The sequence below is a fragment of the Pseudoliparis swirei genome, chromosome 2 (genome assembly GCF_029220125.1).
Source record: "Pseudoliparis swirei isolate HS2019 ecotype Mariana Trench chromosome 2, NWPU_hadal_v1, whole genome shotgun sequence".
Lineage (NCBI taxonomy): Eukaryota > Metazoa > Chordata > Actinopteri > Perciformes > Liparidae > Pseudoliparis > Pseudoliparis swirei.
In genome coordinates, this window is record NC_079389.1 from 6,311,853 (window position 1) to 6,383,941 (window position 72,089).

The following is a 72,089-nucleotide window of genomic DNA, read 5'->3' on the forward strand; positions in this document are numbered from 1 at the left end:
TGGAGTAGGACCACTGGAAAGCTCGGGCGAAAGGGGGGAGCCATATTTCGATGTTATAATGTTCCCGTGATAATGTTGTGATTTTATTAGTGTACGGTATGAATCCGTCGTTCGAGGCAAACGGAAACTAAGCTACCATTCCAGGTGAGTGGTCCTTTTTGTCAAATTCAGGTGGAAAGAGTCGGTTCCGCGGCTCGCCTCCTGGCAACGGGGCACACGCGGGTCCTCCTCCCGGGGACATCTCACTCCGGTATCCGTTCTTCGCTGCCTCCGTCCCCGAAAGGCTGGCTAGCAAAAAAAAAACCCCACGTCGTGTCTGGTCCCGGCAGACAGCCGAGCATCCTTTCCAACCGTAACTGCCATTTTTGTTCCCCCCCTCCTTCCAGCGCAACCAAAAAGCGGATTATTCACGATGTTTTCAGCGTGGCGTGAAAGCCGCGGAGAAATATTGTTTTTTACCCCGTTATACCGGAGGACCGCCCGTGCTTCGTGAAAAAATAAAAAAAGGACACAATGCAGCACGCATGTTCTGCATTCTCCGGGAGTACCACGCCGCTGGTATTGTATATCCTTCATAAATAATGTGTTTTTATATGATTTATAAACGCGTAGCGACGTTATAGGCCTCGGCGGTTGGTGATTGTGTCGGCCAGCCCTCTCATCTGACGAGCGATTTAATTATTACATTGTTATCGGAGCGAGAAGAACTTGGAAATTAAACGTTTGCCGAAGGAGGGCCTGGGTTGTTTTATTCGCGAACAAAGCCCTGAAAGGAATCTCATTTTTGATTTAAAAAAAATAAATATATAAATGTGTGTGTGTGTGGCCGACGTCGTTGTTCTCGCTCTCAGCCGCCGTCCAGTGCCTCCCTCTTCGGGGAAGACTTTGTTTGCGCCGGCCGACGCTCCATGAATGCAAGTGAACTGAAGTCCTCCCTTCCCCCCCACTTCTCTGGCGAAACAGGAACAACTTCTTTTAGGGGAAAAAAAAAAAGTTCCTGGAGTTTCAAGCGCCATGGAATTACTTTGTCCGCCAAGAGTTGGTCCAGTGAGGCGCTGAGATTTCAGGAAGGGGGGAAAGTCTAGTCTTTTTTACTTGTGCTTTCCGATTTTATTTACATAGTTTTAGCTTTGTGGATGTCTGTTTGTGTGTGTGTGTGTTTTTAGGACGACTTCCTCGAGCAGTGTGAGTAACTTGTATGGCTTTGTGCTCTGGGAGCAAAACATGGCAAAGAATGTGTTGAGTGTTTTCTTTTCTTTTCAAACCGATCTTCTTTTTACATTTAAATTGACTTGTGAGTGAACAAAACCTCACAGATCATATAGTAAATGACATTGCGTGGAAAACGGATTCTAGTAAGTGTCTCTTTTTTCCTGTTTTTATCAAAAACATTTGGCATGTAATCAAAAACAAACATCCCTGTTAATGTCTATTTGGCATCGACTGCCTTTAAAAAGAAGAACAATAATGCTGTGTTTTCTCCATCGTAATTGTAAAGATACAAATCTCAGTGCCTTTTGGGCTTTGTTGCAGTTTGCATTCTAGCCCTGGAGCTGATGCTGTTTTCCAGAGCCACCTCTGACTTAGCGACTGTCTTGTCCAAGCACCGTCTTGAAGCTTACCTGCCAGTTGCTGACATTGAAAAGCAGACCTTCCTTTTTTTTTTTTTTTACAGGCCTCTGGTTGGTCTCCTCAATTGCTAGGCAACACTGCCGTGTGCCACCCAGCATAGTCTTTATGCCATTTCACATTTATTTCTTCCATGGCCACGACGTCTGCTCCCTTTTTCTTTTGATTTATCGAGGGGTCTCCTTTTCACTCCCACCCTGGATAAGCGGAGGAAGTCCTCTTTGATGCAAAGAAGCAAGGCGGCTCTCGGTGGAGTATCATCCGCTGTTTTGTAGTCCCTTCTGTGTTCGGCAGTCGATAACTGAAGTATGAATGAGTGTCTGGGTTCAAAAAGGCGACGCAACGCTGTTACCGTAGCCCCTAATGACCTACGCTTTACGGGTGGGGGGGGGGGATGTTTGCTACATGTCGGTCTTGTCAACATGAGTGACTTGAGTGCTTTTCCATGCCGTTTTCTTGTTTGTGTTTCACCCGATGAGCAAAGTTGTCTCCCTCTGTTTCCAGGTGTGAATGACTTGTGGCTGTAAGGTGTCGTGAGTGGCCCCAGGTTCCTGCACAGCCTCAGTGGCTGACTGCTGGGAGGAGTCGAGTGGAGAGCAGACATCAGTGCCCAGGGGACCTGAGGCCTGGTTCTCCATATGAGGCCCTGCTGAAAGGGCAGGGGGGCTTCTGAGGTAACCCAGCTCAACTCTTTGCTCTTTTTCTTTCTTTCCCACTATCACAGAGTTTCTTTCATGCAAACACATCCACCCTGTTCTCAAAACGCGTACACCCATAAATGCTCTTCTCTAATCCCCATTTTTCATTCTAGAGGTCGAAGTGTATGATATAAGTACCAATTGTCAGCTTGTTGTAAAATAAGCTTTTTTCCCCCAGCGATGCCAACGTTTTAGCCCCTTTTTAAAAACATCTTATTGCCAAAATAATACAGCAACGCTTTTTTTAATGGGAGTGGACAATGTCTAAAGGGGAAAAAAATCACACACACTCACTCTTTTGTATGCAAATATATGCGAGAGTCAGTGCTCATGCAAAATGACAATGATTTATTACGGTCTGAAATCTCTATTTACCATTTCACAATAGAGTAAATTACTGAGCTTTTATCATAAAGGGAGCAGTGAACGCGGCAGTGATTTTGGACACAGCGAAAGCAAGAATTAGTTTTCACAATGTGAAGGAATCGGTAGAGCAGATTACAAAGGAACAACATGGATCCGTCTCCATGTTTTCTACTGTAGCCGGTCACACGTTATTTTTTTGGGCTGCAACTAATGATGATTCCCTTCTCTTCGGATAAAAAAACAAAACATTAATTTTCAACCCTTTTAATTTAAAAACAGAACTGTCGCCGCTTTACTTGCGTGAGTTTACTCGCCCATCACGGCGGTGAGGGGGCGGGGCTTATCACCGTTGCTTTGCTCCGTGGAAACGGTTATCATTTCCTTCATCCACCACGGAAGAACTAACCACTAGTTCTGCTTTATACTCGCCAAGGACGTCCCACAAACGTCAGAACATCTAACGCCCTCGTGTTTGGGTTCATAACATCAATAACATGTGTATATCTATATATTTATACATAACATCCCCCGTAGGCTCACACAGCTCGGGGACTTTCACCGACTACGCCTGATTAACTGCAGCAGTTAGACTCGCCAACAACGGAGCGTCACGGTCCGTCCTCTACCTCCGCTCTGCTCTTTTTTTCGGTCAACTCAACTTTTTCATACTCAAACATCTCTGCGACTTATCGAGTGGCGTAATGACCGCGCGACACAGCATTCTATCGATTCCCTTTCCTATCTCGGGGGGCATCGTGAAGGAGTTAAGCTTCGGGCACCAACATGGCGAGCAGCGTCACTAGTCCCGCCCCCCTGAAGCTGTAAACCTAGGGGAAACACTGGATTCGTCGTTGCAGCCCCGATATTTTTTTGCAAAGACGTAACTTGTGTCAGAACTTGGTGGCGCAACGCGACTCTGCTACAACGAGCCAGGCACTGGCTCCTCCTGACTTATCTATGGACGAGCATAGAGTGACGAGAGAGGCCGTGAACCGTAAAGTGGTTCTTCCTGTGCAACCAGAGAGAAAAAATGACCTCACCGCTTTGGTCTTATTCTCACACCTGCCCGTGCTGAGGACACGCCCCTTCCAGGGAGCTCGTCCTGAGAACGCCGTCCACGCTGTTTATTCATCTGCCATCTAATCCGAAGCGTGTTAACCAAAAACCACAGTGAGGGGAAGGACGCGGGGAAATGGATATCGATGTAGAGCGGGAGCAGGATTTATTTTTCTCCTCTTGTGTGTCGGCCTCTCGTGTTTCCATGCATTTGTTTGCTTCAATAGTTTTCTAATTAAAACTCGCAACGCTTGCGTTGTGTATGACACGGAGGGATGAGTTGGAAAGACGATCCGTCTCGTTGCCCGTGTCGTGGGTGGCAGGAGGCTCCCTCAGACCCAAGAACGTCATTTTCAAAACTGTCGCAATATTATGACCTTTTTTCTCTTTGTACCGGTTTGCTCCTAAACTAAATCATATACATGAAGAAAGACATCCATTCAGAACGCAGATTAAGGCGTTTAGTTCGCCATCTGAATAATTACGACTATTATACAGTAATTGTGTCGTATTCCCCAAAGAGCAGGAAAAATACTCTGTAACCATCGTAGGTTTGCACATTAACATCCAACCCGTTTGGCAGTTTAGAGCGATGTTAAATTACTTCTGTAGCTTTACTGAACTACTGTAAATATAACTGTCATGTACAATTATGTACAGTTTACTTTGAGATTGGCGGCAGGACATGGAAATATGTAAGTATGCAACACAAAAAGAATTCACAAAGGGATTATTCCCCTTTTTTGTTTTGCAAAATGTGTATTTGTTTCCTTGTTCCAGGAGAGTGTGGCGTGACATTGACGAGTTCTGTGTCGACCGATTTATTGATTGCTGCAAATATTATCCATTTTCCCCACAAGTAATGATAATGTGCAGTTTTCACGTTTCTTCAAAATAGGCTGATCTAAAACATTAAATAAGCATAGTGTCTTTATTAAATTAATCAGATATTGGCCAGATGTGACATTCACATTAATTATGATTTCTATCATTGTTAGGATACAATGCCGTTGTAGAAAGCTTCTAAACACAAACTATTTCAATTCAGTTAATCTGTCTCAGCCAATGTGTTGAGTTCAGGTACCATGATTAGTATGCGGAGAAAAAGTGGAATCGGGGAAGTTGGCGACGCGAGGCCGCTGGACGTCGTTTTAAAAACGAATCTTTTCGGGCTCCGAGGACCGGCCTCGAGTCGTAAGCCTTTACAGCCTAATGCGCCTTTCCAAACCGTTGCAGCTATAAATATGAATGTGTGTTTCTCCTGGCTGCATTTCATATCTTCCTTTAGTGTAGGCGGAGGTTTCAGTCTGCGGATGCGTGGTAGGATAGTTGCCCATACCGGTTCCTCAGGGACGTGTCTGGCTGAGTCAGAATGTACCTAGAATTCTGCTTTCACGTTTCTCTGCTGCGATTGACAGTTACTGCACAGACGTGCTGCTCCTCCTCCTCCTCCTCCTCCTCCTCCTCCTCCTCCGAGGGGAGGGCTCCTCCAGTGCTTCTCTCAGAAAAATAAAAAATAGATTTACACTTTTTTATATATCCCACTTGGGGAAATTCTTCTCTGCATTTGACCCGTCCTTCGTGATTAAGGAGCAGTGAAGCTCCCAGAGAGCGACTGGGAGGGGAGGGGTGGGGGGGGATTCAGTGTCTTGCTCAAGGGCACTTCGACATGCAACTATGGGGATAGAGCCGGATTCGACCCGGGTACCTTACAGCCGACCCCCAACTGTTCCGGTGGAACCGTGTGCGATAAGCACCCATCAACTGTGGCAGATCCCCCGGATCCTCAAGTGTTCTTCGACTACGCTGCCGGTGTAAAAGGAAGGAAGCTTCTGGTGCGTTCACGTCCGTTTGTTTTCTTCGGTTGAGCTCCCGATTTGCAGAAAGTCACGTTAGTTTGTGAGAAGAAAACCGAAGCTTTACAGACGCCAGTTGCAGCAGTGGTTTGTTGATAAATGACACTCCTACAAACAGTTAATTGGCTTATATCAGATTTCACCCTTCTGGCTTTGCAGATATATTGCTACCAGTTTGCTGCTGTTCTGTTTGCTAAGAGAACTGTACTCTAACTACGCCGCCGCCGAAAACAACTGGATTTAATTACGGTCTGATCAATATGACGTGAACAAGCCACACGTTACATGGAGTAGTTCCCTTTGGAATATCAGTCCATCTATGGCTGCCGGGCAGCAGGCGCCTCCCCCAAAACATACAATATTGAGCCCTACAGTACTAATGCTAACAAGCTAACAGTGGTTGTGATCCCATTGGTGCCCCCGTTCTCTTTCTTTATTTGTACTTTTTTATTATATTGGATGAAGTAGACTCGAGCAGATCCCCTCCTTTCTGCTTCTGCAGTGTTCAGGAATGGATGGTGTTGAGCTGCCTGTTGGTTTGTTTAAAAAAACAACTGTAGTCTTAAAAAGATTCACTTTATTAAAACTGCTCAAATCTCATCTTCACCCTCCATGTTTGTTGTGGTTGCTCATTGTCTCTGTGTGCTCATGAACAAAGGAAAGTATTTAGTATTTTCTGCGCCTTTTTTTCCCAAAGGTGCTTACAGACCTTGAACGTAAACAAAAAACAGTCATATTTCTCAAATACACAGGGCCTAAATGCATATTCTAGAGTCATTACATTCACCCTCCGAGCCACAATTGAAGATTTTCATAGCAACTACTGAAACTACACAACCAAACAAGAGGTGTGAGTGACAAGCACCATCACCTCCTTTCCTGAGAAGACGAGGTGTTGAGGGTAATGGAGGAAGATCAACGTGTCGCTAGGATTAATTGGGAGATTGCATTTTTAAGCCCCTTAACGTGGGTTACATTGACGATGCAGCGTATGCTCTCCATTACGACGTGGTATAGCTGGGGAGACGTGTCTGCTTCCAGAGCAGTCGTAGTTTCAGAGGCACGCAAGCTCCGACTCATGGGAGCAGCAGATGCCATAAACTTGTGTCGTAGTTTTCAGTGCATCTCGGCTAACTACTGCCGCATGTGGGTGTTTCCATCCTTTATGGCTAATTGGGCAGGTCTTAGCCAGTGTGTTTAAAATTCCACAGGCATGACACATGCGTGCTAACTGGGTAAGGGAGTAAGTAAGGGACACTATCTGGCTCGCATTCTCCCCAAAGTGCTAATTTAGTCGTGCGCTTGTGTTGTGTAGTCTGGATTTGTTCGTTTTCCGCTCTAAGCGAAACATGTCGGTGCTCGTTTGATGTAATGCCAGGTCAGTGGCGTCGCCTGCACTGTTGCACAAGGCCTGACAGGTTGGGAAGTCACTTTGTTTGAGGATTTAATGAGCAAAAAAACAAACAGATTCCGGGCTGCACATCTTTAAAAAGTAATTATCTTCTCGCCTAATGTTCTCGGTGCTGTAAATGGAGGCGTTGCACAGCGCTGGTTGTGTCGAGTGCCGCCTCTTCTGCGGATATCGGATGTTTCTGTGCTGTTTGTCGAGAGGTTGACACTTAATGTGTGATATAAGTGCGAGTGGCTTTGCAAGAAGAGCCTTTTGATCATAAGCAAGGAGCGCCAGCCTCCTTTACGCTTTACCTACAGCGGTCTGATTGGCCTCTGAGGGGCCTGGCGGTTGAGATTTCCCACAATGCATTTAGCCGCAGGGAGACGTCCTCCCAGCGTGAACAAGAGAGGAATTTGGCCCGAGTGTGGGAGCGACCGTCAGGAGGGAGGGAGGGAGGGAGGGAGGGGAGTCACGGACCAGAGAGCATGGTCAAGGGAAGGGAGGGACGAAGGGGTCTGCACGGGGGCAGCATCGTTTCTCTGAAGCAAATGGAGTTTCTGTTTGGTTTCTCATTTAGCCACACTTTTTTTTTTAAAGAAGCTGTTTCTGCGAGTGGTCTTCGTGTGGTCAACATTTTGACCTACCTGAACCCAATATGCATAAAATATTATAAAAAAGGACTTAACCCAAGAGGATTCATACTAGGTCTAAGCTAGACCTGAGTATCATAAGGACCATTTTCAAAATATTGTTGACCCAAAACACACTTCAGCCAGTGGATTGATGGCGCAGCATGAGAAACCCACAATCAACAAGCAGGAGCCTTCTCTTATCTCTAAAAACAACAAACCTTTGAGCTGATTGCAAAAATGCTCGGACCCATTTGTGTATTAGACGTACCGCTTAAGAGACCCAAGACGCTGCCTCCTGTTGGACCTGTGAAGTCCTCTGATTAAACCGATTAATTGCATACAACATACTAAATGCTTCGGACGCCATCTAATTGTAGCTGCCGTGGCCATTGTTTGCTCGACTTCCCCATTGAAGTGCGACCGGTTTGCGGCGCAACGTTGTAACGGCGAGCAAAAGACGGCGCGGTTTCACACGCCTCATAAACAACAAATCTTACTGCCTCAACATCGAGCACATTGCATATGTTTTTATCTTCGTAGGTCAGCTTCTGTCCACGGGCTTTCATTTAGGCTTTACTGCTCGCACATCCGCAAGGGAATTTAAAGTTGTTGTTTTTATTCTTGTCAATTGTTTGAAATTGACCGACCAACCTCGCGTGTTTCACGTTAACGTTTTTGCAGAGTCCAAAAGTTGCAAAATGCACTTTACTGTTTTTATTTTTCATGTTTAATACAATCATACATTACATTGTTGGCAACAGTCTTTGGGCTCATGTAATGCTGGTCAGCATTTGACCGTGACACACACCTAATTAGAACGCACGCTTGTCTTGTTGGAGAAATAATGGTGCATTGTTGCCAGCTTCTCAGTCTCTTTGTCTTGTATGGAGAAGAAAGGTGTGCGTGTGTGTGTGTGTGTGTAAGCAAGACACACCCTTTTTAGCCAGAGATCCAGAGACGCAGGGCAGATGGACGGAGATGGAAGTGCAGGGTGAAGTGTGTGAGACGGAGATCAGAGCCGGCCGGAGTGCCGAGTGCCAGTCCTGCTGTTGGAACTGGCTGCCACACATGGCACTGTGCCCAGGCTACGCCAACAGATGTGTCACTAGTGAGTCAGCTGTGTGTGTGTGTGTGTGTGTGTGTGTTTCAGACACCCACCCACACACTCTGTGAAGAGAGCGACTTGTGTAATAACCCCCCACCCCCCTCCTCCTGCTACCGGGTAAATCTGTATCCCACCCTCTTCCTATCTCCTCCTACTTCCATTGCCACTTCCATCATTGTGATGGACACGTCTGGGCTCCTGTCACCATGATGTGACATTACACACGTCGCCTCCCTGGGGGACGGAGGGGCATCGTCTGCGGACCGGAGGAAAGGATGAACCGAGGGAGCGAGAGTTGTCGCACGAAGGCAGGACCGACGGGCCGGCGTGGAGACGACTCGTAATCGGGGGGGGGGCGTAGTCGGGGGTTACGGACGTTAACGCGGAGCCGCTCCGATTGCACTTGAGAGTTTTGGAGAATGCGGAAATGTTCTTTGTGAATACCTCCGTGGCTTGCAGCTCCGCCACACGTATGCGAGTGCTGTTCATGTGTGGGGAGCCTTTGTTCCTCTCACGGAAAGGTGCATCACGTCAAACGTCGAGTCGGTGGCGTCACGGCTCTATCTTTAGTGCCACGCGGCATTCCTCACATTCTGCGAGCGCCGAGCTTGAGTCACGGCCGCGAAAAGCGCAGGGTGTGGCGCTGGCGTTCGCTCTCGGGGGGGAGCCACCTCAACAGATGACCGCACAGGTGTTTCCTCGGCCAGGTTACCGCGGGACGTCCCGCAGCTCTTTGGTGCGTGCTTCCTGAAGGTATGGTGAATGCAGTTTGTCAGACAGGTGTGTGTGGGAACTCGTTACGTAACGAGGCAGACCGACGGATGTCGTCCAGCGGCTTAGCGCTGGGGTCGCAGTACGGTAGAAACAGAGGCCAGATGGATTTGAAAGTGTTCAAGTGGAGAACTCGGAGCTCAGTGACGACAAGGAGTCGCAGCCGGCAGCTTTTGGAAGAATCGGGTGGCGCAGAATTTTCTTTTCTTTCCGCCCGAGCATTTGATTTATTGATCGCGGTCGCGATTCAACGAGAATTTAAACAAATATAACAGAAAAGCTTTCTCAAATGCATTTTCGAAGAAGTGCCGCTTTTATTTTCATACAAATATATAAAGTCGTATTTTCAAAACAATCAAAAGCACCCGTTGTCAGTTCAATGCACTCTAGGTTTTTTTGTTTGTGTTTGTTCAGGTTCAACCAATCTTCATTACTCTGCTCTCTAAAAACAAGGAACGCATTTGAGTTGTTGTTTTATCAAGAATTCCGACAAAGTGCACGCACAGAAGAAAGTTTCGTACAAAAGTGCGTACGGTGAAAATGGACCAACATATCCGGCACACTGTTGATACTTTATTTATGACCTTTAGACCGTAATTGGGTAAAATACATGATTTATTATATAACAAAAGCAAACTCACATGGTAGAACCTCGTGGGAAGACTGGTTGTCTCCTGCCTTTAATCCTATTACTCTTGCTCCTTTTTTGTGTGGTTACAAAACATTGACTGAGGCTCACTACGTGGTAATGTGATTCTCATGAATATCGGGTGCATGTAAGTTCTGCCCTTGCAGAAAGAGATTGAAGGTTTCTGTTTCAGAGAAACGGCTGCAGCTCCTCACCGACGGCTGAGCATATTTTTGTATATTCTTGCAGAAAGCCGAGGAGAGGTGGAAATAATGTGTCTGATATTGGCCTAAACAAATAATGGACTGAAGAAATTCTCGAGATGGAGGCTCAGCAGTCAGAGAGCACGTAGACGAGCGAGCGAGAGAGCTAGAGAGAAGAGAGAGAGAGAGAGCAATACTCCATTGTGACTGAACTGCAAAATGGGATTTGCATAAATAAGGCTGAAACATCAGCGGGCTCTTTTACAGCCAACAGCAGGGCCGAGATGAGGGAAGAGAGTTGGTGTGTGTGTGTGTGTGTGTGTGTGTGTTTGTACTTGTGTGTGTTTTTCCCCTCATCTTTTGCAAATAATGCCTTTGTGGTAATGTGTTAAAAATTCAACACAGTGGACTGGGTTTGCAACGAGGTCTAGGTTTCCTTTCTCTTATTCACACACCTTTTAAGCCCCCCCCCACGCTAGTGGACCCTCTACTGGTATAAATCTCCCCCTCGGAGGAATTTGGGTGACGTAGCAGGGAAGGTCTACTCTCCACCGCGCTCAGCCAGCGTACGATGGCTGTTACGTAAGCAGGGAATGAAATGCTCCCTTTCAGCGCCGCCCGCATTTCGAAAACCCCAAACACAATTTGAATTGGAACTATTTTCTGCCCTCTTCATTTGGAACCTCGTATTTATATCAGTCAGGAAGCTCTTTTTTTTAAAATCGCCTCATTATACTGTGTTCCCATTAATTTGCATTCACGGTAGCTCCCCGTGTGTGTGTGTGTGTGTGTGCTGTGATGGACGGTTCAGTGTCTTTACAGGAGATCGAGAAGGAAAAATCTCTGATTACCGACACGCGTGTGTGTGTGTGTGTTCATGTTCGTGTTCCTTATGACAGTCATGTCAGCAAGCTCCCCAATTAGTGTCTGGTTAGCTTGCGATTGGAGGGAGCAGGTGATTGACAGGTCCTGCTGTTTGCGTATACACACTCGCATTACGCACATTTGTGTGCGATTAGGTTTAGTCGACGCCCCTCGAGGATGTGCAGTCTGCGCTGCTCTGGGCTCTTTTGATTTTTAGGAAAAAGGAGATCTCCTTTCTCAAGCTGAACACATTTTCCAATGAGCTGCAAAGGGCTGTACATCATCGTCTCTGCACTCGCCCCACAGTGGAGGAAAAATATCTGCACTCGAGTCAGGACAGCAGAGTCACGACCGCCCTCGTCCGACTGCACCTTTAAAAAAAACTGTCCCTCTGCAAAAACAAAGCGCTTTTCAGAGAGTCAAAGGGAAGCTGAAGCCTCCCACATCCGTCTCCAAATAGCAAAAGAGCATCGCGTTGCAACAATTTTTCGCAAATAGCTGAAATCAAAAATCCCACATTCACGCTTGCATTCAAGGGACGTGCACGCCGGTGTGCAGAGCTGGGGAAATAAGCAGCAATTTGATTTGAGAAACGCCTCAAATGTCAAAAGTGTGTCCATATCACCATATTTTAGTAATTATCTCGTCTTGCCTGTCTCCATGGCGGTAGAGTTTCTGCCCCACCTTTTCTAAATTATCCATTTGGAATAGCTACGCACATTGTTGTTGTTTTTTCTTCCTCGACGAGTTGTTTTTTTCGTGTGACATTGTGTGAGAAGAAAACTCTAAACCAGGGTGTCATTCTGCAGCAGTGTTTCTTCTTTTGTCTTTTTGTCCTCTTTTTTTTCATGTTCAAGTCTTTAATACAGAATGATGTCCTCACAGTGTGGACGGCATGTGGTGGGACCCGGTCCTCCTGAAGCACAGCGGGGCCTTTGTGCACCCACAGTCACCAATGTCTCTTTTAACCCTTGTGTTGCCTTAGGGTCATTTTGACCCGAATCAATATTACACCCTCCCCCCGCTTTAGGATTAATTTGACCCCATTCAATGTTTAATGTCGGTGTTCTTTCGGTAGTCAACAAACAAACATAAAGTGCCTCACACTTAAACTTGGAAAACAATATTAATTCTAATAATTTTCTGGAGGTTTTAATTGCTGGCATCAAATTGAACCCAAAGGGTAAAATATGTTAGTAAATATAAAGGTAACAGGAGGGTGAAACATTGAATCGGGTCAAAATGACCCACAGGCGGGGGGAGGGTGTTATATTGATTCGGGTCAAAATGACCCTAAGGCGACACAAGGGTTAAAAACACCCGGAGCACTGATTACGCTCTTAATTATTTGGGAGTAAGGTCCACAATTCAAAAAATAAATGTGTATTTATATATTCCTATTCTTCTTCTAACTAAAATCTCCTAGCATTTATTGTAAGTCGTATGTATAATTACTTAATTGTATAATTTGGGTGCCGTTTTGTTCAACATGAATTGGGAATGAATGCCTACCCAAACGTACAGCATCCTGGATGTTATTATTGACACTCTTGGATCACAGTGGTTTTTCCTTTTCCACCGCGACCAAATTACAGTCGCCGGCAAAATCTACTGGCGTCTCTGTTTCGACCACTTTCTCGTCCTCACACATTCTGTGACTTCCCATCGTCCGCTCTTACAAAAGCCCAACTCCAGCAACAACTACCGATCAGACACGAGTTGAGTGTCTGTTTTACGGTTGGTGTTGAATTATTTAGACGCTACATTTTAACGGCGAGGACTATAATCCGAGCCAAAGCCCTTGTGTAAAATGTCTGTCATTGTATGTGTGCTGTGTATCACAACCGCAGAATAACTAGCATGCGATCCTGCGTGTTGCAGTCTGTGTTTCCACAGTTATGCATCAAAGCATCAGGATGTGTTGCAAAATATAAACATGCCATTTCACCACAATGGAGGTCTTTTCAAGCAGGCCGTGATTCAGCAATCGATAATCAGCACATTGCTTCTCTGAAAAGCCCCTACTCCTGTATTGTAAAGTTTTTTGAATATATATATATATAAAATTTTAATATTTCCTCAGACCAAGTGTGTTTGTCAAGGCTCAGGAAACCCTTGCAGGTGTTTTCTTAATTAGAGACAATTCAAGTGATTTGTAATATACTACTACTACTATTTTTTTTGATATATTATTATATTTAGATTAGATTTTTTTTTTTCTGCTTAATAATCAGCAATAATAAAAGAATATAAAAAAAGCAATATTTCAGTTGATTTGTATATGAATGTTTGATGCATATTTTTTTTTTATAAGAAATTGCATTAAACAAAATATTAGAACTCAATTCTCTCATCTTCTATATATATATGTGTGTGTGTGTATATATATATTACTGTATTATATAAATATATTTATTTATTTATATTTAAATTACACTTGACTAGCTGTATTTTATATATATATATATATATAGTCTAGTGTAATTTAAATATAAATATATATATATATGTGTGTGTGTGTGTATATATATATTACTGTATTATATAAATATATTTATTTATTTATATTTAAATTACACTTGACTAGCTGTATTTTATATATATATATATATATATATATATAGTCTAGTGTAATTTAAATATAAATAAATATATATATATGGAGCCAAATTACACTAGACTAACTATATATATATATATATATATAGCCACTAGACTAACTGTATTATATATACAGTTAGTCTAGTACCGGTATGTATGTATTATATATATATATACATATATAAATAATACAGTTAGTCTAGTGTAGTTTGGCTACACAAGGCTCCTCTGTGCTCCCCTCTGTCCCTGTGGAGCAGTCAGCCTCTGCTCGTGTGCAGCAGTGATATGTGGGCCCTGGTGGTTGTAAATCACTTCTCCGCAGACCCGCGAGTGACGAGTGTTGCTGCTGTAGCAGGAGTCAAGTGTATTTGTCTGGTTCCCAGTGACCTCCCCCCCCACCCACACTCTCCAAAACACTCCACCTCCTTCTCCCAAGGGAAACTCTGGAGCCAGTTACACTGTTGAGTGTTTTGGAAGAGGTCCTAAATATTTCCAGGATGACAATGTAATCTCAATGACTGAGCTCCTCTCTCGAAACAGGATTCGCACGCAATTCTCGTACTAAACACGCACACACACACACACACACACACACACACAGACAGACAGTGCTGGTATTTCTAAAGTTAATACCATATCCCACCCAAAGTACGAGTATCAAAGAATAACCTGACTGTTGGATGTAGCACCGAATGTGTGTAACAAAGGAAACCAACCCAACATGTGCTGCAATTTACTTATTATTATTATTATTATTAACGCCTGTGCTTTCACTACTCAACAACAACAACATGTAAACAATGTAAATCCCTTCCCGGTCACATGTATTAAAGCTGATTTAAAATCAAAGACATTTTAAAAGAATAATGACCAACTTTTAACAACCACCGTTCAAGCCTACTAAAAGTAGAGTGATACTACAAATATTATGGCTGGTGTGTCACTTCATGTTTGTTCAGACTGTGGCCCTCTTTTCCACTTTTGTTCACTCTCTCTCTCTCTCTCTCTCTCTCTCAACAGTGTGCCCAAGGGCCATTGAAAGCCCCCTTGGGGGAGTTTCATAAATACACACCGAACAAGAAAAGACTTTTGGACTATTGTTATCCTTTCTACACACACACACACATATAAATTCACACACACACACACACACACACACACACATACAGGTGCACAAACCACCCACACAGACAAGATCATAGAGAGAATGTTGGAGGTCCAAGAGGAGAGGCCAGCGGCGGCAGGTACAGCAGCGACACATTTCAACAAGAAGGAGCGAGGGAAGAAAGAGCGAGAGGAGGCCAAGGACGCTCGGGGAAACCTCTCCAACATCGGGAATCCCGTTCCCGGCTCCAGGAACGTGCGCGCGAAGGCGCCACTCACGCACGCCGGCAGTCCCCACCAGCTGATCACGCCCCCGTGTTCGGTAGTCCTGGGAGCCCCATCAATGCACTCCAATAGGCTGAAGAACTCCCCATCCGCCAACACGCAGAGGTGAGTGACCGCTCACACTGACCACCTGGGATGCAGCTAGAGTGCTGTGATGGTGGTAATTATACGCATGCACTGGTGTGTGTGTGAGTGTGTGTGAGTGAGATGCTGATGATTGGTTAACCCTCCTGTTACCTTTACATTTACTAATATATTTTACCCCCGGGGTCAATTTGACCCCAGCAATTAAAACCTCCAGAAAATTAATAGAATTAATATTGTTTCCCAAGTTTAAGTGTGAGGTACTTTATGTTTGTTTGTTGACTACCTAAATAGCCCTTTAAATATATAAAAAAGTTGATATTTCTTATATGTTTGACACCGTGAAAAAAAGCCTGGGGTCAAATTGACCCCAAAGAAGACCGACATTAAACATTGAATGGGGTCAAATTGACCCTAAAGGTAACAGGAGGGTTAAGCAGCCAAACACCAATCTGAATGTTGATCTAAAATGATGTATTTAATCCAGACTTCGTATGAATAGCAGCACAACGCCGGAGCAAGCAGAACTCAAATGTCCCCCGCACTACGTTGAACAGATTATTTTCGTCGTGGTCGGCAGTGACACTGAATCCAGGTTTGAATCCTCGGCGTTGTCGTTCTATTCTCCTATCGGCTGAGTCGCGTCGTGTCGTTCCACATCAATAAACATCAAAGTAGGCTTTCCTGGGGAAGCACACGCTTCTGTCCTGGACATGAACCTGATGCAAGTAATTAAATAAATCTCCCATTATGGAAAAATTAATAAGCATGAGCTGTTATTGTTTTATTAACAGTTTGGAAGAGAGAAGAAATGCAAATGCTCAACCTCTATTTAAAACGGAAATGAAGTAGAAAGAACTCGGAGGCTACTAGCTACTATTTTTTTGTTAAGTTAAGCAGCGCTACGGCTGATATGATTGGTTGCAGAGCGGTTGGTAAATCCTTCATCCCAGTATTTGGTATGTTCTCTCATATCTTCTCAGTTGCGAGGTGCATATTTAGCTGAGTTTAAGAAAAAAAGAAGAAGAAGATCAGGAGCAAGTCTGCAGAAATATTGCTCAAAAACAGCATTTTTTTTGGTCATGCTTTCTAAAATCGCTTTGGGGGAAATGCAACCCATCCCAGCGGCTCTGAGTCGAGCGAGTGAGCGGCGTGGTCTGTGGCGGGAGGCGTTGTTACTTCACATGTTTCTATGTTTGAGGAGGATGCGTCCAGGGAACGTGATCGGTGGGGAAACTCGAGTCTGAGTGGACTCCAACCTGAGCGCGTCACGTTGGCAGATCCAAGATCAGCTTCTGTGCGTAATTCTTTTACATGCAAGGTCTTGATGCGTGATCCAGAGCTGTTCTCGGGTCAGGGAGTACACTGAGGTTGGAAGTTTTCCCTGCTGACTCATGGTTCTGGAGCCTCTGGAAAAACAGCTATCCGGACTGCCAACATTCAGCTTTCTGTGTGTGTGTGTGTGTGTGTGAACATACAAAAAGTGTGCTTTGCTGCTTTTTGGACATGTTGGCATTAGTTTCGCTACTTGTAAAAGTGCGTGTGTGTGTGTGTGTGCGCACATCAAGGAAAGGAAGAGGGAAGACGGAGAAGGCGATTGGGGTGTGGTGAGGGAGTTGTGTGCCAGTTGGATGTGTCCCGCATGAACTGAACTGCTCTCAGCAGTCCTTTGGAGATGGCTCGTGTCTCTACTGTCTGTTCCTTCAGGTTTAACTTCCTGAGTTCCAATTCCAACACCTTAATATAGATTTCTTAGACATCCATACATAATTGTTCTTTTCCCCCCCTCTTTGCATCTGGTAAACACAATCACATTTTCCTTTCGGTCCAATAACGATGTCTGATTTTTCTCTCTCTCTCTCTCTCTCTCTCTCTCCATTCTGTCCGCCAGCCCCAAACCGAAGACGGAGGCCATGGTACGCTCACCTCCCGTCATGTCCCCCTCCACCGCCACCCAGATAGACTCTAAAATGCCCAATCAGGGCAAACCGGGGAGCACTGGTAGCCAATCACAGCCCTCACCCTGCGACCCCAAGACCCTGGGTTCCAAAGGGGCTCCGAATGTGACGGGGGGCATGGGGCTGAAGAACGGCCAGGGCCTGACCTCTGGCCCGAGCTCCAAGGTTAAAGTCAAGCGGGAGAGGAGCACCTCGGTGGAGTCGTTCGAGCAGCCGGAGAGCGGCACGCCCACGAGCGAGGAGAAGGGTAAGAATCCACCGCTGGAGCCAGAACTCAGGAGCTGGGATCAGAAATGAACGTCAGTCAAGGATAGAACAGTTGAACTGATGTAGGAAGGCAAGGTTCACGAGTTCCTCGATGATGTCTTCAGTAGCTTTAATGTGTCGGCACCAGACCCGTTGGGTTCCTGTGATCCTGTACCGCCAGTACACACAGCTATTTATCTCCTCATTGTCCCGAGAAGGCAACAGATGGAAATCTGAAAACGTATTATTTGCAGTCGCACTTACACAGATACAGCGAAGCCCACTGATGGTTGTGTGTGTGTGTGTGTGTGTGTGTGTGCAGACAGCAGCAGGGTGAAGAGGATGTGTGTGGCAGAGAGGAGGCAGCCGTACAGTGGAGCCGACTGGTGCTCCGGGGGAGAAAGTGACGAGGATGACAAAGGATTCTTCAGTAAGTGTGTGTGTGTGTGTGTGTGTGTGTGTGTGGACGTGTGCGTAGAAGTCCTCAGTAGAACTACATTACCCATAAGCCCGCGCTGGTCCTAAAGCCACGCTCTTCCCCTCTCGTCTCTGCAGACTGTAACTCCAGCGACGTGAAGCCCCAGGACTCCGTCTCACATTCTACTTCCAACCCCGGACTCAGTCGCTCCTCCACACCCTCCCACAATGCACTGGGGGGCCAGGGCTCGACAACGGAGCCCGCGAGCGGCCAGAAACCAGCCACGAAACTTGTTTATGTCTTCACCACGGAGATGGCCAACAAGTAAGGAAGCTAACGGTCACTATCTGTGTGTCACGATACTATGGTCGCTGCCCTCTTTAGTCCTATTGTTCCAATCATTAAATGTTTAGTGCATTTACAGATGGATAATAACAGATGTCAGGCAATCGTTGCCTGCATAGGATTTTCCTCCACGTATTAAAAAGTACCATTACGGTACATTCACCTAAGTTAGTTTGTTCAATCACTTCTGAGCCTCTGGGCCTGTGGGCCTGTGGGCGACTGTGTCCAAACGGCTGTAGTTCCTAAACAGCTGATGCCGTACATTTGTTATATCCATTGAAATGACATCTAACATATTGACCGCTCTATTTAAAATCCATTGCAGTCGTGTAAATAGGCAAAATAAGACGAGTCACAGTCCAGCCCTGACTGCATGTGTGTGGCGAGGTTTACAGTTAAAGCTCCTCTCTACACATTTTAAATAATAATGTGTTCATAAAGGCTAATTAAATGGTCTCAATACCCACAGTGAAACCCCTTTGTGGAATTACCAACAATGTCAATTGCCTGGAGTTCATCTCTGGTGGTTTGTTGTCTCTGATGTGTGTGTGTGTGTGTGTGTGGCGCTAAGATACTTCCACCACTTCTCTTCCTTCCTCCCAACTTGCCCCATCATAGCCAAAACCCATTGTGTGTATCGGCACAAGCGTGTGTGTTTCTCAGTGGGGGCTTACACTTAGATTAACACTGCTGGGAATTACTGCCTGTGTGTGTGTGTGTGAGAGAGATAGTTTATTGACCTTGGCTTTACATTCATGGTCCCATTCAGTGTGTGTCATCCAGCGCACCGTCTTTCAAATGGACACACACACACACACACACACACACACACGTGACACACACACCCAGACGGACGTCTGACTGCCTTCTTGTCCTCAGGGCGGCTGATTCTGTTCTAACTGGCCACACAGAAAACATCATTGCCTTCCACATGAAGAACATCTCCAACAGCAAGGACAAAGCTCACCTCCTGGTAACGACTCTTTGTGTGCACGTGTATCCGCCATCTGTGCGTGAGAGTCGTCGTAACTTAATCCCATTTCTGTCACTTTCTGCTCCAGAACAACGCAGCGAGCGCCCTCCGGAATGACGCCAAGCCTCCCCAGCAGCTCCCGTCCCACGCTCAAGATCAAAGCCACCAGCCTGGGTCCAAGCCGCCCTTACCCGGCATGGCGGAGCCGACCACGCCCCAGCCTTCAAACCAAGGGAGCCAGTCTGGTGTTCTCCCTCAGGACGGCTCGTCCTCCGCCGACATGGAATCCAAAAACCTTCCAGGCAGCAGCCCGAGTAACGTCACCGCTCCAGTGGACCAGGCGCCCGTCGCCCAACCCGAGGCGGGCCTCAACCCGCCGACGGCAGTCGAGGGAGGGCAGGTCGGCGGCTCCGGGGGAGTGGGCCTGACCCCCCAGCAGCAGCAGCAGCAGCAGCAGCTGGCCCAGGAGCTGCTGAACATGGAGGCCAACACAGAAGGCCTGTCCCAAGAGCAGCTGGAGCATCGCCAGCGCTCCCTACAGACCTTGCGGGATATCCAGCGCATGCTCTTCCCCGACGATCGCGACGCCCCGCAAGCCGGGCCCCCGCAGCCCCACGATGGAGGTCCCGATGGCGCGCCCCGACGGGCCGAGCAGGGCCCCTTACAGGCCATGATGGCGCAGTCTCAGAGTCTCGGACCGCCGGGCGGGCCGGGAGGACCTCGCCCACAGGGTCCACCCTTTGGCCCCCCGCACGGTCCGCCCCTCGGTCCCAGGGACATGCCCCCGTTTCCGCAAGATGAAATGGGCGTGCACATGGGGGGTCCGGGGGGCTGTGGAGATGGAGATCAGATGACCCCAGAGCAGGTGGCGTGGCTGAAGCTGCAGCAGGAGTTCTATGAGGAGAAGAGGAAGAAACAGGAAATGCAGCACCGGCCACTCCCTCCAGACATGATGATGCACCCCCATGGCCCACGGGGCATGATGCGAGGCCCCCCGCCTCCCTACCAGATGGGCCCGGGAGAGATGTGGGGAGGACCAGGTGGTCCACCGGAGCACTACCAGGAGCGCATGAGCATGGGCGCCGGCCCCAGAGGTATGCCCCCACATATGCAGAGGATGCCTGGCTTCTCTGGGATGATGAACCCTGAAATGGACGGACCCCCGAGGCCCGGAATGGGCTGGCCTGACGACATGCCTCCCCGCATGGGAGACGCACGAGGCTTCCCCGGAGGACCCGGGGCAATGTTTGCCGGTCCGGGGGGTCGAGGCGAGCGCTTTCCAAATCCTCAGTCGGTCCAGGAAGCGATGTTCCACCAAGGGATGGGCGGAGAGAAGGGCATGCCCCCAGGAATGATGATGGACATGCAGAGGATGATGGGCCACCAAAGAGGTGGAATGGAACCTGGCAATGGCATGGGGATGTTTCCCAGAATGCCCGGCGATGGTCCTATGAGTCCATCCTCCAGGCTCCAGGGGATGGGGGGAAGAGAAATGGGCCCCGAGTTTGGCACGGGCCCCGGGCCGGGGCCTCATATGCAACCTGCCAAGCTACGAGATCCTCCATGAATATGAGTCCGGACGAGATCATGAGAATGAGAGGAAGCGGAGGACCTCCGATGGAGAACATGGGGCCACAAGGCCGGCCCATGCAGGGGCCTCCCTTCTCCGAGCAGTCACAACCGGGAGACTTTCCCATGGGGCCGGGGCGGCCCTTCCCAGGGGGTCCCGGAGGGATGAGGGGTCCGCATATTGACCAGGCCTTCGGTCCAGAGCACAGATCTACCCCAACGGGAGGCAATGGCCGTATTAACCACCTCCCTCCTGCCGGGGGTCCTTCACAAGGTCAGAGGGGCCGCAAGCCAGCAGATCTGAATGTCCAAGCGGGAGGGGGGAACTCCCCCAGCCTCAACCCACTCAAGTCCCCTCCTCTGAGGCAAGTGCAGTCCCCATGATGGGCTCTCCCTCTGGAAACCTTAAATCCCCCCAGACACCGTCCCAGCTGGCCAGCATGCTCACCGGGCCCACCGGTCCCACCGGTCCCACCGGTCCCACCGGTCCCAGCGGTCCCAGCGGTCCCACCGGGCCCACCGGGCCCAGCGCCCCTCCGCCTCAAGCTTCAGCGCCAATGAAATCCCCCCACTCCATCATGGGCTCAGCTGGCGCCTCCCCTGTTCACATGAGGTCTCCCTCTCTTCCAAACCCCTCCCCGGGATGGGCGTCCTCGCCAAAGCCGCCCATGCAGAGTCCCGGCGTCCCGCCTCAGGGGGGCAAGCCCCCCCTCAACATCACCTCCCCAAACATGATGGGTGGCATGGAGCAAGGTACGAGTCTCCTCCATCCCTCCTCTGTTGAGCAGCACCGCTCCCTCCTCCTACTTCAGAGTTCATATTCTGTTTTCAGTGCATCTTTTATTAAATTAAAGTAATATTGTGATTATTTTTGATAAATGTTTTTAAAAAAATACTGTTTTATGTAGAATATTTGTCCCTTTTTTTGTTCTTTAAAATTAGAATTAGTCAACAATATGGGAAATGTAAATAATGGAGAGCTGTGGAGGTTATTTATCAAGTACATCTCTTGTAGTTGCAACATCTGTATGAGGGGTGGGGTTGGTCGGTGGGCTGTGATCCGGTGGCGCCCTCTTGTGGTCACAGACTTGAATCTCACTGAGATTAGTATGTGCTGCTGATCGTAGCGCATACTAATGCTTCTTTATTACAAATAAAAACAGCCTGCCACAGAAGGAGGCCTCAACTGGCCACATCTCTCACGTCCGCCATGTCTCCTCTAGGTGGCAACGGCCCTCCCTCAGCCCCGCCTTCATCAGGGGCTCCACCCGGCGCCATGACCCACCAGGGCAACGTTCCGTCTGGCGGTCCGTACACCATTCCCCCCGAGCCGACCCTCTCCCAGAACCCTCTCTCCATCATGATGTCACGCATGTCCAAGTTTGCGATGCCCAGCTCCACGCCGCTCTACCACGACGCCATTAAGACGGTCGCGAGCTCCGACGACGACTCGCCCCCGGCGCGCTCCCCGAACCTGCCTTCGGTGAACAACAACGGTAAAGCTTCTGACACGTGCATCCCACCCGCCGCATGCAGTGAATACGTCATCACTTATTCGTGTCACTTTGTTTGTGCATTTCCAGGTATGGGAATGAATCACCAAGGCAATCCACGTATGATGGGACCCGGGAACGCCGGACCCATGTCTGCCCTCAGCCCTCTGGGCATGAATCCAATGGCCTCCCAGCCCCTCTCCCATGGCATGCCCTCTCCCAATGCTCCCAACATGGGCCCGGGCATGATGCCTCATGGCATGATGATGCCGTCAAATCCCCAAGACCCCGGTATGGGAAACCCCCAGATGATGCCCCAGGGACGCATGGGTTACCCTCACCGAGGCCAGGCGTACCCCCTCACCCAGTCCCCTTCCCAGCAGGGCCCCTTCTCCCCGCACAATGGACCCGGTCCCCAAGGCTTCCCCGGCCATCCCATGGGCTTCCAGGGAGACGGCGGCCCGATGGGAGGGCGGATGGGAAACATGCCTCACGGCGGAGGGGTCGACGGGGGCATGTGCAAGCCCAACGCCCCCGGAGGGCCAGAGTTCAACAGCATGCAGGGCGGATTCAGTGACGTCGACCTTCACGAGGTGATGCGGCCGGGAGCCTCCGGCATTCCCGAGTTTGACCTGTCCAGGATAATCCCGTCAGAAAAGCCCAGCCAGACTCTGTCCTACTTCCCCCGGAGCGGCGGAGACAACCCCGGGGGGAAGCAGCCACACCCCGCCGGCTTCCCCATGCAGGGCATGACGGCCGACGGGCCGCCGAGGATGGGGATGTCCATGCAGGGGATGGGGGGGATGCCGGGGGGGCCCGGCGGGGGAATGGGCCCCCAAGACATGCCAATGGGCAACCCGGGCCACAACTCGATGCGGCCCCCGGGATTCATGGGCCAAGGCATGATGGGCCCCCAGCACCGGATGATGTCTCCCGGAGGTCCGGTAGGGATGATGCAGGGAAGACAAATGGTCCACCCGGGCCCCGGTGGCTCGCCGAACATGTCACTGCAGGGCATGGGGGGCCCTCCACAGCAGATGAGGCCGCGGGACATGGACATGGGGTTCAGTCCGGGCCCCGGAATGTTCTAATCCCGCAGAAACCTCGTCTGTCGAATGTTCCCGGACAATACGCGAGGATCGAGTGACGGAGGCGGTGTGTGGAGTGTTCAGAGAACCCTGAACTCGAGTAAAGGAAGTATAATACAAGAGAGGAGGCACCCAGAGGCCAACGCGAGGTCCCGGGGGAACGATTCCAACGGCGGCTCGGACACGCCCGGATCGGAGTACTTTTTGCCACAAGAACATTGATTTTTGCCTCGTGAACTTCCGAATGTTTGGGGATTGTTGTGCATCAATTTCTCAAAAAAAAACTGTCCTTGTGGTTTTTTTTGTGTGCATTATTTGACGATAAACATGACTTTCGACATCGAAGAGGAATCGAGCGTACTCAGTCAGCGTGGAGATGCTACAGTATATGTCTACTTTTTTCAAATAAAAACAAACAAACATTTGTCATGAAAGTGGTCTGGAACAAGAGGAAAGGAATAAGAGTTTGTGCTTCGTGAAGACTTCAAAGGAACGCCATCTTGTCTCTCGCTCCATTGTTTTGACTGTTCTGTACAGTATATCCGTGCGAGTGCGTGTGCTTGACAGACTGTATGTTTGTGGTATGTGTGTGTCTGTATGTATAGGCATTCTATCAGTGACCTCTCAACTCCTCGTACCCAACTTTCACTGGGGGAGGAACGCCCCCTAAAAATACTGTTCTGTTTACCATGGTGGGCTATTCGAATTTTAGTCTATTTTAATTTCCTTTGTAACTCCAGTGTATAACAAACCAAACTATGACCTCATTAAGATAATAGTATTATTAAAAAAGCACAAACATGGACCGTCTGCAGAAAGCGTCTTCTTTCTCCATTTGTACCATAGAGAGCAACATAAGTGTGTGAGTGTGTGTGAGTGTGTGTGTCCTGGCAGCTTTGCAGTCCAGTTCAAGTCGTCGGACTCGGTGCTCCAAAACTTTCAGGACTCGACTTTTTCCTCCAGCGTGAGAAACAACTGCTCATCCCCAGATGTGCTCCGTGTTCTTCTTGTTCCCGCGTTGCCTCATTCCCACTGCAATAATCGCCCCCGATGGTCAGCAGAATGAGACAAGAGTGGCTCAAAGCCACGGCAGGTACGCCAGGTATTCTAGATCTAGAGTGACGTAGATCTGGTACAATTGATCAAAGCGAGCGAGACGCAGAAATGTAAAGGCGATCCCTCCGGCCGACTTCCTCTCTGTTCTCCATTGTATGAGCTCGTCAGCCTCCCAGGGCTGTGGTGATGGACTACAAATAAAAGATTGTTTTGGTACATACATGTTGTCTATGGAGTGTGTGTGGTGGTGTGTGTGTCCGAGTTGTCGAACCAGCGCGCCGACATCGAGCGAGAACAAAGAGAGCGAGTCACACAGGAGCAGCGTTGCCAGGGCGACATTTTTATCTGGAGGTATTTCACAAGAGCGACTTTCAGAGGACGCCACACTTCCAAAAATAGGTGCAAGCACATCGCTGCACTGGAACTCTGCTGCTTTACAAACTCGTGTTGTAAAGGTTTACTCGGGACACGGGACAAGAGCCAATAAAATAAAATAAAAAGACTTAACATCAATTGAAATCTTTAAGAGGTGCAGTGTTATTGTAACACAGGTCTACGAAGTCGTGTACATTAAATACTGAAACAAGGCTTAAAACAGAAGTATTCAATGTCTGCAGGGCCGACATGGTGATGAAGACATTCACCTGTGCTTGAATATGAAATATGAAATATGTTTATTGGGATCACAACCAGATGGCAGAACAATTGCATCATTATGGCTTTGGTGCCACATTATGTGCCATAGACCTCAGATTAAAGTGTGTGTTTGTCATCTGCTCTTAAAGCTGCATGACAGCACATCGGGACGGACCAGACACGGTTGGTTTTTCGTTTGGTTGACCAGAGGAAAAACATGGCGCCTACATCACGTACACAAAAAAATATTCTGCACTCATACTTGTCAATATGCCATAAATATAACATTCCTCTACATAAATGGAAAATGGTACTGCCTTGATAAACATGAAAATTAGGAATTATGGAATGGGAGTTCGGTGTACACTGATGCAAAAACCAGAGAAAGCGTTGCCTGGTGATGGAGGCCGGACGCAGTGAGAGGAGAATGTGAAAGAAACTACAACACGATGTCTGCGACCTCAGAGTGTCACGGAGAGCAGAGTGTTGGCGGCTCAGGGTTCAGTCAAGCCCTCGTCGCTGTTACAAAGCGCGTGGTAGACTTCGTAGCTCATCAAGTGTGCCGAGAGGACCTGCTTGAACTCCTCCAGGGGGCAGTAGACTCCACTGCAACCAGGTAGGAGTTGATCCTAGAAAGAGAACAAGTTAAAGTAAACAACAACAACAGGGAAAACAACGGGGAAAAGCGTATCAACTGACGCGTCGCCGCCCCCTACCTGGCCGACGTAGGACACTTTGACGAAGGGCTTGTTGGTCTCCTGGTGTTGGTGCAGCTCCAACGTGATGTCGGCGGCGTACGGGGGCCACTTCATGTCATAAATCCCCAGAGCCATCAAACAGGGGATCAACGTGGTGTCGTGCGCCGAGTATAAAAATAGCTTCCTGGTGGAGAGAGAATTGAAACAGTGGAAATAAAAAATAAAAAGACTAAACACAAGGGCGTTCGTGCAAAAGCAAATGGGAGCGTCCATCCAAAGGGGCCCGACCTGCCGGGCTCCGACGAGGTGCCGTCCAGCTTCTCGTCCATGTTGGCGACCACCGAGTGCAGGAGGGGCCCCACACACAGCTGCAGGGTCTCCGTGCTAAAACCAGAGCAGAAGGAGAATGAAAGCCGCTCCGCTCTGAACCGAACGTCCGACGACGGTCCGCTGGCCGCGTGTCGTCTCACTTGTTGTTGTGCGCGTACACGTGGTAGATCATGTCCACCGCTCGCTGCTCCACTCTCGCCCGCCAGGTCTCCAGCACCGAGGGGCAGCGCAGGCCGTGCGTCTGGAGTGGAGCAGAAACGGCACGCGGTCACGATCATTCACAGCCGACACAAACCAGGACAACGCGGCCGAACAGCTGCGCACTTCTTTTTCCTCGGGGCCGGCGTCGAGTCCTGAGATATTGCGTTACAGATTTCCCCTTCATTGTAGTTATTTTCAGTTAATTGTCAGTGTTAAGCCGTGTCAACAAAGTAGTGTAGTAGTTTTATTTAATTTAGTTGTATTGACTCACAAATGCCTCGGTTTAATTTGTTTGTATGAGTTATATCTGATAACAGGGGGATCCAGGATTGGAGGCTTGGGCTTCAGTACTTGGATCCGGTTGGCCCCTCCGTCTCGTGTCAGACCTCGCCGTGGCCCCGTGATGCTATTTGAACATAACACGCCCCTCTACAAATTATATGTGCAGTCTCTCGTCCAGTAACTTATTTTAAGATATCTTCAATTACAGCCATGAGTAAATAAATACCCTCAATGAAACTCATATCATGCCGCAGCTCTTATTTTAGCTCGTTAAAAATGTCTCGGAACTCGTTGAACTCCGTTGGAGAGTTTCATCTCGCACAGCGAGCGGCTCGCCAGGCGGCCGAGTCCTCAGAATAATCCTGGTTATTCTGGGGAGACCTAATCAGAGTCGTGCGGCTCGCGAAGCGGAAGTGTCACCTCTCTGGCGACCATGTCGTCCCGAATGAGGATGAAGTCCATGTGCTGGTGGGCAGCGATGCCCAGCGCGTCCTTGAAGCTCTGCAGGTCCGCTGCGATGTCTGGCAGGGAGGACGACTCTGCCCAGCGGTGGCTGCACACACACACACACACACACACACACCAAACACAGAGGCACCATGACAACCTGTCACGGGCGTCTAACCTCTGGATTTCCAAGAGCGAGTGCAAATTATATTTTTGAGGCCTGGTGTGAAAATGTACTTTACATACCTGACGAGGGTTTTGAGCAGCTTGCAGGCGTGGTAGTTCGGATACAGGATTTCAGACTCGGACGCCGTTGTTTGTATCGTGACGGTTTCTTCAAAGCGGAACGGAAGATTAACAAAAACTCATCAGACGAGATCCAGAAAACCAGAAGAAGAACATCGTGCTCGCGGCTTTTTAAACTACCCGTTTGCTTCTGCAGGAAGAGCCCCGCCACCAGGCACTTGGCGGATTCAATGGTCCTCACGATGTTGGTGGAACGCACACTGAAAATGGGGGAGAAAACAAACAGGTTATGGGAAGCCGCCGGCTTCAAAAGAGTAAAGACCGACGTCTCGGAGAAGCTCAGTGCATCAAAACCTCCGCGTACGGAAAAGAGCACGCGTCTCTTGCCGCCCTTCCAGAGCCGCAACACTTACTAGACCTCCGTGGGGCTGAAGCTGGAGCTGAGGAACTGGCTCTCCTCGATGTATCTCCTCCGTAGCGTCTTGCCCAGCTCATACAGCTGCTGCATGCCCAACGTGGTCAGCTGACCGGGGAACGAGCCGCCCTATTGCAACAGCGGGGTCAGGTTTTACTCACACACACAACCGGTCGTTATTCAAGGTGCAGTCGGCATGCAGGAGTTCAGAGTGACTGCATGGCAGGAGTCCATCTTGTGGGCTTTAGTTTTCTGCTCTATATCCAGTGGAGTGAACCTCTTTAGCAAAGCGGCTAACGGTCGTTTCTACGGGCAGAGGCTGGCAGCCACATCTCACTGGGCAGCTGTGAACCCGCTGTAATGTCCTCCGTGAGGCTTCGATGGCCTCGAGAGGGAGGAGGGGTTCTGAAGCCATAAGGCACTTAACGTCTATTCAGCAAAGAACATCTAAATAGACGATGCAGAGTTCATTCAAAGAATCACCTGTCGATTAGATTTCACACGGGTCATTGAACAACATTACAGGGTTCTTACATTTTGACCAATGGATTTCCAGGACTTTAAACCAAATTTCCATGACCAAACTAAAATCTCAGTATAAACATGAAAACTGTAGAAAATGTTGCGTATTGAGAGCTATCGCCGGCTTATATTTTGAGCGTCTTTCTTTAAAAAATATATTAATTATTTCAAACTTGGCGTAAATTAACATTTTAACACATTTCCATGACTTTTCCAAAACTTTTATGATTTAAGTTTTTTTCCATGACTTCTCCAGGCCTGGAAATGACCATTTAAAAATTCCATGACTTTTCCAGGTTTTCCATGACCGTCCGAACCCTGACATTAAACACCAGGCGTCCCGACAGAGGAACGGCTGAACTGACTTTAGACTCCGACATGTCGAAATGACCCTCGCACAAAGCCTCTTCCCGAGAACCCAATCAACACGCTGCTGCTCCTGAACTTGTTCCTTCGGCTCCGACCGCACGGCACACCTACTTTGAGCACGTTTTTCCGGTAGCCGTCTTCTACGGGGGCCGGGGGCCTCGGGCCACCGAGAAGATCCGTCACTTCATAGTCGATGTGGGTGTGCGCCGGAGGCTCCAAGAGGGTCGGCAACCATTGAGCCTTGACCCAACAGAGAATTGTGATACAGCGATAACGTAACACATCATTTGTTTTTTCTGAATGAGTTGATGCATCACAGTCACAACAAATAAAAGTACCTCCATAACACCAGGGATCGTTTTAAGCGGCGTTCGGGCACCATGTCGGAACAGGACTTGAACCAATTTGAGTTTGTAGGGAGAGCTGGGATTCGTTTGAGCAGCGGCGTCACCGGAAGCAACCTGGTCCAAATCCGCTTGCTTCTGCGACCACAGCATCAAACCGAAAGCTGCCGACATCGAACTTAAAACACCTGCTTTGGTCCAAAGACTCGTCATGGCCGAGCTGCGAGACAAACAGAGTTGTATTGGGGTGGGAACTAATTACACACGCATTACAGTTGGTATTATTGAGGGGGATATTACTAACTTCTATAATAACAATAGCATCAACAGAAATAATAATGTCCAGGATCAATATATATATATATGTGTGTGTGTATATATATAGATGTGTGTGTGTGTATATATATATACACACATTTATATACACACATATATGTGTATATATATATGTGTATATATATGAGGATTTTTATATAGACACACACATATATATATATATACACACATATATATAAAAATAAATCCTCATTCGGTACTTAAAGCGGATGTTACGCAGCTTCCGCACAAAGGGAGAAAGTTGGGTTCAAGCTGCGTCACATGCATTACTGAAACATTAGCTTAAACTAGCAACATAGAATAAAAACAGTTTGCTTGCAAATGCCAAGAACAATGTCTCAAATTAAGTTTCCATCATGAAACACAAGCAGAAGAGCAGCACGCGCCCTTCACGCTGCGTGTGCGCGACAGAGACGGTTCCCTGCACTATTACCTCCGGTCCTCATTGTGCACGGACCCGTCACACGAGCGTCCCGTCGGGTCCAACTGTGAAATGGGTCCGGGAAGAAATGATCCGGCAGCGGCAGCTCGAACGGGTCTCTTTATAACCGTTTCCTCACTTTATGAACCTCGCCCGGACCGTTTGAGTATCCACACCACCGCCACCTCCTCCTCGGGCTGGCCACCAGTCACCGTTTAAGAAGAGCAGCGCACGCGAGGCTCGTCGCGGAGTGATGACATGGGTCTGACCTCCGCCAGTCATCCGAGCTAACTGCTCCATGACAACCGAACGAGCTCTTTTCAAGATGTCAGTTATGTTTGCTACTTACTTGCTGAGGCGAAGGTCTTCTGCCTCTCCGGAAAGGAAACGGGAGACGACTCTTCTCACCGCTTCAAAGCAGAGATATGTCGGTGACTGTAGGTAACTGTAGGTAAATATAAGCGCGGAACTCCATTTCCCAACATGCACATCGGGATCTCTTCTTCTAAAGAAGGACAATGTAACATGAAAGCGCACTACCGCCCCCTACAGGTGTATCTGCATTTGACACACAAAACAACATCCAACTAAAGCAGGGTTCATACACACGTTGACCTATGGATTTCCAGGACTTTAAACCAGACACATACACACACATACATATACATATACACACACACATATACATATTTATACATATATATATATACACATACATATATATATGTATACATACACATATATATATATATACACACACACACACACATATATATTTATACATATATATATACACATACATATATATATGTATACATACACACACATATATACACATACGTATATATATGTATACATACATACACACATGTATATATATATATACAGTACACACACACACACACATATATATATATACATATATATATACACATACACACATATATATATATATATATACACACTCTATGTTTATTCTTTTAACCAAACTGCGTAAATGAATATAACTAATTTCCATGACTTTTGGGGTTTAATTTTTTTTATTTCTTTTTTAGGCCTGGAAATAGCTATTTTTAAATTACATGACTTTTACAGGTTTTCCATGACCATATGAACCCTGTAAAAGACTATTCATATTAAGTTGTATACAGTGTTTATACATTGGAAGACAACAGGATTATTAAGAAAAGAACCAGAAAATATATACCCACAACTTAAAATTTACAATTTTCTTTAATATACTTTATTCATAATATAATTTAGTTTGGTACTGTAATAACGAGACGGTTAACCAGGCGGGAAAACACACGACACATTTTACTGCCCTGGCTGACACCAACAAATCCATCTCATCTGATAGATCTGACGTGATGGTAATGACATTGAAAAAGAGACGATGGCGGCTAAATATTCTGTGCGTCCTGCTCTCAGCCGTTCAACAAAATGACACGACATATAGAATCAAAACACAGAGACACACCTGAAGTGGCAAGAGCATAAACATTCCCAAAGGGGTCTAATGAGCGAAGGATACAGTTCAGTCTATTAAGAAATAGAGCGGACTTGTCAAGGCCAGTGATTACTTGCACTGTGTACATTGTGAGGCTTACCTTATGAGGACTATGGAGGCACATCCAGAGATGTCACCTACATAAGAAAGTCCAATGTTTAAAGCCAGGAAAAACTAGAGTGCAGATGCAGCACCCTGAAATATGTTATGCTATATATATCTTACTGATTTAATACAATTGTGTCCATTCCTTATAATTGACTTTGAATGTGTTTATGGTAATTCATGTGTTGTTCCTATATTTGAGAGAGTTGATCACCTGTGCACATGCTAACTGTGAAGGGGAGGAAAGTGCTCGTTGTCCCTTTGGAAGAGAGCGCTGTCTCTTTAAGAAAGGGGCGCTGTCTCTTTAAGAGAAGGGTGTGTGAAGGGCAGGTGCCGTAAGCAGGCTGAAGAGGAAACAACGCATGCTTGTTTTAACTGGGAACTTGTTCAATAAAAGTTGCAAAACAAGAACGACCTGTTTTAAAGCTGATGGTAAGTGTGCTTTAGCAAAAGCGAGAGACAAACAGACACACGCGCAGAGAAATATATTTGGAGAAAGACTGTCAGGACTGTTAAGACGACTGAAACAAGCTACGCTCAGCTAAAGACCGACAGTTAATCGGACCTCAACTAGTGTCAGTTCAAAGCCATGACGCCGAGCTAACAAAAACACATGCTAACAGGTTTTGGGTCAATATCTTGACACTAAGCTACAGTCTGACTCAGTAAAGATGTTTTTATCGTCCAAAATGACATACGCCTCTAAATAGTTCATTTATTTTTCTTCATGGGCAGACACTTGCTCCCTCCAAGAAAACCCAGACTAAACACCAGGTTAGTCTTTTAGATAATACTATATGACATGTTTTAAATGTTGGTTGCACAGTTTAAGTATTGAGAACAATGTCATGTTTGCAGCATTACTTAGTTGTGAAACCGCAGAAATAAACATTATTGTAATTGTGTAGTTAACTCTTTGCTCCTTTCTTTCACCAGGTGGAGGCAGCAACACCTGTTGTGGAGGTGCCTATCAAGGATGCACCTACCAGTGTTGAGATGGTGACTGTGCAGGAGGAGGTGTGCACTGTGTGAATGCCTGACTCATTTACCACATATTGTTTAATGGTGCATGCAAAGCCATTTAATTGGAAATGGGATTATTGTTGGGGAATGCTCATAGAGAAGCAACTAAACAGGGCAATGCCAACGCAAAGGATGCACTGAAAAAGTTAGGAAGTGTGTATTTACACAACAGAGACGTTTGTGCTCAGGAAGCCGTGTATAGGTTGACGAATATGCGCCTCAAGGAATGTTCACGGAAAGTTCAGTTTGTGCCAACAGGTGGTGGTACTGCCAAACATGATTTTATAGAAAAGATATAAAAATGAAGAAAAATATAAATAAAAATAGTAAATTAATAAATCAATTGGGAACGTGGGGAAATAAATCGCAAATTTAAATAAATGAAGCAATTGGCAAAATACTTTGAATTAACATCCAACATGGGAAACGGGGCGGAGCTAAGAAGCCATGGGAAGCAACAGCGGGGCGCTTCTTAAACAGTTTAGGTAGAGCGACAGATGAGGATGTCGGAGCGTCATACTGTCAGTTCTAAAAGTGTGTAACCAACTATTTGTCCCATAAATGTTTTCCCTCCATGTTGTATAATCTCACTAGTAAGATGTGTAATCATTTATTATATATATTTGTTCATGAATAGCTCGTGGCACTGCTTATCGCCACGCTGTGCTGCAACGGGAAAAATCACCCTTCACCGGAAGAAGTCACAAATTGGTCGTTCCAGCCGAGTCTCAAGACAAGAAGGTAGTACGGTTATAGATTTTAACAAATTACTAGTTTTAGAGGAGCTCTATGAATTCTCAAAATCACCCTTCTGTTTCAGTTCATCCTCGTTGTCGGAGCGTCTCATCTGAGGGCTATTGCCGATGGCTTTGTGCAAATGCCAGAGGGGAAACTTTCCTTTGGCATTATGTCCACACCAGGGGCCAATGCAATTCAGCTGAGGACTGAATTTCTCAATGCTGCTCTACCTCGAGAACCAGATGCAATTTGTCTCATGGCTCCCACCAACAACCTCACATCCAGCAAGACAACTGAGGCAGCTAGAGCAGACTTTGGCCAGATCCTGCTCAGCGTTGCAGTTCTAACCGTATGTACACATAGAGATGCATATATATGCATCTATATATATATATATATATATATATATATATATATATAGATATGACCACCTTTTCTATTTCTGCACTCACAATAAGTCTTAAAAACACTTTGACATCATTTACATTTTTTAACTGCCTTACAAGTACAGAAGTATGATACACGTTTTCAAAATCATTTAAAAAGTTATACAAATATGGTTTAAGAGATAACATTTTAAATATTAAACCTTGTTTTGTGTTTTATATTTACGCTCAAACATACAGTAATCTTGGGGCGTCTGATAAATACATGCAGACATTGATCTGATATATAACTCTACATATGTTCTCACTATACTTTGAATAAAAACAGATTATTATACTTATGATATTTTTGTAGTTTGGATTCTTGAAGAAACGTTACGTTCTTGATTCTTGTTGTTCTGGGTTTGTCATTGTGGTTTAATACATTTATTTTAAGTCACTTTGGATAAAAGTAATGTAATATTTACCATAAAATCTGATGTAAAAACCAGGATACTCATTGTATCGTTACTTTAAAAAAAAAATATTTATTAGGGCTGTCAGCGTTAACGCGTTAATCTATGCGATTAATTTGGCTGCGTTAACGCACTAAAATATTTTAACGCAATTAACGCAACTTTGTTTACTTCCGGTGTTCGTTGAAGATTCAAGATTCAAGATGTTTTATTTGTCACATTAAACGCCACACGGTGTGCAGTGAAATAAAGTGTAATGCTCAGCAAGAGATATGCAAGGGCAACAATGCCTATTTAAATAAAAGCAACACAATATTTACAGTAGGGTATTATTGTGTGTGTGTGTGTGTGTGCTAAGAGGGGCAGTGTGTGGTATGTGGGGGTCCTGGTGAGGTGGATTCACAATCCTGATGGCCTGAGGAAAGAAACTCCGTCTCAGTCTCTCTGTTCTTGCAATGACTACGGACGCCTGCCTGACGCAGCAACTGAAACAGTCTGTTGTTGGGGTGGTGAGGGATCCTTCATGATCCCTGCCAGCTCAGTTCTGCACCTCTGGTGCTAGAGTCCTGCAGGGTGGGAGTGTGGTTCAATAATGCGCTCCGTGAGGCACTACTCTCTGAAACCTTCCCACTGTCTGTGAGGCAGTTGCCAAACCAGGCTGCAGCAGTGCTTCCTGTCAGGCTCTCTACAACTCCAAGTAGAAGGACAGAAGGATCCTCTGAAACACCTAGAATTTCACTAGCTGCCTGGGGTGGTAGAAGCGCTGCCCAACACCTTTCTCTGGAGTGTGTCTGTGTTTGTTGACCATGTCAGATCCTCGTGATGTGGACTCCAGGTATTACCCGCTCACCCTCTCCACAGTAGTCCCGTTAATCCCCAGTGGTGAGTCGTCCTCTGTTGTTGTACCCTCCCAAAGTCCACAATCAGCTCCTTAGTTTGGTGACATCTATGATGAGGCTGTTGTCCTGGCACCAGAGTGACAGATCAGCAACTTCCTCCAGGTAGCCTTCTCGTCGTTGAAAAATCGAGATCAGGCCCACCCCCACTGTTTCCACCGCAAACTTGATGATGGTGTTGAGGCTGAACCTGGCCACACAGTCATCTGTGTGCAGGGAGTACAGTAGGGGCTGAGGACGCAACCCTGGGGGATCCTGTGTTCAGGTGAGGGATTTGGAGGTGTGTCTGCCCACCCTGACCACCTGTGGCCTGGCGGTCAGGAAGTCCAGGATCCAAGCTCACAGGGGGGTGATCAGCCCCAGCTCAATCAGCTTGCCGGCCAGTCTGGTGTGGACTATGGTGTTGAAAGCTGTACTATAATCAATGAACAGCAGTCTCATAGCCCCCTCTGGCTGTCCAGATGAGAGAGTGTGGTGTGCAGTACCTGGGAGACAGCATCATCCGTGGATCTGTTTGGGCGATAAACAAACTGCAGCGGGTCCATGGAGGGAGGGAGGAAAGCGCAGATGTTGTCCTTTATCAGCCCCTCAAAACATTTCATGACCACCGAGGTGAGGGCCACGGTCGGTAGTCATTCATACATGCTGGAGAAGCATTCTTGGGCACAGGGACAATAGTGGATCTCTTAGAGCAGGCGGGGACCACGGACTCAGCCAGGAGAGGTTGAATATTGTGGTGAACACTGGAGCTAGCTGGTTAGCACAGGTCTTCAGTACTGCCCAGATATGCCATCTGGACCTGCAGCTTTCTGGTGTTCACCCTCAGCAGAGCCCTCCTCACACTGTGCTCGGTCACAGAGAGTGTGTTCATCCCCAGTGGGAACTCACCTCGGCTACGCTTAACGGTGTTGTTGTTAGGCAGCGAGCTGGCGCTGTTGTTGCTAGCCTCAAACCGTGCATAAAATGAGTTCAGGTCGTCCGCTGGGGATGCGTCGGCACTCACCATAGCGGGGGTCTGCTCTGGTGTTTGTGATAGTCCGTAGCCCCTGCCACAGGCGCCTGGTGTCGCTTGCTGCTCCATCTGTGATTCCACTCTGTCTCGGTACTCTCTTGGCCTCCTTCACCGCCTCCTCAGTCCATAGACCGCTGCCTTGTACTCGTCCATGTTGCGGATACAAGACCCGAGTTATAGGCAGCAGTACCGGGCGTCACAGCTTCACGGATGGATCTATCAACCCACGGCTTTTGGTTAGGAAAGACCTAACTTTTACCGTGGGGACGATGGTGTCCGTTAAGCGTTGCTATGAGGCTCATTGCTACTTCCCAAACCGCTGACGTCACTGGAACTGGATTGGATCATGTCCCAGTCGACGACACGCAGGCGCCCTGTAGCTCAGCCTCTGATTGGTCAGACCACCGCATTACGTTCCTCGTCATTACCGCTTCCCGCGATCCTTTGTTTATACTCGAAGCAGAAAATGGCGGCATGGTCTGATTTCCCTAACGGAGGAGAGAGACAGCCTTTAGCCTCTCTTGAATGGCGTATAGCAGTGGTCCAACGTTCTTTCCTCTGGTAGCACACGTAATGTGCTGGTGAAAGTTCGCATGACTTTTTAGGTTTGCCTTGTTAAAGTCCCAGCCACCACCACAGCCGCGGGATACTTGTTCTGATGCCGACATAACATCATGTAGGTCCGATGGTGCTACGTCGGTGTCCGCTTGTGGTGGAATGTAGACGCTGTGGTGATGACCGAGCTGAACTCCGGGAAGGTAGAATGGACGGCATGAGATCGCCAGATGTTCCAGGTTCGGCGAGCAGGAACGAGAAAGAGTCTTAATGTTCTTGGGGTGCGCACCACATGTTGTTCGTCATGAAGCAGACCTCCACCCTTAGATTTACCAGACTCTTCCGTTCTGTCTGCACGGAAAACAGAGAAGGACTAGGTTGGGCATATGACTCGATCCGGCACCAGCGGGTCAGCCAAGTTTCCGTCAGACAAAAGATGTTACAATCCCGCATGTCCCGTTGGAATCTGATCCTTCTAAAATCATCCATCTTATTTTCCAGAGACTGGGCGTTAGCAAGAAGGATGCTGGGCAAGGTGGACGGTGGGCTTGAACTCTCAGTCTGTTCCAATTCGCTCGTTTCTCGATGTTTCGTCGTCTCCCGTGAGTAGCGGCTCCACTGTTGTTGTTGTGGTTCGCTCGTACAATCCCTGCCGCCACGCTGGATCGATGGAAAAGTGGACAAAACCCTTGTTTTGCGCAAAGTTTATGTCCAAAAGTGTGCTACGGTCGTATGTTGTTAGTGCCGATGTGTTTGTGGCAAAGAAAATATTAAAAAGAAACACAAAAACTAAAAGAGCGCACAATCTCCGCGGAGCTGCCGCGACGGCGACTGGACACAGCCGCGCCATCAAGACCAGTGTTTACACTCAAACCGAGTGTCAAACCGCGGCAGTACGGTTTAACATTGTTTCCGTTTTTAAAACAATTATTTCTCCGCGAAAATAAGGAGCAGAAATCAGTTTAAACTCGTGGATGAATCAGTCGGGTTTCCTCCTGCTCCTCCTTCCTCCCGTCTCCCTCTGATACACAGAGGAACAGAGGGCGACGTGTCGGGACGCATGAAAGAACTCGTCACACGAAACCTTCAACGTGATTGGTCAATCCGTTTGTCTGTCAACATTTTGCGAAAAAAACAACCAATGAACACTCAGTAAATCACAAAGGACCTCCCACCTCACGGGTGAGGCTCATTTAGCAGCCTGTCAGTCAGAGAACCAGAGAACACGGCGCGAGGACAACTGTCCTTCATTATATAGAGAGCTGAGATTGTTCTGGAATGTTTGATGTATAACACGTGTGGGTATGTGTCACATTAAAACGCCTTTAAAAGGTGAATTTACATTTTTTTGTAAAATGGAGAAATTGAGCCCAGCCTCCAGAGGATTAACGTGACATATATGAATGTCAGTTAGTTTACCAAGGCCACTGGTTCTGCTGTTGTTCAATGTTAAAGATGACAGGACCAATGGGGTCTCAAATATACTTCTTTTTTTTACTAATCTGGATGTTTCACTGCAGAAACAATTTATCATCCACAATATTAAATACCTCGCTGGCACTTTATAGGTAGGAGCCTCTTTGAAAACACAGCTCTGTGTGAAGTTTTGTCTTTAAAAAGAAGAAAAAAAAACTTTTAATCGCGATTAATGAATTTCAAAATGTGCGAATAATTAGTTAATTTTTTTAAATCGATTGACAGCCCCAATATTTATATATCCACTATACATTCATATATATACACACATGTACAACCATAAATACACACATATCGATATATATATATATATACACATGTATATACACACACAACTACATACAGGACTGTCTCAGAAAATTAGAATATTGTGATAAAGTTCTTTATTTTCTGTAATGCAATTAAAAAAACAAAAATGTCATGCATTCTGGATTCATTACAAATCAACTGAAATATTGCAAGCCTTTTATTCTTTTAATATTTAATATTTTTTAATTGCATTACAGAAAATAAAGAACTTTATCACAATATTCTAATTTTCTGAGACAGTCCTGTATATACATATAAGTATATATGTATATATACATTCATATAAACAGTATATGTATATATATTCATACATACATATGCACACACATTAGTACATATATACATACATAAACATACATACATATATACACACACATACAAGAAGGGGATGAGTCGACTCTTTTTCCTGAGAAAGCTTCGATCCTTCAACGTGTGCAGCAAGATGCTGGAGTTATTCTACCAGTCGGTTGTGGCCAGTGTACTGCACTTTGCCATTGTCTGCTGGGGGAGCAGCATCGGAGCCGGTGACACCAGCCGTCTCAACAAACTGGTTCGGAAGGCTGGCTCCATCATCGGCTGCCAGCTGGAGCACCTGGAACAGGTGGTGGAGAGGAGGACGTTGAAGAAACTTGTGTCCATATTGGACAACCCGGACCACCCTCTCCACCTCCTCCTACAGGGACAGAGGAGGACTTTCTCCAGACGTCTCCTCACGCTCCGCTGCCACAAGGACAGATACAGGAGAACATTCCTGCCGGCGGCTATGAGGCTCTACAACAGATCACCTCTTGCCAGATCCTAGTGCAATAACTGTAATAATAACTTCATATCCACACTATGTTGATCTGCACTTCACACATTTCATTTATTTACACTACACACATACACACACATTTCATTTGCACTACACACATACACACACTTTGCATTTTGCACACTGTCTATATTTGGTGTTTTTATATTTAGTTTAATTTGTCATTAGTATTGTGTATTGTGTATGCATATATGTTGTATATATACATATATATTTTATTTTATATTTTGCTTTGTATGCTTCTATATCTTTCATCCGTGTTTTTTATATTTTATTTTTTATTCTTGTGTGTTTGGTTTATTGGTGCTGCTACTGCTACGACAAATTTCCCCTTGGGGATTAATAAAGTATATATCTATCTCTATCTATCTAAGTATATATATATATATATATATATAAATTCATAAATACATATATATGCACACACATAAGTACATATTTACATATGTGGCACCCTGGACATTTTAAGGGCAAATCTGGTCAGAATTATTATTGTATTGTGTTTATATCTTGCCCCCATCATCCTTATTTTCTTGTTATTATCATTTTAAACGCTTTGTGTTAACTTAAAACTCACCTGCTTTCACTTGAAGTAGCTGCAGGGCGATACTTGTGTTCGCCAGTAGGTGGCAGTAGCGAGTTTTGACATGACTGGCGCCGTAATTCTTGTCTTAAACAAAGAAGTTAGACCAGCATATCACAGACAGTGACGCAGCTATTAATGTGAGTCTGTCTTGGTGTTTACAGATGAGAAGCGTACACAAGCGCCATCTAGATATGAATGTTATGTTCGCTCGCTTTGGCGGTGCTATATTTTGATAGTTATTAAGTGTGTAGTAGTTAAAGAAAAGACGGTTAATTAAGGCTAGCGCCGTTTAGCTAGCGGATGCTAATCGCGCGCTAGTGTTTTTAGCATCAGTAACCTGGCCTGAGAATTCCGTTCCATTGTCTCTGACGTATGTCTGTGTTCTGGTTCCGTGACGTCGCTAGTGACGTCACGGAGCAGCGAACCAGAGTCTATAACTAGAAGTGATTTCCAGCAGGCTGCAACAGCCCTTCTGCAAACAGCAGGTACGAAACGGCTGACACAGTGCGCTAGCAGTCCCACCAGCGGTAGCAGGGTTTTTCCTGGGTCAAAATGGGTCTTCGGTGCTCCCCCCCCCCCCACTGACAAGGTCACCATGGAAACATTGTCACTGACATTGTGGGAACGAGTAACTGTCACTCGCTGTCACTCCCTCACTGGTAAAAACACTATATATGTATGTATACACATGGACGGATTAAGAAACCACGGGCCCCTGGGCCTGGACGTGTCAAGGGCCCCCCCCCCCACCCGCAAAAAAAAAAAAAGTCCCAAAAAAAAGTCACATTTATTTTTTATTTTTATATAACTTTTTATTTTTTACATCGCTAACAAAACAGTCCGTATAAGGAAGAGCAAAGTGTAACCGGAGCTGAGCAAACAACATAACCATGTATGACCATGACATGAATGACTTAAGCCTGATTCTATTCGTGTATATCATCATATCAATACAAAGTGAATAACAGCTACTTCACGCAGAGGCTCTGGCTTAGGGGCCCCCTGAGCTCATGGGCCCCTGGTGCCGGTAGGCTCGTTCAGTAATCCATCCCTCAGTAGGACTATTGGGGCCCTGTTACTGACATGAATGACTTAAGCCTAGCATATACCGGCATACGGCGCATCGTGTCATATCATCATATTCATATCAATACAATGTTAATAACAGCGACGTCACGCGAGGAGGCTCAGGCCCAGGGGCCCCCTGAGCTCATGGGCCCCTGGGCCTGGGCCCGGTAGGCCCGTTGGTTAATCCATCCCTGTGTATACATACACATATATATATATATATATATATATTATGTATACATACACATATATATGTATACATATATATGTGTATACATATATATGTGTATGTATACATATATATATATATATGTGTATGTATACATACACATATATATATGTATACATACACATATATGTATACATATATATATATGTATACATATATATACTAAATGTATCATTACTGATATGTTAAAAAACAAGACAATAGATGAATATAGTAATAATAATTAAGCAATATTGGACTTAACCTTTGAACTTCCCTAAAATGTGGACGAACTAAACAAGACATTTGAAGACGAGTTTTATTATTTTATGATATTTGAGGCAAAACAAATGAACGGTAAAAATAATTGACACGTCAATCGACAGTGAAAATAACTGATTAGTTGCAGCCCAAATAGTGTTTCCCCTAGGTTTACAGATTCAGGGGGGCGGGAGCGACCGACACAAACACATGTTGGTGTTCACATACCTGCAAACTCATGATGGGTGAAAAAGGTGATGACGACGACGGGGGGGGGGCGGGCGTGCGCGCAAGACGGCGAGCCGAGAATTGTTAACGCGACACTTAGAGACAGAAATGACATGCTGTTGTGTAGATACGATCAATAACAGACGGCTGTTTAGTTTAATAATAGAACAAAGAAGTGCTCTTTAAGAAAAGGGACCTTGAATTTCTTCTGCTGTGTTCTGGCGCGATAGAGAAAATTACAGGGTGGCAGGCGGAGATTTCAGGGGGGCGGGCCGCCACCCTGAACGTGGTAGATAGGTGTACATAGATCTTATTCAATGATAATACAATATGGGTAACTTTGCAGAGGTGAATCTGATATGCAACAAACAAATAAAATGGCAGCTTCTACTGTAGCTTTGCTTTCGACTCAGCTTGTGACAGACCGAGTTGGATATTAGCGGCTCAGCCTCCTGGCAGTGATGACGAGCAGCCTTTGTTTGTGTTTGTTTGTGTACTGCACATCCCCTCCACTCTGTCACTGGCAGGTCCTTTCTGGTGAGAACAGACTGGAAATAGCCAGTGGGGATAGGATACAGGAAACCCTTCATATATGCATGCTCTTCAACATCTCCTCCTGTTTATTTCCACTTATCATTTCTATAGTAACCACATGATATTATTCAGTGTGCATTAAATATATTAGTTAGTATCAAACATTGGATATTTGCAATAATCACACACCTTGAGGACAACAGAGCAGATTGTACAGTTGATAATGTATTTATTTGTGATGAGTTCGTGATGATATTTATTGCATAAAAGTATGTGAAAGAACCAAAAATAAACAAACAAAACAAAAATCAACATGTCTGTGTTTCCTATGAATGTTTGCTGTGCAAGGTGAACATAAACAACCTGTACATTAATTCTGCAAGACACCGGAAATGAAATAACATACATTCAAAGATATCAACTGACATACATTGCATAGGGACACATTCACTACTCACAACAAAGGCTCCAGGACAGAAAGTAAAAAGCACAATGTGCACAAAGTGCAATGTCGCCACCTAGTGGCCGGATCTTGTCACAACCTCTTTTCCCTTCAATCCCTCTCGATAGGGAACATCCTAAAACACAAATCTGCACACAAACCCTAAATATAGAACGAATGAATACAGTTTTACTCACACATTTTTAAAAGTGATTATTCTTGAGATACATTGTATGCTTGTTGATCTGTGTAGGGCAATCAGGTTAGCAAGTCAACAGATGGCTTAATCTAAATGTACAGTCTTTGCAAAATCTGCATAAAAACATGTCATATGATAGAGATTTATTTTCACACTTGTTAAGGCACTATACCTTTATTCACTGCATATGTGCTGCATGAAAAACATAATTCATATACCGGCAAGCTTCACATTTTATTGCAGAGTAAGTCCCTGTTTTCTCTAAATCTCTCATCTCTAATTGAATTTTTTTTTGCTGTGGCAGAACAAAACTATTGTAGTTCATTGAATAGTTGAGATTTTACCTATATTTTGCTTTCTAATGAAATGGTTTCCCTAAATCATCTCATCAAGCACCAAGCGTCACGTCATTTTCGCTTAATTGTCTCTCTTAGTTTTTGGCTTTAACTCTTCAACTAAAATACAAATGTGCAATATACAGGTATCACACCTGTTACCCTGTTCTCATTTCGAAAGATATTGTTCTTTTGCAGTTTGTTTTTTCAAGCTCAGCGACAGATTGGTGGACAAACACTATCTGCTCACATGTCACGTTCACATGGTCTACTTTACAGATCTCAGTGTCTCTTTCTAAAGTGAACATTTAGTCCATGCACTATGATGAAGTGTTGACGCCTTCACTCAGTAATAACCCTCAGAATCCTCTTTGGGTCTTTCTAAACTCATCTTTCTGTCCCTTTTCTTTGGTTGTGAGTTTATACGGCCAGGTCATCCTTCCGAGCCCGGCTGCTGGTGCCACTGGTCTTGCTCAGGCGTCGTTTGTCCCTCGTGTAGCTGGAGTGCAGCGGCAGCGCTGGGGAGCAGCGGTTGGGCAGCTCCGAGGGCACTCGGTCGTATCTTACCCTCAAGAAGTCTTCCTCCTCCCCCAGGTTGTCGCAGCTGTGATGCCGCTCTGTGGCCGAGTTCACCGAGTTCTGCTGCAGCGCCATCCGGTTGTTGAAGGGATGAGAGGCCATGGCGGTTATGGGGTTCAGGGAGTTCGGGGCTGCCAGGCACTGGCTGAAGTCAGGAGGTGGGGTGCAGGAGGCCGAGGGCCGAGGTGGGCCGTTGGGCTCCGAGGCCGCCGCCGCCGCCACCGCCGCCACCGTTATCGTCCTCTTCTGCATCCTCTTGTTGCGTAAACACCTCCTGGCGCTCTTCCAGCTAAGGTGGTAGAGCTCCAGCACAGAGAGCAGCAGAGACACACCGGCCACCACCATCATGAAGATGATGAAGACGTTCTTCTCGGTGGGCCGGGACATGTAGCAGTTGACGGCGTTGGGGCAGGGCCAAGACTTGCACAGGTACAAGGCCCTGAGGAACACCCCATAGATCATGTACTGTATCACGACGAATGTCACCTCCATTACGGTGCGAATCATGATGCTCAGGATGTAAGTCTGCAGCAGCGCTCCTTTGAGGCGCACACGGCCAGTCCCATCGTTTGCCATGATGCTTTTGCTGGGCTTGTGCTGAAGGTATTCCTTCTCCCCCTCCAGGTCTCCCCCGCCTTCCCCTCTCTCTTCCCTTTGGTCCTGCTCCATCCTCCGCAGCTTCTCCTCCCTGCGCACAATGTGCATGGCGTGGCCCATGTAGATGAGGGACGGCGTGGAGACGAAAACGATCTGCAGCACCCAGTAGCGGATGTGTGCGATGGGGAAGGCGCTGTCGTAGCACACGTTGGTGCAGCCGGGCTGCTGGGTGTCGCACAGGAAATCGCTCTGCTCGTCGCCCCAGGACGACTCGGCCGCGGTGCCCAGCACCAGGATGCGAAAGATGAAGAGGACGGTGAGCCACACCTTCCCGACCGAGGTCGAGTGTTCCTGAACCTCCTCGAGGAAATTCCCCAGGAGACTCCAGTCCCCCATCACTGCTCACACGGAGGACGAACACACACCTGAGGACACAAAGACTGGAGCGAGCGGAGAGAAGGGGCGAGAAGGCGGTGCACCACAGGTGAAAAGGTGATGTCACAAGAAGGTGGCGGGGAAGTGGAGGATGACCTGAGCAGAGAAGAGGGTAGAAAGGAGAAATACAGACACTCAGTCATGGAATGATAGGTCCTCTATGTTGCTGCGGATCAAATGACCACAGTGAAATGTGTGGAGGGCATCATAAAAATAGCTTCTGTGCCTGTGAATTTGCTCGAGGGCTGGACACCGTGGCATGAGAACACACATTTTCCCATGAGCTAGAGAGAGAGAGAGAGAGAGAAAGAGGGAGGCCGAGGAAGTTCGGGAGTCATTTTAAAGTAAATAATGAGGTTGTTTTAAGAAAAATGACTCAATATTATATTATGTGTGCGTTCCCATTCCCCCCCCGTCCAATTCCACATGACGTACGACAGACAGAGTGTAACAGGCCACCACGGGGCATGTCCTAGCGAGGAGACTTTGTCCTTTCAATGTGACCCGGCCTGTTTCTTGCCTGCGGCCCATGACCACAACGACGACAGCTTCGATGTCCACTGTCCTCTCTGCGATAATGAAAACCACCTACATGCTGGATCTATCAGCGTCAATCAGATCTCTCCATCTTTCCAATGTGTGTGTGTGTGTGTGTGTGCTTTCACCTGCAGCATTAGAGAGAGTTTGGGTCGGACCCAAACTTGGCGGTGACAGGTTGACGAGTCTCAGCCACAAATGACCCTATAAGGCGGTCGCCGAGACAGTTTTACGAGTGGAATACCTGACCCCCATCATTGAGGGGTTAAGAAAACCCATCAAATTCCATTAAGGGGTGACCTCTGACATCATGTCCCTGTGCCTGCTGTCAACTTTTACTTTGGCAATTAGAGATCAAAGCTAGAGATTAATTACAGCGAGCTGTGAGGACGGTGGTGGTAACAGTTTGACAGATTTTTTCCAAACACGTCACACATCTGAAGTTACTGCCCTACTTGGCAAGGTTGTGGAAAACATAGTTTACAATCCTCAAAAGCTGTTAAAACAAACTGTTATTTTAATGGTGTGCCATGTTGCAGTATAATCACTATAATCCCAGTGTGTGAAAAAAAGCCAAACACAGAGTTAATATTCTCTCTTACCAGCTCTCAACTGCCTCCAAGTGTTATACATAAGCAGTTCCTCCCATTGTGTAGTCCACTGTGCAGGGCTTTGACTGGCCTCACTGACACTGACACAAGTTATGTGTGAGAGATAGAGTCTAAATGACCCTCAGTCTGTCTCTCCCCCTCCCCCAGTGTCTCTATGAGGTATATATATGGCAATAACACTGAAGATCGGAGCGTCGTGCTCTTTATCTGTGAAGCATGGAAAGGTGAGAAACAAAACACCCCCCATCAGAACGTGTGGCAGAGGAAATATTCAATCTCTATTCACACACACGGCTGATAGGCCGACACAAGAGCACGGGGAAAAGTTTATGGTCTGACACTTTCCAACATGCACCCTATACGCTCTGACTGGTCACAGTGAGTGAAGCGGACCCCGTCCCACTCAGAGGACTGGCTTGAAAACCCCCCCTCGGATGAAGCCGATGATCTTTACTGGAAGTAAATCACGAGCGGGGAGAGAGAGCTGGAGGAGGAAGGGAGTGAGAGTCCTGCCAGCACAATAGCAGGAGGTCCAGCCGTGTTCTTATCAGCTAACACTGACAACAGGCTTTCCTCACCCATGCAGACCCTGGTAACAACAATACACCTCCCCCCGGACTCATTAAAAGTGAAACCTTTGTGATAGTATCACAGGATTTTGCATCAGTATCATGATGACTACATTCATAGACCCGTCCTTGTAGAGCTTTGACACCACATGACATCATTCACACATTCATGGGAGGAGCTGCGGCTCCACCTGGCCGCCAGGAGTAACTAACATTCACGCACATTCATACGCCGTGGGCACGGCGACGGGAGCAGAGCTGGGCATCGAACCGCCGACCCTCTGGTTGAAGGAAGAGCCTGCTCGCCACTGAGCGTGCTAACATTTGATAATTATCACTGAGCCGTACAGACGAGTCTTAAAACCAGAAGATTGGATATTAGAAAAAGAAAAAGAAAGTTCCTATATGACAAATGAATGGATCACTGAAGTTGTTAGAGTTTACCCCAAATGTAACGTGAGTGTCTGCACCTATTGACACCTCTCAAATGTAGAGGAGTTAAAGTACTCTCTCGTAATATAAAGTGGAGTTAAGTACTAGGGCCATTGGTCGTACTGTGGTGTGTCATCTGGGAACACACACACTACCGGTCTAAAGTTTTAGAACACCTGCAAAAGGTGGTAGAAAAATGTAAATTATATTTTGTTGAACAAAACGATCCCATGATTTTTTAATTTTTATATATACTTTAATTTCAGAGTAATTATTGGGAAATAAAAAAAAGAGAAATTAAGGTATAACAGCCGAACACTCATGGAGCTTTTGCTCTACAATGGAAATCAAATATTGTTCAGAAAGTTCTTCCATTACTTCTTTCCTTAAAAAATGACTTTTTGTATAACTCTGAAATGTGCATTATTTTTCAGTTCTTGGTAACCTAAACTTTTTGGTTTAACCTCTGACCTTTGTACCATTTCAGGTCATTCACTAGACTTGAACTGCTCAAATTTAAATAAAAACTGGAAAAAATGGGGGAAGTGTTCTCAAACTTTTGACTGGTAGTATATATATATATAGACAATAACATTATAATTTGACCTATGAAACATGATATATTAGACAAAGTGGTATTCAGGTCAACTTGGGAAAGGCTGCATTCTTATAGTCTCTGTCTCCTTCCCTCGACTGCTTCTTCCACTTCACAGGAAGTAATCTCAAACAATATGATTTCCGAAGGACAAAAGGAACAAGTGGGAGGCGGAGAGGTTACAGCCGAGACACTCCAGCCCATTCCTCTTCTTTAAAGAGCACCTGAGTTGTCTTTCATAAGTTTAGCTGTGATCCTGTTCGTCCTCTGGCAATAACCGAGGATTTACCGGGGCACATTATGCCCTGTGCTGAGTGGTCTGGTTTGCCTGTAGACCATCATGGCTGTCTTATTTGTTTATAATCGCTGTGGCAGAGTGACGGAAAATCTGGTTTTACGGCGTTCAAACCGGTGAACTGCGCAAATCAAATCAGGATATTATGCACCTCTGAGTTATTTCTGTCTGAAGTTTATATGTCTGAGTCTCCTTGTGCCTCTGTGTGTCCTGCACAGAGTGTCGTTGAGTTAAAAGAGTGCCACGGAAGCAAAGTGTCCGAGAGATATTATGACAAACTGAGCATGAAAGTCCAAGAGTATATAGCCCAAAAAAAACCTACAGTCATTGCATCACTTTCAGGGTCAACTCAAACTTAAATGGGACGAACTAAAACGTGGCAGTATTCAAAATTCAAGTCAGGCGTGCATGCTGACGTTGAGCAGCTCAGAGAAGAGAGGCGATGTTAGCAGACTGCATCGCGGCGACAGGCGGCTGCTGCTGTGACTCGATGCAGAGCAACAGGAATACATGATGTGTGTGTTTCCCCCCCCCCCCGACAACACAACTATAAATCCTGTGGAGCGGCCTCGGTGTTGCCTTAGAGGGCAGTGACTCCGGTCGGGACGGGCATTCTCAGGCTGATGGGACAGGATGGAGGTTTTTATAGGATCATTAAGCTCTGCTTTTACGGCTGAGTGGTGGCACATGGAGCAATGATTTCCAGATTTATGTCTCTCACAGAATCATGAGTGTTTGTTTTAATGTATTTGTATTCAGTCATACCAGAAGACTGCAGAGATACACACCAACTGTCTGTTCTAGGTTTTTTTCTCTTCTTCTTTTTTCATCGCTCAGATTGAATAAAAAACTGCTGATAATTACATTTCTCATTTCGAAAAAAAACCTTTTAAAGTTTAAAAATGTGAACTCTGCCAATAGTAGCCGGCGGCCCTCGCAGCCTGCAGTGTGTCCACGGACCAGAAACAACAGGGGGCATGGCTGAATCAAACATTCCTTCAGTGATCTGCACCGTTCAGCACTAAGCCGGGTTTGACCGCCTCTCCATCCTCACTCACACACACACACACACACACACACACACACACACACACACACACACACACACACACACACACACACACACACACACACACACACACACACACACACACACACACACACACACACACACACACACACACACATTAGATGGCGAGGCATCCATCTGGTTGGCCCGCTTCCCTTTCACTAAAAGAAGAGTATGTACACAATGTTGTGCATTAAGTGCAGGAGTGTTATGACGAGCGCCCGAGAGGATTTGCCAGGGAAGTAGAAAATGTTTTCAGTCGTCTCCCAAACGTTCTCAAAAAAACCATTCCTTAACAAGCTAATGAATAGTTTTCAAGTCAAACTCATTCATTCCGAGAAAACTGTCGACAAGATTTGACATTTTTTTTGGAGGGACTCATTTGACCCACACTGGAGGGGCCTGAAGTTAGATCCAAAAATAAACGTGCAGAGCCAAATTTGGTCGGCTGGCCTCGAGAGATTCTGTTGTCGGGCGACTTTATAACTACACGTACACGAGCACACGTAGTATTGGAATGAATATGACCCATCATATAAAAACACCAATTATTGTTTGATCTTATTGCACCTCAGTGGCATTAAAAAGACTAAAGAAGTCATATAATTTTCCAACTCAGCATTGATGGGTTATATATATTATACCTTCCACATGTTGATGTCATTTGATGCTTTCATTGCTTTAACGTGAACCTACATGGCTTTTAATGCATGGTTTCATTTCTGAAGAAACATGTATAATGGCTTATATAGTTACACCTTTCATAGTTATCATTGCTCTCTGTTTTACAAGATATGATTGACAAAAAAATATGATATTTATGAAATACTCTCTCAAACGACCATATTTCTCTTGTCTCATTGAAATCTTGCACAGATCAGGGAACTAATTCACCTTAAATATTCCATATGTGTGCATACATCTTCTAGTTTCAGGTATTATGGATCAAATGGAATGAAATGTATACTTTCCTCAAGCGACATTTGTTAATTTTCCTTCGGGAGGTGTTAAAACGATACCATCTGAAGTTTTTTGCATTACTCTTGTGATGTTTTTCTGTTTTATTGTTCACTTCATTCTTGGTTCTCTCTTGTATGCTGGTTGTGTGGTTGTCTGGCTATATAAATGTTTTTGCTTCTCCAAATTCTCTTATGAAAAAAAATAAATACTCTCCAATAAAATAATGCTCCTAACGTAGATAACTTCTACATTTAGATCATATTAAATGACCCGAGATAAAAAGCCCCTGCCCGGACCTCTGTAACCAAAGTGTCCTTGAGCGCTTCACAGCAGCCATGCTGCGCCGAAAGATGCTCAGGTCGGTCACATGTTATGATGATGTATGACGATCGTCATGTATGTGAGTTAATGTAATACTTTAAAAAGGTGTTGTTGTTGTTTTGACAACTCAGAACTGTTTCAGTAAGAGAGCAACCATCAGACGTTTATTCAGTCTCAGATGACATCCATATGGAGCCTATACGCAGGATGCCACACATACCCAGGATTCTGCTATTAAGCTGAGTGATTGTTATTTTTACTCTCTGGTTTGATTGAAGCAGCTTCACAAGGTTATTTCGGCTACAATGGAGCGATTGACGTAAATAAACCAGGACCAGTTATTTAATTAGAATGAATAAGAGCACATATAAAGGTCAAAGTTCAAGCTTAAACACATCATGGCTTTTTAAACTTGAACGTACAAAACGTGTGGAGGGTGAATCCCAGTGTGTATTGCAGCAGCTGTCTCACTGCAGGACTTCAGTATGTGTGTGTGTGTGTGTGTGTGCTGGGATTACGATCAAAGATGAGCATGTTGAAGTTTAGCGCTATTGGCGTGGTGGAGGGGTGAGTCGGAGGGATGGTGTGACCACGAAGCGGGATGAGGGGGGGCGATTACCTCCCATTCATGTGAGTCACCTGTTGCCACACTGCTTCCAGGCCGCGTGGATCACACTCTGCCGTGCATCAGTCTCACCGGCCGGCCCGACGCGCTGCCTGCTACCTTACATGGCTGCCTGGCTCTTCATCTGTACCCACTACTGTACACAGACCCACAGCGCTGTTATGATCTATTGTTTGTCTGCATATGGCGTTACACTGGCGCCTTCAGGCCAGACAGCTGCAAGGTGTTTCACGGAGGAAAATTCTGTGTAACACTCTCCCGACTGAAACTCCTGGATTTTGTAGTGACAGATTAAGTGTGTGGCTTGTTGTGATTTAAACTAAATTGTATTACTTTTTTTATTTAGACCTTCATAATGGGTGATGGCAATTAATTATTGGCAATGGACAAACTATAGTTTGATATGTGAGCCGGTAATTTTTAATCTTTCGTGTTGTTTCGCTTGTTGAGTTTGATTCCTCTGACATGGAGAGTATTTTTTGGGAGTGTGCGGCACGGTGGGATTCACCCGGATGTCACGGAGCGGTTTATTTCTCAGTGACAATGTGTTTGTTTCAAACAACCAAACACAGACTGCATTTACTTTGTCTTTGATTTGTCATGGAAACTTATTTGAGTTGCAGCACTTTATTTACTTTTTGTAATCTTGTCTAGAATAATTTGTCTATTTCGATGTATATACATGTTTTCTGAAGAAAGCTAGATGGGGAAAGCGATTAAGTTAATTTACTTAAGCACTATACAGTTATGAGGTACTTCTACTTTACTTGAGTATTAACAGTTTTTGCTACTCATTGTAACTCAAAGCATTTCAGTTAAAAATATTGTGCTTTTAACCGGAATATTTATATTTATGAGGTATAGTTACTTTTCAGTTTAAGATATTCAAAACATTTGGTTGTATTGATAATACTTATCCAGAAATATAATATCCAAACACTATAACACTAAACAAGGCCTTCACTTTTTGTAATTTTTTTACGTAGTATTCTTCCACTACTTCTGAGAGTTATGAGGATGGAGAGTGGGAGGCAGAGCGAGAGCGAGCGAGGCCACGGCTGTACCTGCCGCGGAGGACAGGCTCTCGAACAAACACCAGGCTTCCCTTTCCATCGTCACAGCTCTTCAAGATCTCATCGCTTTCTCAAAGATGTCATCGCAAAGAGTCCTCCTCGTCTTTCACCTGAGTGAGAGTTGGCTTACCTGCTCGTCTGCTGTCGTCCCGAAGGCTGTTATCGAGGATACGGCTCCCTCTCCGTCCTCTGATGAGACAAGTCTTCCTTCAACTCAGAGGACAAATGGCAGGTGATGAGCAGATGACCGCGGACACATCGACGAGTTCTTGTTCACGCCGTCTGAGTGTCGACCAAACACCAAACTGTTAGTCCACACAAGGGGCACGAGAAGAAAAGCAGGGGCATCACAAGAGTGGTTCCCCCAACGGCCCTCCCTCCTGTCTCTCCTCCTCCATCTCCTCCCCCCCCCGCCCTTTCTTTCTTACATCCCTGGTGCTCTATTTTTTGCTGGGAAGCATTCTTCGGCAACGGGAAGGGAAGTGGAATTGTTTTCTGGGATCAATAGCAAGTCCGCCCAGAGTAAACTTCCAGAGTGCTCTTATTTACTGCGTGGTCCTTCAGGGTCACAGCCACGGAGAAATCCATTCACAGCAAGATTTTTTAAAGAATAAATCTAAAATTTAAACTTAAAACAAAGTAGGACGAATCTCGTAAAAATTGGATTTTAACTATCTTAAATCTGGATTTCCAGAAGTGAAGAATAAAGCAATAGAATGAGAAGAAACAGTCATGAAGTCAGGTGTTGGAGCCACGAGATCTGAAACGTGTACAAAGAGCTCATCCCTCTCCTCTTTCCGTCCTTCCTCCTCGTTTTTTTCCTCTGACGTATGGGGTGTCAGTTTTAACCCATGACATTCTCTTAGCAACGCAATCTGCCTGGGGATAAACGTGCGTGCTGCATTATATAATGGGGATGTTGTAGGTTTGATTTCTCCTTGCTGAAGGGCCAACGTGCAGTGAAATGACTTTAATTATGTGGTGAGGGCACAGAATGGCCACTCATACATGGACAGACAATTATAATGTATATTATAATGTGCATTGTGCATTATGTAACTTTAACGCTACGGTGCATCGTTCTTTGATTTCCCCATTGTGTTATCGTCTGCTTGAGGTGTGTTAGATTCACTCTCTGGACTTTCCTCCTATTCTAAGTTTTGACTTTTTAAAGTTTGACATTTTGGGAAATAAGCATGCTGACTTTCTTGCAGAGAGAGGAGTGATAACCTTCTCATGCTTGTCTGCTGAATTTGAAGAAGCTGGTTAGCTTAACATAGTTAATTTCTTTGCTCTCCTGAAGGTTTCTGCCCTTTTTTCCCCGTGAAAGTTTTTATTTATATTTCTTGGGAGTTTTTCGTGATCCGATGTGAGGTCAAAGGTCAGGCATGTCGTATGTGTACAGACTGTAAAGCACTCTGAGGCAAATTCGTAATTTGTGATATTGGGCTACACAAAATAAACAGAAACTTATATTTACCAGTTGATTTTGTGTCTGAACCCGAACCAAAACTTCACTGTAGTGGCGTACGGTCAGAAAATGGTTTCATTTTTGGAACAGCTATGTTGAATTTTGGATTCAGATCAGGAACATGCCTTCATGGTTCATGGTCCAATGATGCAGATTACTGTTTAATTTGAAGTATCATTGGATTTGGGTGAACTTTAACTTCCTATTTTCAGTCTCCGTGCAAAGCTAAGCTAATCGGCTAAATTATATGTAATGAATACACTTAATAGTGGTGTTGTGATTTAATTCTAAGCAAGAAAGTGAAAATGCGTTACTAAAAATGAATTGCAATCAATGATATATTTGCTCTTTACTCCTCCAGCTGAGGTAATGGCTAGCCCAATGATCTAAAAGGCTAAATTCTTCTCTCGAACAGTTTGGCCTTTCACCACCGACCAGAGCGAATGGTTCACCATGTATAAATAGCAGGGGAAACCAAACCTACCAGCATCTCATGACCATCTTTTTTATCCTTCCTTTCGTGTTCTTAAAAGACTATATTCTTTGTGAAAACTGTATCAGAGTGCTTCCGTCTCTAAACGAACGCTCTAACACCTATTTTTTTTATTTTGGAAAGGTTGCCAGACGTCGGTAAGAATTGCCGCTGATTTCCGAGTTTCCTTAAACACAAGCCCACGGCATGGAGCACCTGACATCCTCTCAGTCAGTGGCACCGGTCAATGGAGTGTTTGAAGGGATGGAAAAGCTGTCGCTAATTCCTAATAACTTAGCCTTCCTCAGTTTAAAGTCCGCTCTGACGTTTCCATCGTGCTGCTCGTCGAACTGGATTTAGAAGTGGAACACCACTCACACAGAGGAGCAGCATGAAGTGCTTTGTAACCAAGAAGTGATGTTCCATGACTTCCCTCAATCCCATCAGTTACAGCTCGGCGATGCCAAAATAGGGTCTGATTAAAGTGTGTGTGTGTGTGTTACTGACAGATCAAGAGAAGGGTCAACTGCACATGCTTGTGTGTGCCCCTGTGTGATTCAATTCAATTCAATTCAGTTTATTTGTATAGCCCAATTTCACAAATTACAAATTTGTCTCGGAGTGCTTTACAATCTGTACACATAGACATCCCTGCCCCAAAACCTCACATCGGACCAGGAAAAACTCCCAAATAACCCTTCAGGGGAAAAAGGAAGAAACCTGGAGGAGAGCAACAGAGGAGGATCCCTCTCCTAGGATGGACAGATGCAATAGATGTAATGTGTACAGAAGGACAGATTTAGAGTTAAAATACATTCAATGAATATGACAGAGTGTATGAATAGTTCATAGTAGGCATATTCCACGATGGAGACCTCCACGATCCATCAGGCAGATGGCGGTGGGGAGGAGGAGGCGGAGTCTCAACAGGACAGTGGCGTAGTCATGAGCAGGAATTCCACGACCCAGACGATCCATCAGGCAGATAGATCTATGCCGTGTCATAGGGTCCGATGACCCCATGAGACGTAAAGTCAAAAGGACTTCGGGGAGAAAGCAGAGTTAGTAACGTGTGATTGAGAGATGAAAATTCATCCTTAAGGAGAGACAAAAGAGGAGATAGGTACTCAGTGCATCCTAAAACGTCCCCCGGCAGCTATAAGCCTATAGCAGCATATCAAGGGGCTGGACCAGGGCAAACCTGATTCAGCCCTAACTATAAGCTCTGTCAAAGAGGAAGGTCTTAAGTCTACTCTTAAACGAGGTGACTGTGTCTGCCTCCCGGACTGAAATTGGAAGCTGGTTCCATAAAAGAGGAGCTTGATAACTAAAGGCTCTGGCTCCCTGTTACGTACACTGGTCTACTTGTATTGTATTGTGTTCCGTTTTGGTCTTGTTTTGTGTTGTTGCTTTGTCTCCCCCTGCTGTTGTCATTCTCATACTTCACAGACATGCACACCTGGTTCCAGTCATCAAATCATCACACCTGTTCCTGATCACCCATCAACCATTCCCTTTTAAATAGTCCTGTGTTTGTTCAGAGTGGGGGGTTGGTCGTTGGTTGCTGTGGAGCTTTTGTGACCACCTCTACTGTTTAAATTTGGTAGCAGCCTACTTTTGGAATGTCTTGGTTAATTCCTTTTTGTTGTGCGCACAGGGTCAATGAGGACAGGTGAGATACCCCAGGGTTTACATTCTACATACACGTAGGTTTACTCGTTGTTAATACCCCAGGTTAGAGTGAGCACCACCCTCTGTACTTTTGGGTGCACAGCACCTGTAAAGGGGGGGACGTGGGTTTTGTTATGTTCTTTTCTTTGGTGCCACTGACAGTCCTTGTTGGTCCCTGTGTTGCTGCTTGTTAATAAACCCTTTTCATATAACTTTTCGTGTCCTCAACTGGTGTGACTGCATCCTCACATAAGCAAACCTGCTGCCCTTATGTTGCGCCCCACCTCGAGCCACCAGGAGGCGTAACACTCCCATTCTACTTTTTAAGACTCTAGGAACTACAAGTAGTCCCGCATTTAGTGAGCGTAGCTCTCTAGTGGGGCAATATGGTACGACAAGCTCCTTAAGATATGATGGAGCATCACCAATCAAGGCTTTGTAGGTTAAGAGAAGAATTTTAAAAGTGATTCTTGATTTTACTGGGAGCCAGTGCAGAGCAGCTAGTGCAGGAGTGATGTGATCTCTTTTCTTAGTTTTAGTGAGAACACGAGCTGCAGCATTCTGGATCAACTGGAGGGACCTAAGAGATTTATTAGAGCAGCCTGCTAATAAGGAGTTGCAGTAATCCAGTCTCGAAGTAACGAACGCGTGAACCAATTTTTCTGCATCTTTTTGAGACAAGATGTGCCTGATTTTTGAAATATTACGTAGATGAAAGAATGCAGTCCTTGAGATTTGCTTTACGTGGGAGTTAAAGGACAAGTCCCGATCAAAGATAACGCCAAGATTCTTTACAGTGGTGTTGGATGCCAGGGCAATGCCGTCTACAGAATCCACATCACCAGATAATTGATCTCTGAGGTGCTCAGGGCCGATTAAAATTACTTCGGTTTTGTCTGAGTTTAACATCAAGAAGTTGCAGGTCATCCATGTTTTTATGTCTTTAAGACATGCTTGAATTTTACAGAGTTGGTTGCTCTCCTCTGGTTTTATCGATAAATATAGTTGAGTGTCATCTGCATAACAATGAAAGTTTATGGAGTGTTTCCTGATAATATTGCCCAAAGGAAGCATGTATAAGGTAAATAAATTGGTCCAAGCACAGAACCTTGTGGAACTCCGTGATTAACGTTGGTGGTTATCGAGGCGTCATCGTTTACAAATACAAACTGAGATCGATCTGATAAATAGGATTTAAACCAAATTAGTGCCGTGCCTGAAATGCCAATCGACTGCTCCAGTCTCTGTAACAGGATGTCATGGTCAATGGTGTCGAATGCAGCACTAAGGTCTAACAAGACCAGGACAGAGAGGAGTCCTTTATCTGCTGCCATTAAGAGGTCATTTGTAATTTTCACCAGTGCCGTCTCGGTGCTGTGGTGTTTTCTAAATCCTGATTGAAATTTCTCAAATAAACTATTATGATGTAGAAAGTCGCACAACTGATTTGCGACCACTTTCTCAAGGATCTTGGAGAGGAAGGAGGTTAGAGATCGGTCTGTAGTTAGCCAACACCTCTGGATCGAGAGTGGGCTTCTTCAGGAGAGGTTTAATAACAGCCACCTTGAAGGAGTGTGGTCGTGGCCTGTTAGCAGAGACACATTGATAATATCTAATAGAGAGCCGCCAATTAAAGGCAAAACGTCTTTAAGCAGCCTCGTCGGGATGGGGTCCAAGAGACAGGTAGACGTGTTCGAAGTAGAAGCCGTTGAAAATCATTGGTCACGGCTGATAGGAGAAAATCCCTCCATATATACACCAGGGCATACAGCGGTTTCCAAGGCCATTCCACTTGAGAACAGATTGGCACTGGTTATGGGCAAGAGATTATTAATCTTGTCCCTAATAGTTAAAATCTTTTCATTAAAGAAGTTCATAAAGTCATTACCACTAAGGTTTATAGGAATGCTCGGCTCCACAGAGCTGTGACTCTCTGTCAGCCTGGCTACAGTGCTGAAGAGAAACCTGGGGTTGTTTTTTTTTTCTATTATTGATGAGTAATAGGCTGCTCTGGCATTACGGAGGGCCTTCTTATATGTTTTAAGACTATCTCGCCAAACTAAGCGGGATTCTTCGAGATTAGTTGAACGCCATATGCGTTCAAGCTTTCGTGACGTTTGCTTCAGTTTGCGGGTCTGAGGGTTATACCAGGGAGCAAACCTCCTCTTCCTCACTGTCTTCTTCTTCAGAGGGGCTATCGAGTCCAGTGTCATTCTCAGAGAGCCTATGGCACTGTCAACAAGATGATCAATCTGGGACGGACTAAAGTTAGACCAGGAGTCCTCTGTTATATTGAGACGTGGTATCGAATCAAATACAGAAGGAATCGCTTTAAATTTAGCTACAGCACTATCAGTTAGACATCTAGTGTAAAAACTTTTGACTAACGGAGTACACTCCGTAGTATAAATTCAAAAGTTATGAGGTTGTGGTCTGACAGAAGAGGATTCTGTGGGAAGACGTTCAAATGCTCAATGTCAACGCCATAAGTAAGAACAAGATCAAGCGTGTGGCCAAAGCTGTGAGTGGGTTTCTGTACTCTGACAGAAGCCAATCGAGTCCAACAAGGAGATGAATGCAGCACTAAGGCAATCATTATCAACATCCACATGGATATTAAAATCTCCAACAATAATAACTTTATCGGTTTTAAGAACCAAACTTGATATAAATTCTGAGAATTCAGATATAAACTCTGAATATGGACCTGGTGGCGGTACAGAATCACAAATCGAATTGGCTGTAGTGTTTTCCAGGTTGGATGTGAAAGACTAAGAACAAGGCTTTCAAATGAGGTGTAGTGTAATTTTGGTTGAGGATTAATTAATAGGCTCGATTCAAAGATGGCTGCTACTCCACCTCCTCGACCGGTGCCTCGAGGAATGTGAGTATTAATATGACTTGGAGGAGTCGATTCATTCAGGCAGACATATTCTTCATGGCTCAGCCAGGTTTCAGTTAGGCAACATAAATCAATGTGATTATCTGATATTAAATCATTCAGTAACACAGCTTTAGATGACAGAGATCGAATATTTAGGAGACCACATTTAATAGACCTATTTTGTTGCACTGCTGAAATAATTGTGTTAACTTGTATAAGGTTATTGTGTACGACCTCTTCTGCTTACTTTTGATTTATTTAATTGAAGTGGCCGTGGGACAGACACAGTCTCTACTCTAAAGTCAAGGGTGGGTAACTGCTCGAATGGAAGAGCAGAGAAGGGTGTTAAACTACAACTCTGCTCCCGGTTCCTGATCTGAACCCTGGGTTGTCATAGATTAAGTCCGGTGATCAACTTGGTCATATTCAGAAATGAGACGCTCCGTCCAACGTGGGATGAATGCCGTCTCCTCATCAGATCAGGTTTTCCCAGAAAGTCTTCCAGTTGTCTCGTAGCCCACATTATTCGCTGGGCACCACCTCGACAGCCAGCGGTTGAAAGACGACATTCGGCTATACAATTCGTCTGTCTGCAAATTTGGGAGAGGGCCAGAAAATTACGGTGTCCGACAACGTCTTGGCATAAGCACACACGATTCCACATTAATTTTAGTGAGTTCCGGCGGCGGCTCGGCGTCATTACCACCGGGTATTACAATCTGACTGTATCTCCGCTTATCCTTAGCCAGCAGCTTCAAACAAGACTCCACGTCGCCCGCTCTGGCCCCCCGGGAGCACGACTCTGGTCCGTGGCTTCGCTATTTTCACGTTCCTGACTATAGAGCTCCCGATAACCAGGGTGTGTTCCTCAGCGGGTGTGTCGCTGAGCAGGGAAAACTGGTTCGAAACGTAAAGTGGTTGGTGCACAGCGGGCTTCTGTGTAGACTTCACTCCTGCCTGAACAGTTACCCAACCATCCGGCTGCACGGTTACCGCCGGGGCACAGCTAACAGCTGACTGTAGCTCCGCGCCGACTACGGGATGATGTGTACTTGAGTGCTTGATGGAAAAAAAAGCCCACACTGCCAGGATGCATTAGTGTAACCCCCCCCCACCCGCCCACCAGCCTGACCCCTGCCTGCTATTCGGCTCCTGACACAAACCCGTTTCAGCTCTGCCTCACCCTGAGGGAAGCCAGGCTTGATGGATACGTGCTCCTGAACCGCCATCCCAACCTCATACAAACCCTCCAACTCATCTCTGTAGATGAGGCGGAAAGGTTGAGGAGAGAAACTCTTTTTCTGTTGAGGTGGACACACATTTGCTGGTGCATGTCAACATGTCGCTGACGGGCCTGAACAAACAGCACCTGCATGTTGTGATGTCAAGACATCTTTACTGTACTTGGGTTAGAGTTAGGACATCTTTACTGTACTTGTGTTAGAGTTAGGACATCTTTACTGTACTTGTGTTAGAGTTAGGACATCTTTACTGTACTTGTGTTAGAGTTAGGACATCTTTACTGTACTTGGGTTAGGATTAGGACATCTTTACTGTACTTGGGTAAGGGTTAGCACATGTTGACTCTGGACATGTGGTTATGAGTCAAAAACATCCTTTTTCCGACTCTGTCTTCTCTCATATGTTCTTTTGAGTTTTATTATTTTTCTTTTGTTCTTTAACACATTTGTCTTCTTGTTGATATTTTTGGTAAAATTTGTTGTAGAAATTAAATGCTGATCAGTTAATTTTCTGAATCTTCCAAGTCGGGTTTTATTTTCCTTTTTAAACTTTATTTTCATTAAAATGTTGATGTTGTCCAGGTCACCCTTGAAAAAGAGATTTCTAATCAGTCTTTTTTGAACCACAGAGCACCAATATTAATCTATTGACAAAGTTTTGACATTTAAAACTTTCCCTAAATAGATTTTTGTCCAGTGAGAGAAGTGTCTAACAATGGAGCTCTATGGCACAGCTCTTACACATGGGTTTTATGCATTCATCAATAATGCATGTATATATATATATATAATTGACCAATTAATATGTCTATTTCTGGCCATTTATAAACCCTTAAGTATTCAAAAGAAGTATTGAAGTGGGAAGTAGTCTAGTAGACCATCAATCCCCTCTCATCTCATCAACACATTTACCATCCAAGCCAGGCTATTAATAAACCCAGTGCTGCTTTTTGATTGAACCGACCTAGAGGAGCGAGCGCGTGTTCATCGTCAACAGATGATTATTCTGGTGTTTGGTTATTCTGAGGTGACAAAGATTTGAGCCAACAGGTGAGGGATTGAGCTGACAGTAAGACGGTCATCATGTGTATTTTAGTCTTCAGACTCCAACGCTGTCTCCAGACTGATGGTATTCTGACAGCTCCTCTTTGACCCTGTCGCTGACTGAAAGGCCGTCCCAGACTGGCAGCATTGATGATGACAAACTTATTAAGGCATATATATTTCAATCAGGAGAGACGGGTATTTAGAGTTGAACAATCATTTATTACAATAGAATATTGCAATAGTGCAAAGTCTTTTTGGCGATTGGACTCCATCCTGAAGTAAGATAAACCAGGGGTAGAGCTGCTGATATCTGCTCAGGCAGAATCCCCCCAAAGAGAATTATGTTATATGTATAAAATAAATTAAACCTTACCTACAGCCGCAGAAGTTTCCTAGGCACCCCTACAACCATTTCATGACACCACTAGTTATGGTTCGAAGGGGTTAAGGCTAGCCGTAATAGTAAACATCACAGAGTTAAGAAGGTCTAGCTAAAAAGCAAGAGAGGAAGGCCCCGAAGGACTGCAGACAAGGATACGGAGGTCCATCGACCGCAGAAGCTAATAGTGCCGATCTAGATATACAGCACTAAGACAGCAGGATCCGACCGGATCCCGAAAATGATAGTGGGGTCGGAAATGACGCAGAAAGGCAGATTAGGGGTGAAGATGCACCGCAGACAAGGATTCAAGATTCAAGATTCAAGATGTTTTATTTGTCACATACACACACAGGGTGTGCAGTGAAATGAAAGTGGCAATGCTCAGCAGGAATGTGCAAGGGCAACAAGTACACACTATTTACAAATAAAAAACAACACAATATTTACAGTAAGTGTGTGTGTGTGTGTGTGTGTGTGTGTGCCTAAGAGGGGCAGTTGTGTGGGTCTATGTGGGGGTCCTGGTGAGGTCGGAGTTCACAATCCTGATGGCCTGAGGAAAGAAACTCCGTCTCAGTCTCTCTGTTCTTGCAGCGTGACTACGGAGGCGCCTGCCTGACCGCAGCAGCTGAAACAGTCTGTTGTTGGGGTGGTGAGGATCCTTCATGATCCTGCCGGCTCTGGTTCTGCACCTCCTGGTGTACAAGTCCTGCAGGGTGGGAGTGTAGTTCCAATAGTGCGCTCAGCCGAACGCACTACTCTCTGCAGAGCCTTCCTGTCCTGAGCGGAGCAGTTGCCAAACCAGGCTGTGATGCTTCCTGTCAGGACGCTCTCTACAGCTCCAGAGTAGAAGGACTGAAGGATCCTCTGGGAAACTTTAAATTTCCTCAGCTGCCTGAGGTGGTAGAGCGCTGCCTTGCCTTTCTCACCAGAGTGTCTGTGTTTGTTGACCATGTCAGATCCTCGGTGATGTGGACTCCCAGGTATTTATACCCGCTCACCCTCTCCACAGTAGTCCCGTTAATCCCCAGTGGTGAGTACGTCCTCTGTTGTTGTACCTTCCTAAAGTCCACAATCAGCTCCTTAGTTTTGGTGACATTCATGATGAGGCTGTTGTCCCGGCACCAGAGTGACAGATCAGCAACTTCCTCCAGGTAGGCCTTCTCGTCGTTGTCGGAGATCAGGCCCACCACCACTGTGTCATCCGCAAACTTGATGATGGTGTTGGAGCTGAACCTGGCCACACAGTCATGTGTGTACAGGGAGTACAGTAGGGGACTGAGGACGCAACCCTGGGGGGATCCTGTGTTCAGGGTGAGGGATTTGGAGGTGTGTCTGCCCACCCTGACCACCTGTGGCCTGGAGGTCAGGAAGTCCAGGATCCAAGCACACAGGGGGTGTTCAGTCCCAGCTCGATCAGCTTGCCGGCCAGTCTGGAGGGACTATGGTGTTGAAAGCTGAACTGTAAGCAATGAACAGTAGGCGCGCATAGCGCCACCTCTGGCTGTCCAGATGAGAGAGTGTGGTGTGCAGTACCTGGGAGACAGCATCATCCGTGGATCTGTTTGGGCGATAAGCAAACTGCAGCGGGTCCATGGAGGAAGGAGGAAGGCGCAGATGTAGTCCTTTATCAGCCTCTCAAAGCATTTCATGACCACCGAGGTGAGGGCCACCGGTCGGTAGTCATTCATACATGCTGGAGAAGCATTCTTGGGCACAGGGACAATAGTGGATCTCTTGAAGCAGGCGGGGACCACGGACTCAGCCAGGGAGAGGTTGAATATTGTGGTGAACACTGGAGCTAGCTGGTTAGCACAGGTCTTCAGTACTCGCCCAGATATGCCATCTGGACCTGCAGCTTTCCTGGTGTTCACCTCAACAGAGCCCTCCTCACACTGTGCTCGGTCACAGAGAGTGTGTGTTTATCCCCAGGGGTAGAACTCACCTCGGCTCGCTTAACGGTGTTGTTGTTAGCCGGCGAGCTAGCGCTGTTGTTGCTAGCCTCAAACCGTGCATAAAATGAGTTCAGGTCGTCCGCTAGGGATGCGTCGGCACTCACCATTGCGCGGGGTCTGCTCCGGTAGTTTGTGATAGTCCGTAGCCCCTGCCATAGGCGCCTGGTGTCGCGCTGCTCCATCTGTGATTCCACTCTGTCTCGGTACCTCCTCTTGGCCTCCTTCACCGCCCTCCTCAGTCCATAGACCGCTGCCTTGTACTCGTCCATGTTGCCGGATACAAGACCGGAGTTATAGGCAGCAATACGGGCGTTCACAGCTTCACGGATGGATCTATCAACCCACGGCTTTTGATTAGGAAAGACCCTAACTTTTACCGTGGGGACGATGGTGTCCGTTAGCGTTGCTATGAGGCTCATTGCTACTTCCGCAAACTCGCTGGCGTCACTGGAACTGGATTGGATCATGTCCCAGTCGACAATACTCAGAGCGTCCTGTAGCTCAGCCTCTGATTGGTCAGACCACCGCATTACGTTCCTCGTCACTACCGCTTGCCGCGATCCTTTGTTTATACTCCGGAAGCAGAAAAATGGCGGCAGGGTCTGATTTCCCTAACGGAGGAGAGAGACAGCCTTATAGCCTCTCTTGAATGGCGTATAGCAGTGGTCCAACGTTCTTTCCCTCCTGGTAGCACACGTAATGTGCTGGTGAAAGTTCGGCATGACTTTTTTTAGGTTTGCCTTGTTAAAGTCCCCAGCCACCACCACAGCCGTCGGGATACTTGTTCTGATGCCGACATAACACATCATGTAGGTCCGATAGTGCCGGTGTCCGCTTGTGGTGGAATGTGAGACGGCTGTGGTGATGACCGAGCTGAACTCCCGGGAAGGTAGAATGGGCGGCATGAGATCGTCAGATGTTCCAGGTTCGGCGAGCAGGAACGAGAAAGAGTCTTAATGTTCTTGGGATCGCACCACATGTTGTTCGTCATGAAGCAGACCCCTCCACCCTTAGATTTACCAGACTTCCGTTCTGTCTGCACGGAAAACAGAGAAGGACTCGGTTGGACATATGGCTCGATCCGGCACCAGCGGGTCAGCCAAGTTTCCGTCAGACAAAAGATGTTACAATCCGGCATGTCCCGTTGGAATCTGATCCTTGCCCTAAAATCATCCATCTTATTTTCCAGAGACTGGACGTTAGCAAGAAGGATGCTGGGCAGAGGTGGACGGTGGGCTTGAACTCTCAGTCTGTTCAATTCGCTCCGTTTCCCTCGATGTTTTCGTCGTCTTCCCGTAGTAGCGGCTCCACTGCTGTTGTTGTGGTCCGCTCGCTCGTCTCGATCTCCGCCACGCTGGATCGATGGAAAAAGTGGACAAAAACCCTTGTTTTGCGCAAAAGTTTATGTCCAAAAGTGTGCTGCGGTCGTATGTTGTTAGTGCCGATGTGTTTGTGGCAAAGAAAATATTAAAAATAAACACAAAAACTAAAAGAGCGCACAATCTCCGCGGAGCTGCCGCGACGGCGACTGGACACTGCCGCGCCATCTCACGCCATCTCACGCCAGGAGGGGGTCGCACAATCTCCGCGGAGCTGCCGCGACGGCGACTGGACACTGCCGCGCCATCTCACGCCATCTCACGCCAGGAGGGGGTCGAGAGTAGACCGCAGAACTGGACAGTGTGGATAGGAACTACCACTTCAAAGGAGAAGGGGATTTTAAGATCCCCGAATGGATAGCGGGGGTCACGACGTGCTTGGTCGCTCCCAAGGACCGGATAGGTTGGGTCAAGTTAGACCGCAGACAATAGATTGGGGTCATGGGTAGACCGCAGACAAGGACAGGTTGGCGTCCTGTGTAGACCGCAGAACAGGATAGTAGGGGTCACGTTCAAGACCGCAGGACAGTTCGAGTCGGTTGTATCGGTTGGTCTTCTCGTTGACCCTGTCGGACTCTGGCGTTCCCACGCATCCGGGAAATACGTCCGGAAAAGACTCTGTCCTCGTTGGACGGGTTCGTCGAGACCCAGAAACAAGAAATACCGGAAACAGGAATATTATGTCAGCTTTGTGACGGCCCTCCTGGACCTGTAAGCGAGGCGGGTTTCCATACCATCTTTTGCCTGATTTTTGCTGGAAATTGGAAGATAATCCGCTTTGCCAGGTAACGGAGACCTAGGAAAATAAGAAGGATACCGTTCGCCAGATAGCGTTCACCTAGGAAATTAAGAAAGATCACGTTAAGCCGCAGCGTAAACCGCTAACTATTACGTTAAACTGAGCAGCGTCAACCAGGAAGTAGAAACTTCACGTTAGTTAAGAACAGCGTGAAACCAGAGAAAGCTAGAAGAACACGTTTAGGCGAGACAACGTAAAAGCAGGAAAATATTCTTCTTCTTCTTTTAGATTTAAGGCCAGCATAGCCGAAATGAACACCACCACCAGTTATATGTAAACCTTACCAATTTAAGGTTTCAGGGACCTTTGATTTGACCATATGGTGTCAAGGTCCAGCCAGATGTCGGAGCCAACAGCGGAGGACCACCTCCCATTCTCTGGAGAGTTGAGGCGGAGATGCCTTGGCGACGCCAAGTAGCAGCCCTATCCGGAAAGAATGCCCGAGTAGTCTGGCGACGCTAAGTTGCTATTGGGCAGGATAACCTTCCAATGACCCGGAACCAAGTCTGAGATATGGCCACCTTCCCGGGAAGGAAGAGAGCAGAGGAGCCAGTCTTAGGCCGAACCAAGAGGTACTCAAGCATGCTTCATGTTAGTTAAGGGCAGCGTGAAACTAGAGAATGCTAGAAGCACCCGTTTAGATGAGGCAACGTAGAAGCAGGAATTTGAGGAAAACTCACAAGAAAACTGATCACCTCGCACCAGCATGGTTCCACAAGTCCGTGTTAGCGAGCGGATCTGGAACCTTAGCTATGGTGAGATACGGCTGTACATAAGATGACTGACAAGTCACTGCCAACAAATACTTGAAACGGACACCACAAACAATTTATATGAATGACTTACCATATAGTGCCGGACTTCAATGATTTATGACTTGCCAGCATTAGGTTGAGGTCAGGGTAAAGGTCTACAGCTGTCCCATTCCCGGCATCAGTGCAACTGCGATGCCTAGGGGTTAGCCAAAGTAGCAGCCTCTGTGCTACCCCTTTGACCTACATAATGCTTCGTTGATCGAAGAAAGGAGGCCCTCCGTACAAAGCTGCCTAGATACTTGGGTATTGCCGGAAGACCATCCAGGATCCGAAAATGGCCTGGGGTGTTTAGGAAGCTGGCGTCTCTAAGCTAATGAAGTTGTAACGATCACCATTGACGGACTGCAACTGTGTCACAGAGAGGCCAGTAACCCCCAAAACCACGGATGGCCTGCATCCGTGTAGCCCTGACTGCATCAGGAAATGCACCATCAGCCTTTGCAGCAAACGCAACTCCATACAGAAATTGTCCAACAACCTGCCCGCAGGTCATACCGCCCGTCAAGATAGATAATATCGGGAAAATTTGAGATATCCAGAGAGTAGGCCATAATGCGCATTCGTCAGGTATGATACCTCTGACGAATGTACCAATAACCAGGAGAGTGAGTAGTAAACTCTTTTACTTGTTCTTGCGTCCTAGACCAAGCCTCCGCATGAGCATACGACTATACTGCCACGCTCACACCAAAGCGTTTATGCAGTCCTTTATGCAAGGGTCAAGACCCAGCCGATATCATCCTCACGCTGGACCTACCCCTGATAGATACTTACTCTCTATTCTACCTTCTTACCTCTCTAGTCATTCCACATGCAACAGTACTAACCTGCCAATCAGATTGCCCGCTGAATTACTCCTCAGGTGTCCAGCACACAGCTAGAGGTGAATATGAATTGCCACACTGAAGTTGAAATAGATTGAGATCGTGATCATGATATCCTGATTAATGAGCATTAGTTCAACCACATTTCTCCTCGGATTTAACATTAGACAGGGAGCATGTACTGATGGAAAACTCTTCCTTTTGCCATCTGTCAGGTATCCTGACAACCAGCCAACGTTATCCTCCTGTTTCTTCTGAAAACTTATTACCACATTTAAAGACGAGCTGTTGAATTAACGTTTAATGACTATTTAAAGAAAACACAAAAACCCACGCCTACTAAATATATGCTACCTCTATTATACTTCTAAATGTTGTATCCTAACAAGCCCACTCTGGCTTTTACCTTATTCTGCTACCCAACTACAAATATGTGACCAAGCAAAGCCATCTTTACCACAAACCGGTAGGCAGAAAGAAAGTAAATCTTTGAAAGTCTCAAGTTTCCAACAGATCGACTCCCATTCCCCAACTTAGCAGCTCAATGCTTGCTTCTGCCTGCCATTAGAGGCTCAATGCTAGCTCCAGCCAGTCTTACAGGCCCAACGCTTGCTCCAGCCTTCCGAGGCTTAATGCTTGCTCCAGTCTTCCGAGGCTCAATGCTCACGCCAGTCTTCCGCGGCTCAATGCTTGCTCCTGCCTGCCATTAGAGGCTCAATGCTCGCTCCGGCCAGCTTTTACAGGGTCAATGCTCGCTCCAGCCAGTCTTACAGGCCTCAATGCTCGTGCCAGCCTGCCTTCCAGACCCAAGGCTCGCTCCAGCCAGTCTTACAGGCCCAACGCTTGCTCCAGCCTTCCGAGGCTCAATGCTTGCTCCAGTCTTCCGAGGCTCAATGCTCGCTCCGGCCAGCTTTTACAGGGTCAATGCTAGCTCCAGCCAGTCTTACAGGCCCCAATGCTCATGCCAGCCTGCCTTCCAGACCCAAGGCTCGCTCCAGCCAGTCTTACAGGCCCAACGCTTGCTCCAGCCTTCCGAGGCTCAATGCTCACGCCAGCCTTACCGGCTTAATGTTTGCTCTAGTCAGCCTTAAGGGGCACAGCGTTAGTCCCAGCTGTCTTGTAAAGGCTGAAACTTGCCCCGGACTACATCGGCTCTATTGACTTTACAGACTCAATGATTTCGACCTTCTTTATAAATATAAACTAAAATATAAAATATTTATTTTCATTTGTATACAATATATAAATATATTTATATTTTATTCTCACTGACATCCTCCCACTAAATGTACTTACATGACCGTCAACTACGTTACGTATTATTTAGTTGCAACTGCATCCTTAAGTTAACCTAAATTAGCAACCTTTATTTACACTACGTATCCATTGATACCACTATCAGGCTATGTCAAAACAGAATACACGTGAGACAATGTGATGTCACGACCAAGCCGCGACCATAGCGGGACTACCAGAGTAATCGCCGGCTGCGATACTTCTCCTGACGCGTGCATGCCTGGCGCCGTCCTACCGCGACATTAAAGTTTGTATGAACTGCTGCCCCGTTATGTCATTTCACAAGCGGCATCACTTTCGAACACGCTCCCCTTCCGTGACTGGAAGGACTGGTTCGTACTGCGTGAATCGAAAAGACGGTCCGGAGCTTCAGGCGCGAGTCTGAACTCAGAGTGCACTTATTTAGTGTTCCGGTTCACCTCACGGAGCCCAGTTAGCGCCGCCGAAACAACGTAAATAAAGACCCAGCGGTTACCGATTTGAAGAGCATCGATGGTGTGCATGAAGCTACACCGTGACTGCAGGGCGGAGACGACGCCGTTGTCAATCGTAGAGGAGACGAATTCCTGGCGTACCAAATACCAGAAGCGCCGTGCTCCTCTTCGCCTGCAGCCTCGGCATACCCCTGCTCTTCCGGTCCCGTCGCCGTAGAGGGAGCAGCTGATAGCAGCTAACTAACTAGCCATACTTGCTAGTGGAGCAGGAGAGGAGGCTCGCTGCTAGAAACACCGCACTGGGTGAGTACACCTGAGCAGGGCAGCCCGCCGGCTGCCACTGACCACACCTCTCCACGAGATAACCACAATCGGAATCTGACATGTTTCAGCTCCCAATAATTAGATGCAATCAGCAGAGGACCAATCTCCCCATACGAAATGACGCGAGCTGAAACGACAACTGACAGCAGCAGAGAACAGAACTTTAAAGTGTTACCAACGACTCTGTGATAGGCTTATCCAACTGGGCTGGCTCTAAATGGTTCATTCATCGGGCCCGCCCCCAATCAGCTAATGGAGTAATCGCTGCAAGACTTGTGAATGAACCAGCTGTATCCACTGTCTTCCTGTCTGAATTTTCGCTAAGCTACATATGTCACACATGCATTACTGTGTATGACCTGGTATCTATCTAGATATTCAACCTGCCCATTTTCCTACGATCTGGGGATTTTATCAGCTATCTCCAAAAACTGTCAAAAACATGAGTATGGTTGGCCTCTAAAGTTGCAAGATTCAGTATTATGCTGAATTCCATTCGCATCAGTTTCGGGGTCTTGGTATTGTGCATGCTGGATCACTGTCACAGCTTATTGGGACACATTGGAGCCATTTTAGTCAGAACCTCAAAATGTCTGAAAATAACCTGTTGACCCCCGAATATCCAGTATCGGTGCGGCTGCGGCTAAAACCTGTTGATGTTTTTTATTCCAACTGTTTTGATAAGATTTCTTTGTGCAGAGTCAGTAACCGACGGTTTAACAAACAACATCTTGTACGTTCCTCCTCCGCCCTACGAAGAACAAGGTTATCAAGATACGGAGAGTGCCGGAGGAAACATGGTCTCTTACTGCCATATCCCCCCCCCCCAATCCCCCTTCACGACCGTGCATCCCAGTGTGCAGCCGTGGTGAAGGAGCGCCATAAACAAATGCAGGAAGAGGGATATCTACAAAACCCTTCACCCAAGACAACCAACTCACTCAGACATGAGGACAGACTGCTTGCGTGTGTGAACAGATTGACTTTGTCCAGCGTTTATGTTTTATGTGTGTACGATGATTGAAGATAGACATGGGGGGGGGGGGGTACGTGTGTTTATGTGCCCACCATACATCCCTGAAAACAAACAGGGAATGAAAGGACGGTATTGTTCGTCGGGTCCAGCAGACGTGCAACAAGTAGGGCAATGAAAAGCCCATTCAGGCTTTTCAATACAGCCTCTTCCTCCTGGCTGAACCTTTGGCAGGAATTAGTCTAAATCAAATAAATAAAAGTCAAGGTTTTACAGCCGATTTGACAAATTCAATAAAATCCTGAGTGATGATTTTGTGTTTTTTTGGTGGAGGTTAGCATTTCTCTGTCTTATCCACTTCACTGTGGCTATGTTTAATGACTTCCTGTTGCTCCTGGTCATTGTTGAAGTGACTCTGCTTCATTTGAGGAAGCAACATTAAACTATAAATCATTTCTCTCGCTCACTGAACGTGTGTGAGAAAGTCCTTCGGCTGGTCGCCAGTGGATGGTTTGACCGTGTGTGCCGGCACTCCTATCCGTAGATAACATTGTGTTGGGCGGCCGGCTGACTTTGGGGACCCGGAGGCATGAAATCACCCCCCGTTGGGACATGTGTTCCCCCGATAGTGACAAGGAGGGTGTTACCCTTCAGTGGAATCTACCTCCAGCCCTTCAGGCAGCTCTTCCTGTCTTGAGCCCTGTGCACACCCACAGTGTTCTTTCACTGCGTTTCTCAGGAACCTTGGTCACCCGTCATGCAAAAAAAAAAAAAATCTTAATTCCTTTCCTCCTCCCTTTGTTTTGTTTCCTCTCATGTTTACAAGTCTGTTAACAACGGACTTCTTCCCAGGGCCAGTGTTCTGGTAACCAATGAGTAATAAAGTGCATCAACTTCAAATCTCAACTATTGCATGGGTAACCGTCTTCTTTCAATCATTTTATTTTAAGTTTTTACAAATTACACATTACCAGACAAACAAAAAAACAACAACAAATAAATACAAATTACATAACAGCATAACAACCAACTATACGAACAATCATATCAAACATAAATCAGCATAAATCATCATCCTCCATATTGATCCCACTATAACAATTGTATTTATATCGTTCTTACCATCATTCGTAAAGGGTCTCTTTTAGAGAGACACAGTCCATTCACAGTGGACTACCATGGGACCTTATTTCACACAAAATCATGTATAGTAGCCAATGGTGAGAGAAAAAATAGTGCTATGAATAAGACTTACAAGGACAAAGGCTTCAAATAAACGCTTCCGGTGAAATAACTTTACATTTGTTCATAGAACATATCTATTATATATTTATATTTGAAATTTCCCCACTGTGGGACAAATAAAGGAATAGCAAATCAAATATCTACCGTAGCTAGATAGCTAGTGAGCCAAGGTAACGGCCATCTTGGTTCACTGATTTGTTTCTCACACTTTATTAACTTGCAAAATGTTTCTTTTGAACTGCGTGATTCATGGCAGAATTCAAACAGGATTAGAATGAGGTGAAAAATATTCCTATATTTGATATAATTTCTCAGGTTATTTGTTTCGCCTCATCTCCACAACAGTTAACTGAATCCCGTACTTTCTTTCTTGCATTGCACACAACCAGCAAGTTGTACTTTGGTGACATCATTACTCTTCTGCTGATGCGTGGCACGAGGGGTTTCTGCAGCCTATCGAGGATGTCGTTGCCATGGTGATTGCGTGTCAAGATGCGGAGAAAGTGAAACGTTCACACACACACACACATGTTGGTGTATTTCAAGGTCTTCTTAATGGTGACCCGTTATGAACTATAGCGCTTGAAATATCCATGACGGTAAGCTCAATGCCACATTTTAGTATTCCATTCAGCAGCATTCAAAATATTTGGGATATTCTTGGATCATAACCATTTTTCTTTTTACATTAATATTATTATTATATTATTATATCATATAGTCTCGTGGTTTTACCTATTAGGAAAAGGAGTGAGCCATGATTGGAAAACATCCAGGCAACCCCTACGCTCATATATCAAACTGTGGGAAAGTGGGAAGGATAAACAAAACATAGAAACACTAAATAATTGGTCATTTAACTTATTGCCTGTCTACAACCAGCATCTCAATCCCTCACCAGTCATCCTTCAGGTCACTTTCAAGGTTCAAGGTTCAAGGTTTTTTATTTGCCATCTGTGCCTAGACCAGCAGTCCAGACACATCGGAATTATTTTTGCAGGGTTCTCCGAGTCAACAGAGGTACAAAACAAACACACTATAATAATAATAATAGTAACCGTAATAATAATAGAAATATGAAACATATTTTAAAAAACACTGTACAAAAAACACACTGTACATAGTGTGGTAAAGTGTATGCAATATTTACAGTATTAACAGTAATAAGTAGCCTCTTGTATCCAGGCAGCCTTTACATCCTCCCTCTATTAATGCCTCATGCCTGCCCTCCACCCAGCCCTTCTCTATTGTGTGCACAGCGGTTCTCCTCTCTCTCTCCCATGGTGACACAGAGGGGAAGCTGCCCTTCCACTTCCTTCTTCACTGGTGAGAACAATTCATGCCTTGTCTCTCACCCCGTCTCTCTCTCTCTCT

At 46.1% G+C, this 72,089-nt stretch overlaps 3 protein-coding genes across 4 annotated transcripts; 1 reads left to right on the plus strand and 2 right to left on the minus strand.

Annotated features, from left to right (window-relative positions):
• The first annotated feature begins 578 nt into the window (after window positions 1-578).
• Window positions 579-24,168, plus strand: bcl9 (BCL9 transcription coactivator). The gene is given in 11 exon segments (XM_056430418.1): window positions 579-2,303; window positions 14,823-15,296; window positions 17,167-17,480; window positions 17,802-17,909; window positions 18,035-18,221; window positions 19,122-19,215; window positions 19,304-20,774; window positions 20,777-21,157; window positions 21,160-21,537; window positions 22,008-22,280; window positions 22,368-24,168. Coding segments are annotated over 10 exon segments (4,494 nt in total). The 5' UTR covers window positions 579-2,303; window positions 14,823-15,009; the 3' UTR covers window positions 23,369-24,168.
• Window positions 24,169-24,740: 572 nt separating this feature from the next.
• acp6 (acid phosphatase 6, lysophosphatidic) lies at window positions 24,741-29,930 on the minus strand. The gene is made up of 11 exons (XM_056427606.1): window positions 29,681-29,930; window positions 28,906-29,131; window positions 28,679-28,807; window positions 27,675-27,805; window positions 27,442-27,521; window positions 27,262-27,349; window positions 26,989-27,121; window positions 26,226-26,326; window positions 26,044-26,139; window positions 25,774-25,939; window positions 24,741-25,686 (listed from the first exon to the last, which is right to left on the minus strand). Exons 2-11 carry the CDS (start codon window positions 29,122-29,124, stop codon window positions 25,552-25,554), a joined length of 1,278 nt encoding a protein of 425 aa, XP_056283581.1. The 5' UTR covers window positions 29,125-29,131; window positions 29,681-29,930; the 3' UTR covers window positions 24,741-25,551.
• Window positions 29,931-42,037: 12,107 nt separating this feature from the next.
• On the minus strand, window positions 42,038-51,806 carry gja5a (gap junction protein, alpha 5a). Of its 2 annotated transcripts, none has more exons than XM_056433401.1 (2): window positions 51,637-51,806; window positions 42,038-44,515 (listed from the first exon to the last, which is right to left on the minus strand). In XM_056433401.1, exon 2 carries the CDS (start codon window positions 44,378-44,380, stop codon window positions 43,229-43,231), a length of 1,152 nt encoding a protein of 383 aa, XP_056289376.1. In that variant the 5' UTR covers window positions 44,381-44,515; window positions 51,637-51,806; the 3' UTR covers window positions 42,038-43,228. The 2 variants fall into 2 exon arrangements, with proteins under 2 accessions (XP_056289376.1, XP_056289377.1); XM_056433402.1 differs by lacking the exon at window positions 51,637-51,806 and adding an exon at window positions 45,559-48,472.
• Window positions 51,807-72,089: the final 20,283 nt, after the last annotated feature.

Bases quoted from the DNA above. Each gene is read 5' to 3' on its own strand.
- acp6 (XM_056427606.1), bottom strand. From the start codon at position 29,124: ATGACGAGTCTTTGGACCAAAGCAGGTGTTTTAAGTTCGATGTCGGCA. The intron at 27,122-27,261 runs GTATGTAAAGTA...GTGTGTGTGCAG, and splicing joins CTGCTCAAAACCCTCGTCAG to CCACCGCTGGGCAGAGTCGT. The intron at 25,940-26,043 runs GTCGGGCCCCTT...TCTCTCCACCAG, and splicing joins ACCTCGTCGGAGCCCGGCAG to GAAGCTATTTTTATACTCGG.
- gja5a (XM_056433401.1), bottom strand. From the start codon at position 44,380: ATGGGGGACTGGAGTCTCCTGGGGAATTTCCTCGAGGAGGTTCAGGAA.